General features: G+C 37.2%; 2 protein-coding genes across 6 annotated transcripts in view; both read left to right on the top strand.

Annotated features, from left to right (window-relative positions):
• The window catches only part of CACNB4 (calcium voltage-gated channel auxiliary subunit beta 4), a 256,942-nt gene extending 233,211 nt beyond the window's left edge, over positions 1 to 23,731 (top strand). For all 5 annotated transcript variants that reach the window (XM_078451292.2, XM_078451293.2, XM_078451295.2 and 2 more), the window contains 3 exons: positions 1,757 to 1,852; positions 15,455 to 15,640; positions 17,629 to 23,731. In XM_078451292.2, the coding sequence (XP_078307418.1) occupies positions 1,757 to 1,852; positions 15,455 to 15,640; positions 17,629 to 17,889 (543 nt within the window). In that variant the 3' untranslated portion in view covers positions 17,890 to 23,731. The remainder of the gene's footprint in view (positions 1 to 1,756; positions 1,853 to 15,454; positions 15,641 to 17,628) is intronic.
• A 4,767-nt stretch (positions 23,732 to 28,498) lies between these two features.
• ARL5A (ARF like GTPase 5A) lies at positions 28,499 to 57,244 on the top strand. The gene is made up of 6 exons (XM_060626551.3): positions 28,499 to 28,877; positions 39,654 to 39,714; positions 40,419 to 40,566; positions 42,421 to 42,504; positions 47,773 to 47,924; positions 50,845 to 57,244. Exons 1-6 carry the CDS (start codon positions 28,832 to 28,834, stop codon positions 50,891 to 50,893), a joined length of 540 nt encoding a protein of 179 aa, XP_060482534.1. The 5' UTR covers positions 28,499 to 28,831; the 3' UTR covers positions 50,894 to 57,244.
• The last annotated feature ends 14,845 nt before the right edge of the window (positions 57,245 to 72,089 follow it).

A 72,089-nucleotide genomic window follows, 5' to 3' on the forward strand; every position in this document is an offset into this window, starting at 1 on the left:
ACAATTTGGCTATTGTTGAGAGTGTTGCTATAAACATTGGGGTACAAGTTGCCCCTATGGATCAGTACTCCTGTATCCCTTGGGTAAATTCCTAGCAGTGCTACTGCTGGGTCATAGGGTAGGTCTATTTTTAATTTTTTGAGGAACCTCCACACTGTTTTCCAGAGTGGCTGTACCAGTTTGCATTCCCACAACAGTGCAAGAGGGTTCCCGTTTCTCCACATTTGAGGCCCTTTTTAATGGGCGGTTTTTAATTCCTGTAGTCTGTACAGCTTCTAGAAATCCTAAGATAGCAAATAAAGAATAGCCATTGTTTTAAAGAAGTTCCCTGTCTGTTGTGGTTCCCCAACTGGGCAGTTATGCAAGAGCAAAATAGAAACAAAAGATTAAGAAAGGTGAGGAAAAGTAAAGTATGGCTTTTCAGAGACTTATGTTCTGTCCTAGTAAATGTCTTGAGTAGTATTGATTCTTGTAACACCTATCTTCTCTCCCCAGTTGAGAGAGTATGTAATTCAAGAAAGGAATCTACATTTATCGTGTATAGAGTCAAACATTACTGTATAGAATCTATTATGGAAAAGTAATTGATGTGTGTATATATATGCTTAGGTTGGCTTCTTTAAGGAATAAGATACGCTGTGATTAAACACAGTGGGATATCTGCCATGTGTCTTTATGCTGCAAAGGTAGATGATATTGTAATAAGTAATGTGAAATAGATATTCTAGAGAGGTACAAGCTTAATAATTAGTTTATTTTCAATGCCTCCAAGAGTGCAGTTTAGTGCTAAAATGCCAATTCAGCTTCCAACCAGTCATCTCTCACAGGTGGAGAATGTCTAGAGAAGCTGTGCCCTTCCCCAACCCCTCAGCTTTCCATCTCTCTGGGCACTGGTTCTGCACAGGATGGATTTGGGAATCCTGACCAAACCTGGGCCTTTGGAAAACCATTAGAATGGATTGAAATTGCCTTGACCACCTGGAGGTCTATTTGGCCCAGAACTGAAGGAGATTCAAGCATCCTTCACTGCAGTAGAATAGATTTCAACCTCCATCACCCCTGCTCCAGTCACCATGGGGTCATTAAGTGTAGGAACAGGGGTACCTATGGATATATGCACTGAGTTATCATAGAGCCTCACTGACTAGTACTGTTTTGGGGGAAGGACCCTGTTTCAGCTTAAAAAAGTAAGGGAGAGGGGAGTATATGGCAAATGCGGTTATAGCATTTATAGAACAGATATTCACTGGTTTATATGTAGCAATATGCCAGTGCAAATGTTTTGCCTAGATTTCTATCATAAAATCATTCTTATTAATGTAAAGTTAAACTGGAACACCTTAATAATTATCAGTGACCAAAAGAACCAAATATATAAGTGACTGATATTTATCTGACATTGAGATAGTGAACTAAAATATTACTCAACTGAATATGGATATAAATGACCTGGTACAGATCAGTTCCTCCACTTTTGCAGGGCTCTCTTTGAACTCTCTGGGTAAAATCTAGGGCGGGAACTCAAGATCCTACCAAGGCCTCACACGGAGCGAGAATAGGATGAACCTATCAAATCCACTATAACTGAGAGCCAGTGTAAGTGGGTGATGTCATTACAGAGTTTATATATATATATAGTTTTTCATATTGTATTTCTTCTCTATTAATACTCAGGGCTTAAACAGACTATTTAAAAGATCTTGTCTTTTTTTTTTAGTTTTCTTTTAACTTGTTGATTTATGTCTTCTTCTATCAGGTTTTACAGCGGTTGATTAAATCTAGAGGAAAGTCCCAAAGTAAACACTTAAATGTTCAACTGGTGGCAGCTGATAAACTTGCACAATGCCCCCCAGTAAGTACCATTGTGTTTAGTCATAATCATTCTTGCCTAGACAGGAGAGAGTGGTGGTTTTGTTGTTGTTGTTGTTTGTTTTCGTGTTACCATTGCCATTTTTGTTCTAGAATGATGGCAATGACATGTTGTCGTAAACATTAAGGTATTTTTCAAACAAACTGCTGCTGTCATGTTGGCTACATTCAGGCATCCAGAAACGGGGGGTGTCTGCCATGTAGTAAGAACTAAACCTAGTGTTCAGCGTCTGATGTCCTTGCCTGCTACCTTGATTACCTCGCAAACACTCAGCAAACTACTTAATCCAGTCATGCCGGCACTTTTATGAACAGAGAAGAAAAATAAAACATACTGATTTGACTTTTCTTTAACTTTTCTGCCAGGAAGTTCCAGTAGGCAGAAAAGATAGGACCTTGAAGGTTGAGAATTTATGGGAACAAGAAGAGCCCTGTGGTTATAGCAGATAAAGAAGTCAGGGTTAAGAAAAATGAAAAACCGTATTATAGCAACTCTACTCCTAGTGCCATTGCCAGAAAACAGCTGCTGAGTTGGAAGCCAAGAAAATGGCAGAGATTTTGCTGGGTGTTGGGGGACATAACTGCTATCATATGGGTCACCAGTGGCTGATCAGTGTCTACTCCTGCTCAGCTGATTTACTACTTCTGTGCCTGTGTTTGTCTAAAGGAAATAACTGTCTTTCCTACTGATTTGATTCACTAGATTTTTTCATATACTTGTGTAAGGATCATTTATGCTCTGTGGAAGCATAAAATCTAATTCAGATGTTTAGAGAGACAATACAGCATAGCTGTAAAAAGTATGGACTGTGGAGCCAAATTGCCTGTGTTCAAGTCCACACTAGTTATGTAATCTTCAGCAAGTATCTGCCTCACTGGGTTGGTATAAAGATTCAACGAGAGACTCTTAGCTCTTAGAACAGGGACTGGCACATACTAAGCACCATCTAGGTGTTTCTGTTATAATTATTGGATGTACTTTGCATTGTGCCATGCCTAACCTGTCAGGCTCTGTAAGGATCTGTCCCTGTCCGTTTTACTGTTTTATCTCAGTCCTTTATTATGGTAGGCCCACGGTAAATATTTTTTTTGACGAGTGAGTGAATGAAAGGCAATAAGAGTATGATGCATCCTTTTATTGGATAGGCCAGATACTGTGCTAGATGCTTTACATAGATTATCTCTAATCTTCACTGTTATCTAGTAAAGTAGGCAATATTATCCCCATTTGTAGATGAAGCGACTGAAGAGAGAGAGAGGTTAAATGATTTTACTAAGGTCACACAGCAAATTAGGATTAGATTAGATCTATCTGGTGTCAAAGCCAGTTTCCTGCCCTCACAGTCCCACCCACCTATATACACGCCTGGTTACCTGTCCACAGATAATTTGGATAGCTGGAGTGCTATGTTAAGAAGCCTCACTACACATGGCCTATGAACGAAGTCCACTTGCAAAATGGGATGTATGATTAAAACACTGCATGTATATTGAAGAATGTATTACCCAGCCCTGACTCTATAATCTTTCCCAGCTAAAGGATGTTAACCTTTATCGAACAGTTACCAAAAGCTAGGAACTATGCTATTGTTTCCAATTTTTAGAATAGTTTTATGTAGAGTTGTATCAATTTGGGTCTTCTGGGAAGCAGACACCTAAATGGAATTAGAACTGAAAATTGATTGGAGAAAATGCCTGAGAAAGGGGGCAGAACAAGGCAGGAGAGCCTTCTTTTTTTTTTTTTTTTTTTTATTTATTTTTGGGACAGAGAGAGACAGAGCATGAACGGGGGAGGGGCAGAGAGAGAGGGAGACACAGAATCGGAAACAGGCTCCAGGCTCCGAGCCATCAGCCCAGAGCCTGACGCGGGGCTCGAACTCACGGACCGCGAGATCGTGACCTGGCTGAAGTCGGACGCTTAACCGACTGCGCCACCCAGGCGCCCCGAGAGCCTTCTGATCAGATGTTAAGTCTGATCTCATGAAAGGAAAGGAGGAAGGAAGGAGAAATGGATAGAAGGAGCCTCAGACTGAGATGCAGATTTCTTGCATGTTTGTCACATGTTGGCAGAAATGTCCAGGCTCTAGTCCCCACGCTGTGCTCAGGGACTGGCTAGGAGCAGCCTGTGGAGAGCGTGGCCTTGGCTTGAATGCTGTAGTGGTTCTGGAAGGTGCCAAGGTCCCCTAACCCCCATCCCGGGGTTTCTGCTGACTTCACTCATCACAGCAAATTTTCCAGGAAATCTGAGAGTACTCTAGTAGATAACACTATCCCTGCTTTCTAGAAGGGAAAGAAGCTAAGTCCCTGACTAAGAAATTTGTTGGAGGTGACAATTAGTAAATGAGCCCCAAGATTCATCCCTAGATCTGTCTGACTCCAACAAAGCTCTGTTTTCCATGCCTCTCTACCTCTGCACAGAGCTGTGTAGTGCAGGTGAATCTTTGGCCCCAACTTTGCTGTGCAAGAAATATCTTCAGGGCAGAACAAAGACCTCACCTGGGCAGGGATGGGGGCTGGGGGTGGGGTAGGGCGGGGGTTGGTGAGGAAGTTGAGGGAGTTGTGGGGGGGAGTTCCAGTTCAGACAACCATTGGCCATGCCCATGTGGTCCTTAAGGATGGATATTCTGCTGCATCAAACCTCATCTGGAACAGAGAATCTTTGGTAAGGCAGGGAATCTTTAGATAAGCGCCTCCTCTCTGGGACATTGGCAGGAGAGTTCCTTTCTCTTCTATGTCTGGGGGAGAGGAGGTGTCTCCCTCTTTTCCCCTACTGTTGCTATTAACAGAACTTTCTCTTTGCTTTTGTTGTATCTAAAAGCATCCCCACCTTCTATTGTTTCCTGAGTCAGTTAGCAGAATCTCTCCAACCAATTTAGGCTTTTGGGAAACAAAACCCAGGAAGGGAAATGGAGAGCTGGCAATTTCCCGCCATAGCACCCCCTCCCCTGCCCCCCAGACAAGGAAGCCCAGACCCTGCCACCTGCATGAGTGGTAGAAAAGAAAAGGGGGAAATACAAAAGGAGAAACACAGATTAATACCTCAAAATTCGTTGATCATATCTACCTTCAGAAAGGTAGAAGGGTCTACGCTGTGCGGGCAGCCTAGTTCTGTGAGGTCCCTGAGGTGGCCCCAAGATCTGCAGAAGTTTTGGGAGCAGATCTGTGTTGACTAGAGAGCAGGTAGGTGTGTCTAATTTCACTGGACAGAGTGAGCAGACTCATCCACAAGGAGCAAGGCATTTTACAAGTCTACTCAAATGCAAATGCCAGGAAGAATGGGATGCCTTTCTAAGTACTGAGCTCCTAGTCTCTCACTGCATTCATTTGAAGGCAGGGTGGAGGTGGAGTGGCCTCTAGAAACAGATGTCAAGATGTGGGAGGAATCTCTTCTGGTGAAGGCTGAAGGATATGGTGTCTAAGACCCTTTTCAACTGCAAGACTGATTCTATCTAGATTTTGGAAGTAATCAGTGTAGAGATGTTAGTGAAACCATGAAGGCTATGGAGCCCAAGGAAGAGAAGAGTATTTTAAAAAAGCAGAGGGGCACCTGGGTGGCTCAGTGGGTTAAGCATCTGACTTCGGGTCAGGTCATGATCTCACGGTTCGTGAGTTTGAGCCCCGGGTCGGGCTCTGTGCTGATGGCTCGGAGCCTGGAGCCTGCTTTGGATTCTCTCTCTCTCTCTCTCTCTCTCTCTCTCTCTGCCCCTCTCTGCCCCTCTCTGCCCCTCCCCTGCTTGTGCTCTGTTTCTCTCTCTCTCTAAAAAATAAACATTTAAAAAATGTTTAAAAAAATTTTAAAAGCAAAAAATATGTCAAGTAAAGTGATATCCTCATTGTTTCAAAATGGCATTAAGATCATTCTTTTTGACACTCAAAAAGAATGAAATCTTGCCATTTGCAACTATGTGGATGGAACTGGAGGGTATTATGCTAAGTGAAATTAGTCAGTCAGAGAAAGACAAAAATCATCTGACTTCACTCATATGAGGACTTTAAGAGACAAAACAGATGAACATAAGGGAAGGGAAACAAAAATAATATAAAAACAGGGAGGGGGACAAAACAGAAGAGACTCATAAATATGGAGAACAAACTGAGAGTTGCTGGAGAGGTTGTGGGAGGGGGGATGGGCTAAATGGGTAAGGGGCACTAAGGAATCTACTCCTGAAATCATTGTTGCACGATATGCTAACTAATTTGGATGTAAATTTAAAAAAAATTAAAAACTGAATTAAAAAAAAGAAGCTAAACAAACAAACAAACAAACAAACAAAATGGCATTAAGATCAGATACTTCTACCGATGGTCCGTGAGCATGTCTGAGGACATAGTATCCACGTCACCGTATGGTTAAGTCAGACAAACTCAAATATTTGGTCATCTCAATTCCGTGTGGCTCACTTACAAGAATGACATTTAGCAAATATTATTCAAGCATTAGGCCTGTTACCTTGCTAGGTGCTAGGAATTCAAAGGCACGTGCCTGCCTTCAAGGACTGTATAATCTAATAAGATGACAGTTGGCTACAAAGAGGAGAAAACAGACTCAAATACAGAGAACAAACTGATGATTGCCAGAGGGGACGCAGGGGAAATAGGTGAAGGGAATTACAGGGTACAAACTTCCAGTTATAAATGAATATAAGCCATGGGGATGAAAAGTACAGCATAGGGAATATAGTCAATAATTTGTAATAACTTTTTATGGTGACAGATGGCAGCTAACACTTGTGGTGAGCATTCTGTAATGTATACAATTGTGGAATCAGTGTGTCCTGATAGGATATGTCAACTACACTTCACTTTTTAAAAAATAGATTGCAGTTGACTAAGTCAGCTCTCAGCAAACAATTTGGTAGATCATAATGTCCTTACAGATATTACTTCAGAAATGTCTTATAGATTAAAAGTGTTTTTTTTTTTTAAGTTTTATTTATTTAAGTAATTTCTACACCCAGCGCAGGGTTTGAAGTCATGACGCTGAGATCAAGAGCCACATGTTCTTCCACCTGAGCCAGCCAGGCATCCCAAAAGAGTGGTTTAGATCAGGGTTTCTCCAATTCAGCACTATTGACCGTTTAGGTTGGATAATTCTTTGTTATGGGAACCTGTCCTATGCGTTGTGGGATGTTTAGCAGCATCCCTGGCCAGCAACAACTTCCAAATTGTGACCACCAAAAATGTCTCGAGACATTTCCAAATGTCCTTTAGGGAAAAAAAAAAATCACTCCTGGTTGAGAACCACTGGTTTAGGCTAATATATACGTAAGTCTCGGTGAGTAATGTTTTAGAAGTCTTATTAGTAAGTGATTTCTTGAGATACGTTCTAGGTGAATTAAACTTGTTTCTTTTTAGTTTGATCTTTTTACGAGAATGAGTTTATTAATATTTATTCCTCATGACTATTAGAGAAAATACTTGTGTCCTATTAAAACTGAGGCATTTTAGGGGCGCCTGGGTGGCGCAGTCGGTTAAGCGTCCGACTTCAGCCAGGTCACGATCTCGCGGTCCGTGAGTTCGAGCCCCGCGTCAGGCTCTGGGCTGATGGCTCGGAGCCTGGAGCCTGTTTCTGATTCTGTGTCTCCCTCTCTCTCTGCCCCTCCCCCGTTCATGCTCTGTCTCTCTCTGTCCCAAAAAAAAAAAAAAAAAAAAAAGTTGAAAAAAAAAAAAAAACTGAGGCATTTTAGCTTCTGAGAGGGCTGAAAATTGAATAGTTGTGTATATGATGCATCTGTTACCTCTGAAATAGCTGGAACCAAGAAAATATAGGCGCATACTTAAGTGCAAATAATACCGTGAGGTCCCTTAGGACTTGTCCACATGTCAGGAATCTCACACAGCCTCAGGCACTTGGGAGACAGTCTTGCTCTATTATGTCTCAGCAGCAAAAGTTTTTTTAAGTTTATTTACTTAGAGAGAGGGAGATAGCATGGGCAGATGTGCGTGCACATGAGGGAGAGGGTCAGTGTGAGAGAAAGAGAGAGAGAATCCCAAGCAGGCTCCACACTGTGAGTGCTCAAACCCACAAACCGTGAGATCATGAGCCGAAATCCAGGGTGGGGCGCTCAACCGACTGAACCACCCAGACTCCCCTCTGCAGCAAATTCTTGTTTTATGTAATTGATCGGATAACCTGAAATATTAAACAAGCAGTCTGGATAAGTAAGGTTACTTTGTATTTAATATTTTCTAAACACTGTTTACATTATTAAACATGTTCATTTGATATTGTTTGAATAGCATTTGTAATGCTAAGAAGGAATTTTACACTAATGTTGGCACATGTGAAGAAAAATCTTTGGATTATAAAAACTAGTAGTAATTTAAAAATGTGTCTGCATTTGTCCCTACTTTACTTTAAGACCATGATTATAATTGTCACTGAAAGACTGGTGATCACTGTGTCATTTTAGTTCCTCTAGGAGAGTTTACAACTTGTTTAATTGGCCACTACATCTCCAATCTGAAAAGTCAGCAAATTATACTGGCAGAGTCGCACATTGCTAAGAAATTAAAGGCAGCAGTCTTTAGAAAGGGAAGTCTAAAATAGTGCTGAAAAAACTTAGCTCTCTGTAGCCAGAAAAATGAATCCTAGGCTCAGGGATTGTTGAAGCAGAAAGGAACCTTGAAAAGCAGCCAGTGTAGTATTTCCTGGAGTGTTTTCTTCCCAATATAATCTCCATGTGATGTCAGCAGGTGCTATGGGGAGAGTTCTGATACCAAAAATGTTTGAAGAAACAACTTATGTAAACAAAGATAAACTGATTTCTCTACTACAGTTGCCTTAATATGCTAATGAGTGTTTTATATCTCCATCAGGATAGTATACAGTGTTTCCCTTAAATTTTGACTGTGGAACCATTTTTCCACAGAGCATCCTATGGATCGAGTGTTTCGTGGAACACTTCTAGGGAAAGATTGATCTAGTCCAACCTCCTCATTTTTCAAAGGAGGGAACTGAGACCAAGAGAGGTGAATTGGCTTTCCAAAGAACATAAGACTTGGCCAAAGTCAGCATCAGATAGTAAATGGCAGCAAACTGGTTATTATATATCCTCCTGGAAAGAGAAGCTTGGGTTTCACAGGTGAAGATTCTCTCTCTCTCTCTTTTTTTTAAGTTTATTTATTTATTTTGAGAGAGAGATAGCATGAGTGGGGGAGGAGCAGAGATAAAGGGAGAAAGATAGAATCTCAAGCAGGGTCTGCACTGTCAGCACAGAGCCCAACATGGGGCTTGAACTCACAAAACCATGAGATCATGACCTGAGCCAAAATCAAGAGTCCAACACTCAGCCACCGGGCACCCTGGGGAAGCTTCTTTTAAGAGAGGGGTGAGCAAACTTTTTCAGTAAAGGCCAGAAGGCAAATATTTTTGGTTTTGTGGGCCCTATGGTCTTCTTCACAAAACTACTCAACTCTGCTTTGGTAGCAGGGAAGCAACCATACCCAATGTGTAAGTGAGTGCATGTGTTCCAGTGAAATTTTGTTTATAGAAGCAGGAGGCAGGCCTGTAGCCACCCTACCAAAGTTGCACCAAAGTCGCCACCCTTGTTCTGGGACAATGTTTTGTTTATCCATAACTGTGCAATAAACTTCCCTCAAACTTAGTGACTTCAAACAATGAGTATTTGGTGGTATTCAGCCCGTGGCTGACATGGTTCCTTAGTGGGGATGGCTGGAAGGCTGGGCTTAGCCAGCTCCTTCCTCTTTGTCTCCACATGGTTGCTGGGCCTTTCCATGGGCTCTCTCCCACAGGGATATAGGCTTCTTACATGGCAGCTCCCAGGGCTCTGAAAGCCAAACATTCCAATCTCTTAAGCTTAGATATTGGACTTAGATAATGGTACAGCGTCACTTCTACAGCATTCTGCCAGGCAAAGGAGTCACAGAAGCTGCGCAGATTCAAGGAGAGAGGACATAAATTCTCCATCTCAGTGCAGGGAGTGTCAAAAGAATATGTGGCCATGTTTAATCTGCCACAGACAGCTTTACTCTGGAAGAGGGAAGAAGTGCCTCATTGACTGCCCTGGATTCACAGAAGAAAACGTGGGATGTAGACAGAAGAGGGGCCAATGAACCTAGGACTCATTTTTTTTTTTAATATGACTGGCCTGAATTTGTAGTTGGAATATTCATGTATACACTACGTGATTAGATTTCATTTTGGTTTCACTGGGTATCGGTACCCTTGTCCTTTTCAGAGAAATTGAAAATAGTACATTTTAAGAAGGCCAAAGTTCGAACTGGCCCAGTACTGTGGTAATAAGAGCTACATAATACATGGTGAGAAAAGTAGACAGGCAGACAATTGAATATATAAATGAAATGTAATCCTTTAATCCTACTTAGTTACAAGCTGGCTTGTGTTACCATAAGATGACCCTGTGGCTCTCTGAGCTGGGTGATTTTTTTGAGCGTGTAAAACGACATTGATCGCTCTCTCTGCAAGAGGGGAACTCATCTCCTCACGGAGTCTTGCAAACCTCTAACATTACAGTCACCATAGGAATTCTCTTCTGTCACCCTTTATTTTCCACTGCTGAATAGACTCAGATTTATTCTATTAAATACAAGCACTCTGAAGTGAATAATGGTGCCCCGTATCCTTCATCATATTGCTATCATGGTAGTAATTTTCCACTGCCCTCTTCCAGCCACTTTATGTAAATTATTTAGAATCGTGTGGATTCATCCATCTATTTAAAGTACTGTCACCAGCGGTGCTTTCACTATTACAGAGCCTCTGGACATCCACAGTTTAATTCATAATACTGCTTTTGAAAAAGACAGTAATCAATTTGAGATGTCTCCTTCATGAAACAAGGCCACATAGGATCTAGTTCTCTCAATCCAAAGGAGACTTCTCTTGTTGTAGGGATTGTAGCCACCCAACTTAGATATATGGACTTAGGGATAGTTCACTCCCACCAGTGCTATAATTTAAAGCATTGGATTAATTTGAACGTAACAAAAACACTGGGTGCTTCTACAGACAGTAACACGGGTAGATGTTGCTATATTCTTTGAAGAATAGGAATGGACAGGATGGAGGGGGGTAGTGAGGAAATGTGTGTGGGTTCATTAATGAACATCATTGATTGTTAAGACAGGAACTACAAGGGATCAAAGTCACTGATACTCTTTGCCTTCATGTCCCCCCCGCCCCCGAAATTAGTGGCAAATTCTGATTGTCTTTCCTGTGCAGCTTATTAAAGCTGGAAACTGTACCTGAGATGAACTGCTAGAGCCCCACAATATCGGTAGGCTTTCCTTTATCCCCATAATACCTCCTAGATTTGTTTAATTTAGTAACAGTTTCCCATCACTAGTTGGTCACTGAGTTAAGTACTCAGGACTTCAAAAGCTTTAATAATATCAAAAATGCACTTGTGATATGAAAGAAACATTGGTTACTTATTTTATAATTAGTATTACATAGTTGCCATTCAGCCATTTTATTTTACTGAATAGTATTTTCCAGTTTTTTTTTTTTTTTTTAATGGTGGCAGATTCAGGATCTCTTTATTCTAGTAGCAAAGAAATAAAAGCGTACCCACCCCTATTATTTTTTTCCTCCTAGAAATAGGAAAGATTCCCCACATGAGGTTTTATCTATGCACAATAAATAAATGTAAAACAATGCGTATACCGTGGGAGAGTTTGTACTTAATCTCCTCACTAGCTAGTATTCTGTCATGCACCAGCTTTAAAAAAAAAAAAAAAAAGGTAAAATTAACTTGCAAAATTAATTTCTAAGTTTAATATACTTTTTATTAGAAAATGTTTAGCAACTTGCTAAACTTGCTAGATAAAACTTATTACAAATTATATATTAGGTTTGATGAGACATTCCCTTCTGTGCTAGAAAGGATGAATTTCATAGTTATAAAGAAAGACTTGTACACTCTGTCTCTGTATCTCCCCTCCTCAAAGAATGTATCAGAAGTAAATGGGACCTGCTCCAGTTCTCACTGTAGGAACTGAGAAGTGCTCTATGTTCTGTAAAAACTAGGAGGACCGACTATTCCAGTTCCCCCTGGGTTTTCCAGATTTGGGCACTAATAGTCCCAAGTACCCAAAAACACTCAGCCCTGGGCACATAAGGATAGTTGGTTGCCGTAATTCAGGTGCCTTTCGTAGGAAACTTTGTGATGCTCTGTGGATGGAGAACCAGACAGATTGTTGTTAAGTACTTAAATTTTTTAAAAAGATATTGCCGATTTTCATGTCCATTCAGTTCAGCATCAGTCTTTTGCTTTCTCTCGTCCCTGTCATCTAGTTCTCTGAACTACTGGGTGAGCTGGAGGCCTGGGTTTCACTCTTCTTATTTATAAAGCTTTAGTATTTCATTTTCCTGAATGAGCTTATCCAGAAAAGGGACCTACTGTGCCTGGTTTTCCAATGGTTTTGACTCCTGTGTTCACTATGTAGTTACTTTAGCAGCCACATTATTTCTGCCCACTTCAGCTAAAGAAAATATCCCATCACAGTATAGCAGAGGCGTTTGCCGTGGTAGAGCTTTGAAAACAGCTTAGTGGTACCCTATCTCTGGCACTCACCAAGGGCATGGTGTCATTGAGTGGGTCCCTCTTCACTGCCTGTGACTGTCCCATTACCCACACCCTCTTCTGCTGATCAGATAACTCTCTGAGTCCGTATCCCACGCTGGAGGCCTCACGTATTGCACAGTAAGGAACTAATTAGACTTGAACCATTACACTTTTGAAAAATTGGCAAAGCCAGTTTGCATAATTCATGGGGCTGCTTCTCTGAATTTCATGTATAATATTTTTAAAAATTTATGCCCTTATACTCACTTTCTAACACTCTGGTCTAATCAGCTGTGTTATTTCCTCAACAGTTGAAAAGAAAAATTGTCACAGATATACAGGCTGTGAAATTCTTCTTAGTTGAAAATAAGCCGCATATGTCAGTATTCATTCAGAAGCTGAAATTTGCTTTCCTCTGTGCTTTTGAAAGCATGAAAGCAGTTTCAAATCATCTTCCATCATATAACTGTCTTTTTTAGCAGGTGCAAAAGCATCGTTTCCTAGAAATGATTGAGGCTTGAGCAAACAGCCGTGTGCTGATGGATACAAATTCTGTCCATTGGCAAAGAGGAGTACTTTGTTAAAATTACTTGTAATAAACTGTATGCTTAATTGTATCTGCAGCATGACGGTATAGCTGTAGCGTGTGGAACAGCCAAGTGGATATAAACCTTATTCAAATAATACTTTTTTGTGGGGGCTGCTTGCCTGGTCTTGCCCTCTCTGGGCTTTGTTGTCCTGTGACAGTCAGGACCCTCAGTCCAGGTGTCCTCGGAGGTTCTTTAACTTGGGACTCTATGAAAGGAAAAAAACTGAGTTTTTGAGACCACACCTTGTTGAGAACCTGCATTATAGAATGAGACCTATGAGGGTGAATTAGACAGTTCACATAAATGAAATTATGTAAACAGCAGCCTCCAAATCACACACAGTTTAGAAACTGTGAACCGTGTTAGCCTGGACTGGCTGACAGAGTGGGCCTTTGTTCCAGTGCTGCCCAGTTTCAACTTTCTTCTCCCTGTGTCATCTGTCTGAGTCTGTGCAACATTCTCTGGGGTAAGCCTGTTCTCGTCCCACTCAAGTCAGTGCTGCAAAGCTGTCAGAATGCAAGTTCATATCAGAGCAGTATGAATAATTCTCAGATTCGACATTTGATGGGTTACTTTAAGGTGGGGAAAGGGCTTTTGATTGCAAAAGGCAGAAATGTCTTTGAGTTACTTTAGTGGAACAGGGGATTTATTATAAGGGTGTATGTTGCCTGACTCTGTAGGAACGAGCTGTTTTTCCATTCTCTCATGGGCCACATGGTCTCTTTCTTCCGTTGCTTCTTCTGTTTTATTCTCTTCCCTCTACAGATAGAATTCTTTGATTTACTCATAATTTTCCCTCCCTTATTAAAGTCCAACCTTCACATGTGTCTCTGGGCCTCCTTCTAAATTCAGAATTGGAAGCTGCAGCTGAGAACATTAACTGTCTCTAGATTGCTCTGAATTAAAGTCCCAGTGTGACTTGGGGTATTAAGGAGTTTATTACATGTCTTTCCCACTAGAAGAGGGGAGCTTCTTAAGCAAAGGGATGATGTCTGTTTTCTTTTCTGTACACTTACAATACCTAGCACAAAATAGGTCCTGAGTACATATTTGATGAATAAATAAAACATACGAAACAACAACTGAAGTCTACTAATAAGGGGAAAGCCTCTGCATGAGTTGAACTGGCTGAGTCTTCTCAAACAGCAGTCGGTTTGGACTGAAGTCACCTTATTCTTTGCCTAGTTGCGAAACATTTCTCACTGCACCAGTGACTTGCAAACTGCTTTGCATATTAGGGTCCACATATGCAGTAGAGATCAATGTGATGAAAACGCTCCAGTATAAATGTTGGGGAAAAGATTGTTTCCATGGGGACTTCTGCTTAAGGGAAGCCTCACATTGATGCAGGTGAGTCGGCTGACCTACCACCAACTCATAGTCGTCCAGTTTCCGTGAACCTACAATCTAGCTGCAGTATCAGTGCTGGTGGCAGTAACCCTGTATTTGATTCGTTAGTGAAAGGTTCTTATCTTGGCAAAATGAGTTTGTGAAAGCAGGTAGGTAGTGGTGGAGATTTTGCGAGAGGGCAGGTGTGAATGCAGCGGTTGAAAGCTGGGGATGTGCTTTCACTAGCTATGGAATGGCTTTTCTCTCTGTGAGGTGCCACGGCTTTCTGACTGTCTCTCCAGGGAATCTGCATCCTGGGTAAATCCTGTCGGTGTTCCCAGCCACACTGCAGGGTCACTGAAGTGCCACTTTGCCCCTCTGGGGTAGAACACATCCTGTTTACAGGCCAGATGTTGAACAAAGTCCTTCCTGACAGAAACATGGATACCAGATACTTCCTGTGTGTCGCCCCATCCTTCCCACAATTAAATACTCCTGGTCCTTGTTCTTTTTTAACCATTTCACACAATGATCTTTTGGTAGCAGAAATCACTGTAATGTGCATTTCTATTATTAATCCTAAACCTTCTTTCCATGTTGCTTTATCATGAGACAGATAACATTTTCACAAACATCCTGAAAAGTGCCTTAGTAAATGTTATTCCCTTCAACATAGATATTTTGGGGGGGAGAAATGTTTATTCCCATGATATGGTCATTGCCCAGAATATTTTGAGAATGCCTCTTTCAATGCCATTAATATTCTGAAGTAAGTACAATTGAGTTCTATAGGAATGTATGGATAAATATAAATATGTTTTTGCTGTCTTCTACATATAACACTTTTACACTCACGTCATCTTTTTTCTTCTAAATAGTGAAAGATCTAAATATTTCATGAGCACTCTCATTTTCGTGACCATGTCCAAATTTGCACTTGGTTAACTGTATAGCTCCTCACTGGACTTTAACTTTAGAAACTGCCAGCATAGCCTCTCCAATGTGATATTTGCTAGTAGATGTTAGGGGTGCTATTATCTGCATTAAGTGGAATTTTAGGTTTCATTGCTTAAAACGTGAAGTATAAGTAAAACGGATTTGTCTTGTCACCCGCAGGAAATGTTTGATGTTATATTGGATGAAAATCAGCTGGAGGATGCTTGTGAACATCTGGGAGACTACCTTGAAGCATACTGGCGTGCTACCCACACAACCAGTAGCACCCCCATGACCCCTCTGCTCGGAAGGAATTTGGGCTCAACCGCACTGTCACCATACCCCACAGCAATTTCTGGGTTACAGGTATTGCCACTTTCCACTCATGCTTTTACAGTCTTACAACTGAAGATTCTACAGAGAACTTAATGGGGATGAAGACTGGGATTATCCTTAATCTGAAGAGGAAAACATATGTGGGTGTTATCTTTAAAAAAAAAAAAAATCCAAAATATTACAGGCCCATAGGGCCTGTCCCTTAGCTTCCTCAACACAGAATGTGCACACAAGTAGAGTCACTCTGTTTGGAAACAGTGACAGATCCCTGCGTTTTCTTGGGGTGGGGGGAGTGTGGGGGCCCATGTTGGTCAGCGGCTATGGTAGGTCTCCTTTAGGAAAGCTGGGGACAAGTTCAAGGACCGGAGGTTTTCTCTTCTGCTATTCTACTGTTGCACTCAAGGCTAGATGTCAGGAGCCAGAGGCATTATGATACAAAGTGAATTTTGCCTTTTGACATCAATAATTATTTACCATTTATCGAGAGTCTGCTGGAATGGAGCCCAACCCACAGGTGGCTGAGGTACATCTAGTCAATTGAGCCCTCTTGTATCATGACTAGTTTTATATTAAAGAGTTATAATGATAATCGTAATTATAGATCATGTAAAGTTAAGCCTGAGAGGAAGGGCACTCTCTGAAATACTGTGTTATAACTGTATTACTCTCCTACAAAATTTCATCTTTATAAGCAAAAAACTGCCCTATAAAGGAGCAGTTTTTGAGGCTGGAAATGAACATGGGAAATGTGCTAGGGTAATACACATATATATGTATGCACCAGGACTGTTGCTTGCCTGGTTTCGCTGCCTGTGTGCTAATCCAAGTGTGGCGTATCCACTGACTAGTTTGGGTTGGCTCCAAATTGTATACTATGGGAGAGAAATGGATGCATGAAGCAATATGCTTCTATAATGCAGGTAGAAGCGGAATGCACTTTATTTATGAATATAACACTCTGACTCACCTCTAAGGCATCCACCTAGAGTGGTTCTCCCAATTTCACTTGAGTTAATGTGGTGCCCTTTATCCTGGAGCCTATTTCTCTTAGTCACCATGAGTATTTAATTGTTAGCCTCCTGGCTGGGGTGAAAGACACAGGCTCTAATTATTGAATGATTTTCCCACTGGGTGAAGGTGAGTGTCCCTTTAGAGGAAATGTATCTCGGTCCTTGGTTTCATCAGGATCCTGTTTCTTAATGGAGGTGACCTACCTAAGTAGAGAGCCACAGCTATGATACGTGTTTTCCCATGATTTAAAGAAAAATGTTGAATAACATTTTCTGAGCCATCAAATAAGTATCTGAAGATATTAATTTCAATAAATGATATTAGAGGAATTTAGTTGATATCTGAAGATAATTTTTGCAGGACATTTCAGTTGAGGAAGCAAGAATTGCAAATATCAATTAGCCAGCTCCATAATTATTATACACTCCTTTGGAGAGAACACTGCTGAGAGCCTTAATGTTTATGTGTGATGAAGAAACAAACACATTATTTTATGGGCAGCACAAATCATAATTTCATGAAAATATTTTATAGGGCATAAGGGACATTCAGCTAGATAAAGGTGAAGTGTGTGACTTTAGGAGGAGAATGATTTTACCAGTTAAAGAGAGAAATAAAATAGCAGATGCTATTCTGAACTTTAACTTATTTCCCAAAAGTAAAATAATCCTCAGTTTTGCAGTAGAAGTGGAGTTATTAGGTATTCCTAGATATATTAAGTTCCATTCAGCAATTAACTTTCAATTCTCTATTTTTAATAGGCAGCCTAATCACCTAGCATTATGTAATTAAATTCATAAACTATCAGCATTTTAGTATCTTTGCAACGTTGTGTCCTGAATGGAATAGACCAGATCTTTTGAGCAGACCATTTGTGCATCAAAATGTTTTATTAAGTCTGATAGTTAGCGTTTTATTGTACATATCCTACTGTTGTACGTATATTTAAATGTTCTAGATGAATGAGGCTGACATGATTTAACCATTGAACTATCTGATATTTATAGAGTCAGCGTATGAGGCACAGCAACCACTCCACAGAGAACTCTCCAATTGAAAGACGAAGTCTAATGACCTCTGATGAAAATTATCACAATGAAAGGGCTCGGAAGAGTAGGAACCGCTTGTCTTCCAGTTCCCAGCATAGCCGAGATCATTACCCTCTTGTGGAAGAAGATTACCCTGACTCATACCAGGACACTTACAAACCCCATAGGAACCGAGGATCGCCTGGGGGATATAGCCATGACTCCCGACATAGGCTTTGAGTCTGCAGAAGCAAACAAAAAATTCATCTGTTGACAATTTGCCATAGCACTGCTAGGATAAACCAATCATCTTAACTTGGCAAGTACAGCACAGTGTTTCCTGTGCTTGTGGGCTGCTGTCATTTGATGCTAGGTAAGGGGCAAAAAAAAACCAACAAAAAAACATTATGCCCTTAAGTCGAGATGGTTATTAGATGCCCAGTCATATAGATATTTTTAAGCGCGGCATTTACATAACAGTACCTTTTGTTTTCTTCATTAGATTTAGACACATCGATTTGTAATTTAGGGTACTTATCAAGGCACATATAAAATAATTTCCCATGCTGGAAATTCCAAATGACCAGTTCCAGTTGGAACCAATTTATAAACCAATTCCTGTTGGAATTTGGGTGAATCGACTAGAAAGTCTACTTGAGCATGTTGTAGTCAATTTAAAAATCTGAAAAAAAAAAAAACCCAAAAAAACCAAAAACCTAATTAATGAGAAAATCAAAATACCAAAAGAAGCCAAAACCAGGTATGGTTTTATTTGCTGGAAGCTAAATTTACATTTAAAGTTGGAATGTATAAACATTTTAATATATGTTAACGTTGCCAGAATGGCTTTCAAACTCACCAAAAGTATTGATGATGCCAAAAAAAAAAAAAGTCTCCAATTAATGCAGAAATTATTCACTCTCCTCAGATTTTAATATTTTTGTTTCTTTCCTGGCACAGCTGTTGTATTCAAAGTGTTTTGCTTTGTGTTTAGTCACTACTGTTAGCTTGTCTGAAGTTGGCAAAAAACAAACAAACAAACAAACAAAAACCCTCAAAATTTCTTTAGCAGTGAGAGAGAATAATATAAAGAAGCCCAATCATAGCTGGTCACAGGAAATGGAAAAAGAGGAGTTGTTTCCCCTTTACTCAATCTGAGCATAACTACATACACAACAACATCCAGGAATCCGAAGTCAGACAGTAAGGATGGGCACAGAGCCTCCTGAGTGCGAAGCTAAACATCTCCAGATGGGAATTCATCTGTCCAACTTACCACAAACATGGGGCCCGTGTTTCCTGCCAGCACAGTTGCATATCTTTCCATTGCTTCATTCAGTCTCTGTCTTTGAATATGTGAATGTTCTAGCCCTTCCCCAAATTCTTTATAATCATGCTAAGGACTTGTTTTACACGGAAACATTCAATTTTGATATTGAGAGCTGTGTTTATACAAAATAATGGAATGAAAAATGTGAAAACAAAAATGATGAACTTAAAGGCTTGCAATATAAAGCAAACTCACAGATTCAGAGTATATCTGTTCACTAAAATTATAGCATTTTTACTGACGAGAATTATAAAGAATTTGGAGATTGAGCTGCCTTATTTCTAATGAACACTCCTCTTCACCTGTGAAATCTTCACAGTTTTTCCAGTGGCTGTAATTACGAAATTGGTGACCTTCTGTCTTATATTATCAAGGAAGCCTTAGATTCACTATGATCCAAGGAATTACTGAAAATTGACCCTTTTATATATTATACAAATATCTTTCAGAAAAGCCTCTTGTTTCTAAAAATCCACAATGCATGCATTTTTCTAAAGCCCCCAAAGGACCAGGCATAAAAATCCCTTTGTACTGGTACATGTCACGAAGACTGTATTTTGAAAACAATGATAATTGATTTCTATTACCTTATTTTCTTCCCAAGCCTTTCAACCTTTAGGCTTTCAAAGCATGCACCAGTTAAATAATCTTCCTCGCCATGAAAACAAGTTCCAATTTCTTGATCAGTTATACATCTCTTGACGCCCATGGTGACCTCCCACATTCCCTCTCCTCCTCCTGTTCACTGTGCATACTCCATTATGAACCTGTTTAGCTGATGATGGGGATGCCTATAATTATGTAAGTTATTTCACATATTTGATACAACTGAAAATATGGGCTCGGTAAATTCTAAAAGTTAACATGTGATATTGGCTTGTGAGTTCTTTTGTCATGTAATGAAGCTTACAGAACTTTCAGTTAAGACATTTCAAAGAGCTGTATTCATTAGGCACTTTAATAAACATATAACCTGCCATTACTGAATACTTTGTTAGAACAAAGAAGAGCATTTTCCAGCAAATGAAAATATATTTATTACATGTACAGCACATATTTGCATGAGAAAGAGAACATTAGCCAAAACATTTTTCTATATGCTTTACTGGTTTCTTGTTTGTGCGCATTCAAGTATTTAATTGCAAAGAGTGCATCAAGGTGATAAATTTAGACTAGACAGCTGTTCAGCTTTTTCTGTAGTAGCATTAGCAATCTGGTCATTTAACTACTTTAAGATATTTACATTTTATGGCAGGTAGCTGCAACAGCATTTACATATATTTCCTAGTCAGCAAGATTACCATATTCTTTCAACTTTTGAAAATCACTTGTTTTTAAAAACCTCTCAAAGCCTTGTTTCTAAGTCTCCCATGTCATATGCTAATAGAGGTCCGTTCAATATCTGTGCACAGAACCAATCTGTCGTTTACCATCAAGTGTCTGTACCTGTTTTGCTTTGCATTCTTATTCAAAAGCTAACAATCTTGGAAGGGGTATAAAGTATATTTTCTTGATGGATATATTTAAATTTTTACTTTGATTTGGCATATTCTTTTCATTCCTTTTGTAATTAACAAGTTTATCTTCTCCAAATGAAAAAGAAATATGCATTTCCTTTTTTTTAAGTGTTAGAGTTTACTGTGTAAATGATACTTAAATACACATATATACTAAATGAAAGTTTTATTTTTGCCAAGCATATCAAGCACCTTTGAAAAATACATATTCCTCAAATACTTTGTTTTTAACTGACTTCATTTCAAAATAGCAAATGATAAGCAGGAGAAACAAGTCTTACAATGTTTTAAGTCTGTTTTAACTTGTAGTATAAATCACATATTCTGTAACTTCAGTATATATATCAGAATATGTAAATTACATATTCTGTAATTTCAGTCTGCGAACATGTAACATTGTAGACATGTGTGACAATGTGGAAATGTAGTTCTGGAAAAAAGGGAATGCAATTTGTCAATCCTGATGTTAATTCTCAAGGCAATGTGACTCCAATATTATAATCAACAATGTTATCTTGTTTACACCAATATTTAAAGCAACACTTGGAAATGTTTATAAATGACTGATTATTCTCTCTTATCTTTATACAGTTCTATTGGAAAGAAAATTGAAATTAACAATTTAGACTGATAGTCTTTCCTAATAAGAGAGTCTTAATTATGTGACAATATGTCATTGCACTTAGTCCTTAATGAAAAGAACTTTTTAAATATAAAACAAATTCTAAGAAAATTATTTGTTCCCTTTGAGTAATTTGTTAATTACTTTAATTATTATTGTCGTTGTTTGCAAAACGTATTTTTGGAATGTTAACCTCTTTTCATACCTGCATACTTGAACTTGTCTTTTGTGTGGGGGCCTTAAAATTCATACTAGGAAGCTAGGTCAGTGAAAGGGAGGGAGAGAAAGAAATTATGCCAAAAGGTGGTTTGCAAATTTAAACTCTGAATGAACATATCACAAAATGTTGTTGAGACCCAGGATGTCAGTTAAGAATGTTTCTAGGCAACTTTAATTTGCATGCTAGTGTGTTTTTTCAGTTATACAATTTTATTTTGGTATTTGCTAAAAAATAAAAATGATGTAATGCCACTATAGAAATTGCCCTATATATTAATATTTATACTACCTCTTCTCTAGAGAAGACAATCTGTCTTTAAGGAGAAAAACACTTTTCAGTAAGTAGTGATCAAATTTATTACTATTACTGCTAACCCAGCTGCAAAACTAAATGCATAAATTCTTAAAATATACTTTCCCTTTAAATTTTAAACTGTATCCAAAATACTCTTGTCACCCTTCATTTCTTCCATGTTAGTGAAGTTTTCTTTGAATTGGTTCACATTTTACCAGCACACAAAGTTAATTTAAGAAATCAGTCATCAGAGGGAATAAAATAATCTGCAAGGGAATTGCCTTTTTGTGAAATTTGTTATAATATCTAGCTCTAAGCCTGCAAGGATAGATCCAGAGACTTGATATTTAAGTGCAGCTGGTTTGAAAATTCAAATTTTGATCCTTAATGTCTCCCATGGACAGCCATTTACTAGGTGAGGGTATGCATTATCTTGGACTCCCATGTCATTGGAGCAAATTCCATATAAATGTTTTAAATAAATGGGAATGTACCCCTTATTTCTTTTATATTTCTGCCTTTGTGTTTCATGACAATGTTGCCTGTTGTTTTCTTTTTAATTATATAAAACTCATCTTTGGATGACTACATGAATGAAAACAGAGCAAATTATGTAATAAAATTTGTTTTATTAGTTCCTCATACCTTTAAATACTGTTAATACTTTGTTACTGAGTTACTTACTCAAATTGTGTCTATAGGACAAAGAGCAGGCCTCCTCTTTTAAATGATAATTATGAGCAAACCAGTCAATAAGATAGTTGTCTGCAGACAATAAGGATAACTTTTTTGTTGTTGACTTAAGCAGTCAAGTTAGTCAAAATAGTAAAACTGGCTCAAACGGGCAGAGAGCTACAGCATTCAAAAATCACTTTTTAAAGATTTCTTCTTTTATTAAAATGAACTTTCTCCAATGAAATACATCTTCTTTTGGCAACTATCTTTATCTACTTGTGGATCGTTTAATCCCAAATGCTTCCTGTAATTGAGGGACAAAAAAGACGATTATAAAATATCTCATCAGATAATCTTGAACAAGGGCTGTAACTCCCATTTACCGTGAAAAGCATATAAATAAGGGTGAATAACAAGACTGTTGGAGAGTCACGGCTACATATAAAAATTTTCCTCCGTTTCTTGTGACGTATGTAAAGCGTTTGCTGAAACATGGTAGAAAATGTTACCAATGAATTTAGAGTGGTCTGGGGTGTATGCGAATGCATCCTCTTTGAAAATTAGGAGTTAAAATGAGAGCTATGTGAGAACCCAAAGTGGCTGGCCTCTAGCTTTTCAATTTTGTAAGTGTTCTTAGTTATGTTTTGAACACTCAAATTTCTCAACAAATGGCTATGTCTATATTTATGTAAGGGCCACTCTTGCCCTACCTGCATGCCATTTTCACACACTTTTAACTGAAGTCAGTGTGAATTCCGTATGCATAAGGGATGTATTAAAGATACAGGATCGTTAATGCTATATTGTTGCATACTATTTTTCATATGCCTTACGATATTTTCTGGGACGTTATTAAAATGAAAGCATTTTATTGCCAAAATAAATCTATGTTGTTACTTCTAATCTGCATTAGCAGTAGAAAAATAAATAATGTAGCAAAACATATATTGTACAGTACAAAATTATAAAAGATATATATTTTGCCAATAATATGAAAATAGATTGAGGAGAAAGAAGCACATTTGTTATAGCACAAACTTAACAAAATCCACTGTTAAATTTGGCAGTCGTATTTTTTAAAAATATATAGATTTAATTCTAAGTTTTATCAGATTTATTTCATCTACCAACTTTTTAACTTGCTGCTCGATACTTTTCCAGCAATTTATTTCATAGCCTTGCAACCTGTGGATGTAATTTCTTTTATTTTATTCCCTTGCATAAAACTTATTAAATGTTATTTTGTGATAAGATTCATATTATATTTACTGTTCTTATTTCTGCTCCTTCAGTAACAACTACAAAAAGTATGGCAAGTGAGCTCATAGGGCTCCTCTGAATTTTGGACATACTTGAAATGTTTTCTGTTTTTCACAGCCTAAAGTCAGAACAATAAATACAAATGTCCCAACAACAACAAAAAAGTATTTAGGGATTCTTCAATTTGTTTTGTACTGAATACTATTTTGAAACATAAGTTAAAGCCATCAGTTGTTTTTTTGACTGGGTGGCGGGAGGGAAAAACATACATTTATTAACACTAAAAATAAACATGGCAAATTGATGTAAAAAGATTTTCCCTACTATTCTGAGGGCTGTTGATATCCCAAGCTATTGCTATATCTCCAGCTACTAAGTGGAAAAAAAAATATTGCCTTTGTTAAATAATGTTTTTTCTTTCTTTAAATTTTAGTTATTTATTTTAAAAATTTACCCCCTTTTATTTTTCTTATATAGGTAAATGTGTAGCATTCTACAAGGCATGCTGGGTAAAATATACTATGCAAATGTGTACAGTGCTGCATGTTTTGTTCTCCCTCTGCTTTTGTGGCTTTAAAGAAAAAAATGTGTTGTTATTTTTGTGAAGAAAAACATTTAACAGAGAAAATGCAGAGTGCATGCATAGAGTATCCTAATTTCTATGGATTTGTTTTATGGAATTTAAATGTGTATAAATCAACTGCATTAATTTTTTCTTTTATATAATAAATGAGAAAACACTGAAATCAGTCTTATACCTCTCCTTTATATTATTCTAGAGATATTTATGTCATTCTGGAGGTATGTTCCTATACCTCTTGCAGGAAAAAAAGAAGCCTAAACATTTACTCTCACAACACAGATTCAGCTAAATGATGATTTCCTGAATACTCTGCTAGGATATATGAGTTATTACAAAAGAAGTATTATATTAGGAAACAGCATTTAAATTAAATCCATACACAGAGAATATATTACAATATGTGTGTGTAAAACAGGATCAAATACAGTATAGAAAATTAAACTAGGTAAACTTTATTGTTCCCGACAAATCTCTAAATGATTACTTTAATGTAGTAGTTACCAGAAGTTTCCAGAGGTTATCCTGTACCCATAAGCATTTCATGGATGGCATATAGCTTATGACTTGACATTTCATGTGCTCCATGTCAGTCGACCATGCTGTGAATTGATTGGCATTTGACTTTTTTCTCATTGTAGTGCGCAAGAAGTTCAAAAGAAATGTGCACTATGTTGGTTATAATTACTGCATTAGAATCACACAGTGATTTATTGCAGCCAAGTTGTTTCACAAGCATTATCTCATTTAATCCATCTGACCACCCTGGAAAATAGGAAGGGCATAGATTATTAGACCCAATTACAAATGAGAAAAACAAAGATCATGGTAACTTTTCTCTGCAAAATACTTTTGTCTAAAAATACATACATCAAATGTTTTTACGCTGGTAGTCATTTGAAGCACACAGTGCTGGAATACAGTAAATGTTGACTAAATGAACGATACTTCAGTTATTGGAGAAATATTAAATAGGGCTGTCCTATCTATTAAGGCATTTCAACCAACAATCCGAAATTCCCAAATAGAATAATTGCAGCTCACTGCGACGACTCCATCAAGGCCGTATGCCTGAAGCCACCTCTCTGGTCATTAACACATCTCTACTAATAGGATAGGTTGTGAAGAAAAATCTTGCTTGTCCTGTCATACAACATGCAGATTGGGATAGTGGTTAAACTGTAAGCCATAACTCCGGCCTATGTTCAAAGCCTGGATCTGGCAGTAACCAACTATGAGCTTGGGGCAATCACTTAACCTGCCTGTACTTTAATCTGTTTTTGTAGAGCAATTTTCCTTTTGGTTACAGGTCACATTGTCTTGTGTCTTTGTAGGTCCGGTAATTTTGTTACTGGGTTCAAGGTATTGTAAATATTCCATTGTGGATGGCTTGTTCTTATATTCCTCTAAAAGAATGCTGGACTTGTTTTGACAAGCAATCGTAGATTAGTTTGATCCTCTGAAGGTTTGTTTTTAAGCTCCTTTAGGACTACTCTAGAGTAGGATTTCTTCTTAGGCTAATTTAGCTCCTCTTCTAAGGTCTCTGGGGTGTCTACCGAATGTCCCATATATTTAGTGAGTTCTCTTCACTCTGATGGAAGGGAACTCAGATCATCCCTGGTCCTTAGTAAACTCTAAGAATTACATGTTTTACGGCTCCCTGGTACTTGTTTTTTTTTCTCAGAAATTGTTATTGGCTAGTCTCGGGTTTCTGCACGGATACAGGTTGATACATAGCCAAAGACTTAGTCGCTGACTTCAGCAGGCTTCTGGAGCTTTTCTCTGTACAGCTCCCTCCTTTCAGCCACTCTGCTTCACAAATTCTAGCTACCTTGATACCTTGGAACACTGATCTTTGTCTTCAACTCAAGGAGACTGCTAGACTCAATTTGAGTTCCCACCCCCTCTGTCACTGGCTAGGCATTGCCTCCAGGCAGAAAATCCAGGTAATGGTTAGACTCACCTCATTCGTGGCTCTTATCAGAGATCACAATCCTGTGCTGTATGTTGCCCAATATCTGAAAACAGTTGTTTTCTACATTTTGTCCAGTTTCCTATTTGTTAATGATGGGAGGACAATTCTGGACTATCCCACTTTCCCATACCTGGAAGCAGAAGTCTCTTTAATGACATTTTGCACATTACTATCATCATGGATAGTCTTTAAAAGATTTTATAAGGAGTTTGTTTTCACAAATAGCTTCATACTACTTGACAAACATTTCCAATTACTGTACTTACATAGTGGTCCAAATTTATATTTCACCTATGGATCCTATAGTTGGACAATATTATATTAGGCAAATTCCCTTTTTTTCTTTTCTTTCTTTCTTTCTTTCTTTCTTCCTTCCTTTCTTTTTCTTTTCTTTTTTTTTTTGAGAGCCACTTAGAGATAATCTGGCAGACTAAGCCCTAACTTTGCAAGTAAATATGGATATGATAACCATTTCATAGGTGGACAGAGATGTGTGGGGAGTTTGTAAAATGTCTTAAGAGCTGCCAAAAGTACCACCTACAGTGTGCAAGAATGGAAATATCAAAGAGTTAATGTAAATTGATTACACAAACAATATTGTTTTTCTAAATAGCCTAGAAAGAACTTTATTATGTAAATATAAACATAAAATGGATTAATGTAGTATTTTCTTTCCTTTCATATGTCTCCTCTAAATTTGGCTTTTGGGGCACCCGGGTGGCTCATTCAGTTGAGCATCCAACTCTTGAATTTGGTTCAGGTCATGATCCCAGGGTTGAGGGATTAAACCCCATAGCAGGCTCCATGCCAAGCATGGATTGGGATTCTCTCTCCCTCTCTCTCTCTCTCTCGCTCTCTCTTTCTCTCTCTCTCTACCCCTCTTCCCCACTCACACATACTCTTTCTCTCTAAAATAAAATAAGTAAAAATAAAATAAAATTTGGCTTTTTAACCATAAGCCCCAAAAGAAGTCAAAGGACTTTTTTCTTGCACAGATGTTTAAAAAGAGACACATTTTAGTCCTCTATGCTGCTCTTTGTATTACGGGTACAATTTTCTAGCTCAATTAAGAAGAAATGTAGACTGTTAAGGTCTTACTTGTTCTATATATTGACACAAGATATTGTACAGCTAGTAGATGTAAGGTGGAAAGATGTAATTTACTGTTGATTTTGTTTAATTTCATTCAGTTCTTGAGCATGGAGGGGCAGAACAGTTCAAAATGCCTTTTATAAGTTTCACATTTTCTTCTTTCTATTCTTTTTTTACCAAAGTTAAGGAGAATAGAAAGGGTCGGAGCTGTTTCTGATTCCTTTGTGAAAGAAAAGTAAACAACTTTAGTTTCTCTTTTCCCACCTCTCGCCTTTAACAAGAGTAGAGACTAATTATCAGATTATCAAATGACCTCTTCATCGGATGACCTAGAATCAAAGAAAGACCTTAGGGACAAACCCACTGTTTTTCCTTATGTGAAAACTGAGGCCTGGAGAGATTAAGCAATTTACCCAGATAAAATATAACACGTGGAAGCAGAACTCTGATATCAAGTAACCTAATGGTTCACTTTTATGCTAGTTTCGAAATATCCCATAGGAGAAGGTTGATTAAATACAATGCGACACATGCAGAGCATGGGACATAGCTATTCTAGGTGTCCAGGCAAGGAGACTGTAAGAGCAGGGGAAAACACTTGACCTGCTGCGTAACCAGTTTGGAATAACGGAAATCCCAGCTGGAAAGGCTATTTGGGGCCATAGTCTGGAGAAAAATTAGTATCTAAGGTATTTGGACTCTCCTGCTCAGTTTTAGCGGCTACTGCAGATTTTTTTAACCCTAGGAGGGACTTGATCAAAATCGTTGCTCGGGGCAAGATTGACTGGAAAGAGGAGGGAGATTGGATAGGGAAGAGCCCTGACGTACAATCCTTAAGTGCAATAAGTGATTGTGTAGGTAAGGCCACTGGCTTCAGCTGGATGGCAGGGGCAAGAGGTTTGAGAGAGAGAGAGCGAGCGAGAGAGAGGTTAAGCTTCCCTCACAGAACCCCAAAGTCTTTGCGGGGCAAGACGTGGAACTTTCGGTGTAGTGTGTATGAAAGATTGCGGATGGGTATTAGGCACTCAATTAACACATTTACATTATGGTTCCGTCGAGGAAATGCAGGGAAAAACATGAAAAGGGCAAGGACGTTAAAGCAAGTAGATAAAAGCTATCTGTCACAACCCGCAGTCTGCACTACCTCGATTTCCCCCCCGGGCTCAGTCCCGCACGCTACAGGTCGTTCCGAAAAGCAAACGGAAGAGGGCCAAGCAGGCGCCCTTTCTCAGGCTCCGCCCCTCCGTCCGCGCGCCTGCGCCCTCAGGTCCCGTTCGTCCCGCCCCTCTCCTCCCCCGCCCGCGTGGTCGCCGCCACCGCAGCCGCCCGAGAGGAGCTGGGGGAGGACGGTGGCCCGCGAGGCTCGTCGCAGACAACGCGGCGGCGATGTCCGCGAGCCAGGCGAGTGCCGCGGCGGCAGCGGCGGGGCCTCGCACGCGGCAGGGCGGCCTGGGCTTCGGCCTCCCTCCGGTTCCCAGGAAGCGAGCTGGCGGCCAGCGCGGGACCAGCAGCAGCAGCAGAGGCGGAGGCACCGGCGCGTCTCTCTCCTCCCCTTCAGCCTGAGCCGGGGGAGGCCAGGCGGCCCGGGTGGCTGGAGGGGGGGTCCGCTGCCCAAGAATGGGAATTCTCTTCACCAGGATATGGAGACTGTTCAATCACCAGGGTGAGGGGTGCGGGCCGAGGGCTTAGGATTGGGGGAGAGGGTCGGCCCTGGCCGGGAGGGTGGGGGGGGGGGGTGGTCTCCGAATACTTCCGGAATGTGGGCGGTACGACTGCGCGCCGTCTCAGCTCTGGGTGCGGGCTGCGTTGATGCGGGTTCGGGGGGCTTTCAGTCTCCACTCCCGAGTTCGGGAATGGTTTTTTTCTTAAGGGACCTACTTGCGAAATCCATTCTGCAAATGCACCCATTGCTCCGATTTCGATTTGGAAAGGAAAAGGTTTCTTGCCCCACGTCCGGCGTCCCTTTGTAGGGCCTGGCCTATCTTGTGGCCCTTTTTCCTCCAGCAGTTGGGTTTGGACACCACATAGAAATGCTGGGGTCCTCTGGGATGAAGGTTATAGGTTATGGCCCGAGCCGCACCACTGAGCGATGGAGGGTTGCAGAATGCGGGAAACTTGAGGAATCGCTCTTGAGTTATCCAGTACACCTCGGTTTATGAGCTCTCCCTGCACCTCCATGCCTCTCCTTGGGGAGACTAGTGCATCCCGAATGGCAATGGATCTCACTCCTTTTCCTATATTCATATTTGTGTTTAAGGTTAAGCTTAAGATCATTTTCCTGTTTGTGTTCCTTATTTAAGTGGAGGGTTTGGGGTTTTTTTGGCTGGATGAAAAGTGTTAAAGTGTTTCACTGAAAGCATGTGAAAACATGCCACACGAAACATTTGTTTATGTAGGTAACGAGCAAGTTACTACATACAGAATATATTATCACACAGGGATGCTTAAGTTCATCTGAACTCAAACATTGACTGGAAATGCATATCAGGTTTATTAAAATTTGTTACAAGATGAATCTCTAAAACTGAGGAAAGAGGATACAACTTTAACAAAACTCCATAGTCATTGAGATATACTATAGTTAGTGGTGCTCTTTTGTACCTTTTTAACGCATGCTGGGTGATTTATCATTTCTGCTGTCAGTAACTTAGTTTGCTATTTTGTCTTGGGTAAGCTGGTGGTGGTGTCACATCCCAAAGTTTTCCAATAAAGACCTGAATGAGTGGTGGCATCTATTATGTACAACGTATCCCCACTTTCTCCTTCGTGATCCAGCCTCCTATAAGAAGATGATAGGAAGGGAGCAGAACTGGAACTTGCAATTGCTGTGTATCTTTAAAAAAAATAAAATAAAAAAATGGTAGTGTAGATCACATGACACTCAGAAGAGCAATATTTAAAATGATTTTTCTGATATGGGAATTTTTCTTAAAATGGAGAAAACCAGTTCTAATCTGCCTGGTCTCTAGCTAGCTGTTTCTGTTGGGAGAGGGGAAGTGAGACATAGTCATTTAACCTCTTTGGGTCTAGATGTTCTCAATGTAGAACACCAGGGATCTTGGGTGAGTGACTGTGGAGCCTACAGATACTGGAAAGGTAATCTCTAGGTCTCAAGAATAGGAACTAACATTGCTGTAAAATCGGTAGTGTTTCTAGTAGATAGGATCTATTCTAGTTTTTACCTCCATAATTTTTGTATTATTTTTAGCAAAGCTAGTATTTCAGCTCTGCTATGAAATTTATATTGCTTGTTGATTGAGCTCTAGTCCTGCAAGAAAAATGAGATATCTCCACTTCCTATTTTAAGTCAGTGATAAAATTATTTGTGTCTGTAACTTAAGAATGAATTACAGCTTTGCCAACAGCTACTTGCAAGTAGTAAACAATAAGGATGTTACTGCATCGTTGCTACTAAAAATTGCTAATAGTGGTGTTCTTGTTGCTTGTATTTTGTGGTAATTTTTGACTGGACACTTCTTTCAGTGTTGGGAAATTAATAGTAAGAGGAACTAATGAAGTTAAGTTTTAGAAATTTAGATGTCAAAATATTGTGAAAATGTGAATAAACTATTCTGCTAAATGATGTGGTTGTTAATCAGTAGGATCATATTTCAGAATATTCATTAAATCTAATGTCAGATTTTGATGCTTTTAAATTGGAGATATGATATATATGTCAGATAGATCTTGGATGCTTTATTTTACCTTCAGAAGGTACAGAACACAATCCTATGTTCTTTTCACATAAACTCTTGGAAGGAAAATTTTAGGGGATTACAGAATTGGCTGTGCTGAGGGAACTTCATGCCATATCTCTTTTTTTCTGAAACACCTTTAGAATTTTTTTTTTTTTTTTTTTTTTTTTTTTTTTCAGTTTAAGTTTAGCTTGGTTGAGTGTACAGTGAAAGCTAATTGCATACTTCTCAAACTTGAAAAACCAGAGGTTGCCTTTAGGTGATATTTAAATTCAATAGAATATAAATTTTGTCCTAAATGGTGTTATATACATTATTTAAAGAAAAAAAATGTTTCAACAGTTCTTTGTAGTTATTCTTTGTAGTTATTCCCCTCAAAAGAGGAAACTGATGTTCTGGTGGAGTGATTTTCCTGGGCCACACAACTGGTAAATGCCACGTTAAAACACTGAAGACATATGTTGTAGACACATGTCTTATTAAAGGAGAGATTGGCATAATTTTTTTCTTTGATTCCCCTCCCCCCATTTATTGTTTCTCAGTTACTAAGTTATAAGTCTTTGTAACAGTAGGACTTTGAAGAATTGTCATGAGTGTTTTTTAGTATAGAAGGGCTTGTGATCAGTGGTTTATTAAATATTTTTGAGCACCTGTTTATGTCAGTTATTGTTGTAGGTGGTGGGAACAAAGCAGGGAACAAAACAGACAAATCTCCCTGCCTTTGTGGAGGGTTCATTCTAGTGTGGGGAGACAGGATATAAGCTAACTCCATCTCTAGAGATGAGATAATAATAGTTAACATTTGCTGACTTTTGCAAGGTTAGGTTCAACGCAGATTAGTTGATTTAGTCTTCACTTCAGTTGATTTACTCTTGACAACAACCCTAGGAGGAAGATTTCTCCCGAATTTATAGGGACAAAGAAACATTAAGTAACTTGCTTAAGGCACTACAGTTAAGAGACCTGGGATTTTAACCAGGGTCACCTATTGCCATAGTTAGTGCTCTTTAAAAAACAAATAAAAAAATTTTCTTTGTGTAAGAAGGATTCACGTTAGCTAAACGGAAGAACTTTGTCATTTATGTGAACTATGAATAAGTTGTGAAATTTCCTTATTGATAGCCTGTATTATTCTTCTGATTGGCTCTTAGGAAAGGAGTAAGTTATGAATGAATGCTGATGAAGCTGCCTGTGCTGCTGGAGCCTGGTGCTGGGAAGGCTACCCCTGCTGCTGTTGGGTTTTTTTGTATGGGAGTTCAGCTATGTAGAAGAGTAGAGTACATATGGAAGCTCAGTCAAAGAGATGGACTATGGCAATAAAATTTAGCTCCATAATCCTCGTTCTTGCATGCTCTGTGGATATGGAGCTGGATCCTTATATATTTTTCTTTTGCCAGCTGGCACAATATTAAGCTTTCTCAGTAGACAAGGCATTGGAGGGACGTTGAATGAGGAAACAGTTTTTCTTCCTGGGTACAGTGTGCTTTTAGCAGGTTCTGTCCTGCTTTAGGAGGGTGAACCCCTTTTCTAGTGGCTGGCTCCTGCACTGCATAGTGGTTAGCAATCACCAGCTGTTTCTAGCACCCACTTCAGTTGATTTCATCGTGGAGGACCTCCAGCAAAATCTCTCTCAATGAAGTTTTCCCCAACACCCTAAAGGGAAGATTTCCAGCAAGATTCACTGGCAGATCCCCACAGCTACTTCTGTGCCGTTCAGTGAGCCACAACCAAGGCTTCCAATGAGGTCTGCATCTCAGTCCAGGGGGCTCTGGGGAAGCTCTAAGCCCCTAAGTGTAGTGGATTCTCCTTATATTTGTCAGTCCAATAGTCTAGCGTTATTTTTTATTAGCCAAGCCCTCATTACTTTGATCCCATTTAATAGTTTTTTCTTTCTTTTTTTTTTTAAATGTTTATTTGTTTTTGGGAGAGAGAGCGCGTGCGTGCGAGAGAGCACATGAGTGGGGGAAGGGCAGAGAGAGGGTGACACAGAATCCAAAGCAGGCTCCAGGCTCTGGGCTATCAGCACAGAGTCCGCAGCCTGGCCGAACTCATAAACCGTGAGATCATGACCTGAGCTGAAGTCAAGACGCTCAACCCACTGAGCCACCCAGGTGCTCCCTGCCCCAGTTGTTTTCTTTACACTAAACTTAGCAAGTTCAAATTATTGTGTGGTTTCTCTTTCCTGATTGCATCTCTGATTTTGCCATGTATAATCATCGCTTTTCATTCAGCAACCTTAGTGTGAAAGAGGTGTTTTTTCCCTGAGACTTTACTACCATTGTTATAAATAGTAAGTTTATTTTCAAACTATTTTTTGTTAATGATGCTTGTAGATTTTGAAAATTGAACTTTTAATACAAAGTGACTTGATCAGATATTTCACGTCCAACCTTTATATCTTCCAGATCTGATTTATTTCTTCATTCATACTTTATTAAGCACCTGCTTTATTCCAGGTTCGGTGCTAGGGACTGGGAGAATGAATGATGGACAACATGACAGGTGGATTTTTTGCTCTATGTAAGATAGAGTTAGGGTTTTGTGTAGTGTAGAAATGAGATGATAATGAAGGGTTAGAATGACTCTCAATTTATCTGCCTTAGCATTTGTGTTTTTTGACTTTGGTATGATTCACAGAACTAGAAGTCCTCCAGGATGGCAGTGACATCTTTTCGTTTAATTTGCTGACTGGTGGTTGGAGGAATATATATATAAATTGAGTTTTAGAACCTGGCAGTGAATGGAGCTGATAGGCTGTCTGGGTGTGACAAAAGGAAATGAAGAGGGGAAACTAGGAGCATTTTCATGACAAAACAGTAAAGTATTGATTGGGAAACTGAAGCCTAAATGATAATTCCAAATTCTATCCAAGCATTGTAACCCTGTGTAGTTGTTTTGGCTTATCTGAATAAGAATGCTGTGGCATAGATACTCTAAAAGAAAAATCATGCTAAACACTAAACTCGTAATGAATCACATGAATCAAAGAATTGGAATAGCCAAAATTCTTACTGCATTTGCCCATAATAACCTTATCTTTTAGTATGCATGTTATGTTTTAGGTATTGTAGAATATTTGTTTTGGAGTGCCTTAGAACACTTTTGGGCTACAACTTTAGGTTTTGCATAGAATTCTGCTCCCATCTTGGTAATGGGAGGAACAGGCTGGGGTGGTGAAGGAGCCTAAGAATTTCCAAAGGAAGTTGATACAGTATTAGAAAGTCTGAATAATTTAACCCTATCATTGGTAGTAAACTGGCTTTTCACCATGAAGTTGCCACCTTTATCTTTGAGCCTATTATGCAGTTATATCTTAATTTTGTAGTTCTCACTGTGGTCTATGTGCTATACCTTAGACTTAGGAAGCAGTTAAACAGCCATTGGTGCTTTATTGTAAAACACTTAAAAATTCCCCAGACAAATCTTGGGGAGAAGGGTGGATAGAAATTGGTGATGAATGTGGCTTGTAGGTGTTCGTGTGGGGTGAAAAGGTGAAGGTCTTCTGCATCATGGATTCCTCGTTGGAATGCCCTCCAAAGAGATCTTAGACTGCCCCATAGAACATGCAGCTCCTTGGAGATTTTCCAGGTACCACACACATTTGATTGGAGTTTCTTTTTTTTTTTTTCTTCAAAATTTTTTTTTTACCAATTTAAAAACTTTATATTTTTAATTCCATTAGCTTGTATTCCCTTGATGGACTTTAGAAATTCTCTTATGTCTTAAGAATTTGGAGGCATGTTTGCATATTTATGCACTTGCAGGTGACAAAGGAATGTATTGAGGTTGTAAAATTAAATAGAAGAAGGAGGTTTCCAGTACGGAAACCAGTGCTACATTACTTTCCCTCTCACCATCTTTGATGCTTTTGTCTCTTATTTTCCACCATGCCAGACAAGAATCCTCATCTTGTTACTATCCTCCATGCCTTCTCTTCCCAGTATCCTTTTTTTTCCTAGGCACTACTGAAGACAGACTTATGGCAGTTTAAATATTTATCCACAACAGGATATGTTGTTATCTGATTCCATCTTATTGATTCTCTAGTTCATTCTATGCAGTGGTTGTAAAAATCACATCCTGTCCTCAGCAGGCAACTAACTTGTGTTATGAGAAGATGGAATCCTCTGGTATGAGCCTCTTCTGCCATGTGCTTTATCTCAGTTTATGTCTGTGTGTTATTGCACAGTGGGTTTTGTTCACAGCAATTTTACCTTGCTTATGTTCAGCTTGTGGTCAGGTATGATAAAGAATCTTCCTGTAGTATTTTTTTTGTCTAGTAGTCCTTCCTTATAGAAGTGGTAGAAAAGTACTATGGTTGGAATCAGGAAATAAGTCCTATGGGGCATGGCTAAAATAAGGAGACCGTTTTAAAAAACAAAGCTAGGTTAAGTTTTCACCTTAAAAGCTATCATTTTATTTTATTTTACTTTATTAAAAAATGTTTTTTTAGAAGTTTATTTTAGAGAGGGAGAGAGAGAATCTTAATCAGGCTCCATATTCAGTGTGGACCCTGATGCAGGGCTCAATCCCACGACCCTGGGATCGTGATGTGAGCTGAAATTAAGAGTTAGATGCCTAATTGACTGAGTCACCCAGGTGCCCCAAAAGCTTTTTAGAAGTCTGGAGAGCTTTTCTACACATACGCCTGCTATTACTCAAAATATGTATTGAAACGCCTTTTATTTATTTATTATTACTATTTTTTAATGTTTATATTTGAGAAAGAGAGAGACAGAGTGGGAACAGGGGAGGTCCAGAGAGAGAAGGAGAGACAGAATCCGGAGCAGGCTCTAGGCTCTGAGCTGTCAGCACAGAGCCAAACACAGGGCCTAAACTCTGAACTGTGGGATCATGACCTGAGCCCAAGTTGGACACTTAACCAACTGAGTGACCTGGGCACCCTATTTATTTTTTTTAAGTTTATTTGTTTAGAGAACAAGGGAGAGAGAGAATCCCAAGCAGAGCCCAAAGTGAGGCTTGATCATGAGAGCATGACCTGAGCCGAAATCAAGAGTCAGACACTTAACTGACGCTTAACCAGGTGCCCCTAGAAACTCCTTTTAGAATTTTTTAGACAAATCTTTAAATCATTCTTATCATTTAGGGGTCACACTTCATTTAATGGAAAAAAGATAGCACTCATTTGAACCATCTTTTACTTTATGGCTGAGATAATACCAAGTGGCTCCCATCCCCCTTTAAATTCAAATTCATCTTCAGCTGTTAAGGGGTCTTCAGCTGTTAAGGGGCTCTGTGTGAATGCTCAAAACAGTGTACCACAGGCTCTGATAGCAGTTACAAATGAAATGTAGCAAAATACTTTGAAAAATGGAAGCATGGTTAGAATAAAACTCCAACCTCTTTAAGTGATGAAGGACTTTGTAACAGACAATGCTTTTTGTGTTTGGGGTGTCTGTATGTGTTATTTGTACACACACACTTTTTTAAGTCAGTATATAGTTATTTGTCATAGATTCTTGCCTATATTTGTACTGTTTCTTTTTGCCCCTATTAATTTGATACTTTTTAGAATGATATTTCTCACATGGGTCAGATTAATTGTATTTTCTTCCTGAGTATTGGCCTAAAGTCTAGTCTGTCTTAGTCTAGTCTGTCTAAATTTAGTCCAGTGATACAGTGGAGGTTAGAAAATGATATTCCTGAAACTAAAAATAGTTGGCATTTTGAGAATGGTATTATTAAAAATTAGTATTCAAGTGGGAAGCTAAAAATTTTCATCCAAGCCAGAGATCACGGTATAGCCTGATGTGAATTCTGCTTAATTAAAATGTTTATAGGTGGTTGTAGTAATAGAAGTGAAGAAGAGATACACCATTAAAAGAAGAATGCTTATTCTGGGGGGCATAGAAAAATACAGAATTAGGCAGAATTGCCATGCATTTTAAAAACTTTCCAGGTAAAATGTACCTTCCTTCAAGAACTCTATAATCTGGCCCTGATGCAGGTATGGCCCTAATGTGAAGATGGATATATCCAGTCATTAAGCTTATAAAACACACCCTTTGGCAGGAGCCCATGTTCCCCAAATAATCTGACCACCCTATTACTTTTCCTTAGGGAGAGACTGCACTTGCCAGGTTAGTTTTGAACATTTGATCTCATTGTATGCTACTCATTTTGGCATTCTTGTGTATATGTCATTTCTGTGAGTTGCTTTCTCTGAGCCCTGTCTACTCTGAGATACTAGCAGGATTGAGTTTGTGGACCTGGGAGATGAAGGGCCATGCACTAGGTAAATTCACCAGAGAGAAACATCACTTGATGAGGCCTTTTGGTGGTCATTCAACTGAACTTGCCTTAGCAAGCCCTCTACATGTTATTAACCTTTTATTTAAAATAAGTATCATCTTTGTATTTGATCATTTTCTCAGTTCCTTTACCCTAGTCACCTTGAAAGATTAAATGTACTGGGCCCTGCATCTTTAAAATTGTTTTTAAGAACCTATAAGGGGGAAACATGATCATCTCCCTTTAGAACCCTAGTGGACCTAAGCTGCCTGCCCTCTCTTCAGAGAAATGAGTGATTGGAGAAAATAGACTGTATTAAAATTTTCTATTTACTTGATCTTCCTATTTTTGTATAATAGGAATTCCCCTCTACGGTAAATGGCAACTATTGGAAAACTTATGCCATCTCATTGAAAAGGCTTTTTCTCAAAGATACCCTTACTGTGAGGTGTTACAATCCTCAACATCTATTATTTATAGAATGAATAGTAATTAATTCAACATTTGTTGAGTACCTTGTGCCAGGAAAAGTTGTAGTGACTGGGATTATAAAGATGATTGGCCTGGGATCTATATGCATAAAGCATGCCTCATTGGGCTGAGAAGATTAGTTAGTGTATGTGTAAATAGTTAATGGTAAGTGCTAGTTAGAGATATTGTGGAAAAGCATGAGAAAGTGATTTGGGGGGGGGAAACTAAACTTAAAAGATTAGTAGGAATTCCCTAAATGGAGAATCGGAGAAGATAATTCTGGCTCAGGGTAAAACCGAGTAGAGGTAGAGAAATGTTTGCTGTAAAGACATGTGGCAGCTTATGTGGGGAGACTCACACATAAGAGAAGAGAAATGTGACTCATTTCTGTCAAAATGGAGAGCCATCATTTCAATAAGAGTGGTGGTATCAGCTTTATAGTGTAGAACAATTACTGTAAAAACAGTGGGAAGGTGGATTGGAGACAGTCTACTTAGGGAAGGTTTTACAATAAGAAATGAGAAGGACTACAACTAGGACCGGTGAAAGGAGGCAGGTTCAGGATATATTTTTGAGGTGGAATCCATAGAACTTGGTGACAAATTAGTTGTTGGGATTGAGGGAAACATTGAATAAGCTCCAGGGGCAACTGAATTTGTGGTAATGCCATTAAGCAAATTAGGTAGAATAGAATTAGAAAAAGGTTTGAATGTTGGGTTTGGGATATGTTGAGTGGCACTGTGTCTACTAGATAGGTTGGAGTTTAGGAGAGATTTGGGATTAGGAACAATCTTTCTTAGTGGTTGGCACTGCTCATGTGCTATCTTAATCATTATGCAACTCTGAAAGATAGGTATTGTTGTCCCTGTTTTATAGCGAGAAAACTTAGGGATTAGAGAAATAAGTCATTTGCCCAAGATCACATAATTGCATGTCTTTTTCCATAGTGCTTGTGTTATCTACCGCTGTGTAACAAACCGCTCCTAAATTTTGTGACTTAAAGCAATAATTTATCATTTATCTGTCATGGTTCTGTGATTTGACTGAGCTCAGCTAGGAAGTTCTAGCTTGGGATTCTCATTTGGTTGTAGTTAACAGCTAGAACTAGAGTCATCTATAGCTTGACCTGGCTACATATCCAAGATGGCTTCTTTATTTGTGTGTCTGGCATCTCATCTGGAATGGCTAGAACAGCTGGGGCAACCATGTGGTGATCTCTCTCCACAGGGTCAAGCCACATGATCAGCTTAGGCTTTCTGACTTACATATATAGTGGTTTGGGGGATAGTAGGACTTGTTACATGGTGTCCAGTTTACTCCAAGGGTGGTTGTCCAAGAGAGCCAGGCAGCTGCAAGGTTTGTAATGGTCTAGGCTTGAAGTCACACAGCATCACTTCTGCTATATTCTTTTGGTTAAAAGTAAGTCACAGGACCAGCTCAGATTCACATGGAATCAGGGAAGGGAGGAGACTATACAGACACCATCTTTGGAAATGAGCTTCTTCCACATACTATCTTTGGAATAGTTTTTAGATAGCATAGAACTAGATAGGCCCTAAGAGTGCCTGCTAAATAAAATGTGAAGAGAATGGAAGAAGACAGCCTTGGGTAACATGAATGTTTTTGAAGGAAGACCCAAGGAAGAGGAATCTGTGGTAAAAAATCTATATATATCAAGAGAGAGTGGAAGAGAACTTGGAGAAAGTGGTGTCATAGAAGCCAAGGGATAGGGAGTCACTGCCACCATAGCCATACATCCTTAGATTTGGCTAGAACAAATTCTAACCTTAGAATTTGGTTAGATTTGGTGTTAGAACAATTCTGTGGTCTAAATGTACTCAGTTTACGGTTATCTATGATGGGACCTGGCCTTCCGCTACCAGATTTAAAGGCTGACCTTTTTTTCTAATTTACCCCACCCCACTATGTACCCAGTTGATGCCTAAAATTCACGGTTAGAACTTAAATGGCCTATTTTTGTTTTTAATTAATAAATGATTAATGTTTTTTTTTTATTTCAGAGCACAAAGTTATCATTGTTGGGCTGGATAATGCAGGGAAAACTACGATCCTTTACCAGTTGTAAGTATTAACTAGTTTAAAATTTTTATTTTATCATTCATAATTATTTTTTCTGCCTGGGTAATATATGATTAGCAAAAGCAATAAAAAGTTATATGCACCTAAAATATTCTGTAAGAAGTCAGGTTGACTATAAACCAGGAGCCAGATTTAAGCAACTGTTGTAGGACAGCTAGAAATTTATATGATGTAGAGCATGTTGTTCAGTTTTTTTACTTATAGAAAGTAGAGAAATATTGTTTATATAGTTTCTGGGACTCAATCTAGAGTATTCCAGATCGTCCACTACCTAGTTCCATCCTGTTTAAACCCTTACCTCACTCCTTTTTTTTTTTTTTTTTTTTTTTTAGAAAAAGAGGGCGCAAGTGAATGAAGGACAGAGACAGAGAAGTGGGGTTCACCTGAGGCGGGGCTTGTGTTCACCTGAAGTGGAGCTCATGCTCCCCCCAAAGCAGGGCATGTGCTCACCCAGTGTGAGACCCAAGCTCATGATCTATGAGGTCATGACCTGAGCCAAAGTCAGATGCGTAAGGACTGAGCCACCCAGATGCCCCAACCCTTACCTTACTCTTCTGAGATAGTGGGAAAGGGCCATTTGGATATAAAATATGAAAACTCATGCTGATTTATCCTTTGATTGCAAAATGCTCAAACAATCTAGCTTCCCTGCTAATTGTAATATATTTGAACTTTTTTTTTTCTAGTTCTATGAATGAAGTTGTACATACATCACCTACAATTGGAAGTAATGTAGAAGAAATAGTGATTAATAATACACGTTTCTTAATGTGGGATATTGGTGGTCAAGAATCTCTTCGTTCTTCCTGGAACACTTACTATACTAACACAGAGGTAATGTTTCTTAATATACTAAAACTTCTAAGAACAGAATGCTTGGGAAATATCTTCTAGATGTGAACTCTTATAATTAATCTTTTTGAAATATCCCAATATGTTAATAAAAGTAGAATTTAAACATGATAGAATCTTTGATTCCCTGTTTCAGGGTCATTGTTCTGTATATCCACTCTCATTGAACCTGTCTATAGGGATAATTGGAATGAAGGGGTGATTGATTAGTCTGATTATGTATGGATCCCAGAACTCATCTTAAATAGTTGTTTTTACAGTAAGTTCAATCTCACACTTTGTCATTTTATTTCTCTCTTAGTATTTATTTTTGTCTGCATACAGAAAATCCTAGTTAAATGAGAGGGTTCTGGAGGCTTGAATCCTGGCCAGACCTTTACTATGTATGTTCTTTTATGCAGCACAATTGCACATGAAATAATTCTTCTTTTGGTTATAAAGCAATTTGGACATAAATCATATGTTTTTATTTATATGTTATTTCCCAAGAGGCAATTCAGACCTATGACATTTGAGACCTTTATTGTATAGACCTTGTAAATTGAAAGTTCAATTTGCTGTGACAGTTGTTTTTGTAGTACTGATTATAAAACTCCAAATGTATATAAAGATGCATATTGTATCATTAAGACACTATTAATTGTCTCTAATGACCTGATCCCCTAACACTTTGCTAAGCATTTGATCATGTATTTTGGAGAAGGAAAGGTATATATGGTTAGTATTTCTGTGTATAATGCTGCAAGTATCAAATTTATGACAACATCTTAAAAATTAATGGTTTTATTAAAATGCCTTAGAATAGGATGGGTCTTAGGTGAGTGTCAAGTGAGAGAAGAGGTAAAGTAGCAGTTCTCTTAGCCATCTGCCGTATGGTTAATGACATCTGATAAATAGAAAAGACTCTGAAAATTAACAGTGGTTTATCTGGAAATGGAAAGCTGGTTTTAAAAAATCCATAGTGCTTGTTCTTTATAAGCAGAGTTAACCTGGGCATCACCAGTGCGGTCATAAAGTGACTGTTTCGGGTTCTGCTTCCATGGTGGTTCTTGGTACTCGTGCAGGTGAAGAAGAGGTACAGTGTAGCTCAGTCCTCCTTGGCTCCTTCACAGGTCTCACTACATCTTCTGACCCTAGTCTCATCATTAGTTCAAGAAAGAGTTGTGCTTGCAGGCAGCAGGTACCATTTACATAAACAAGAGAAGCATGGATTTAAATAGATGTATTCTTTCATTTGTTGATTTTTAAAAGTTGATTTAACTGTCACATTACTCCTGTATCATGCCCTTTTAGAGTTTCAGATCGATATTAATAAATAATATCTGTAGAAATATATAAAATCTAGGATTATAATGTATTCTTTTTCATATTTTTTTCTCAGTAAGATTTTTTTATTAAAGTCTAATTAGCGTACAACATTATATTAGCTTCACTGTATTTTTTTCATATTGACTGTGGTGCACATAGTTGGATACAAGCTCATTACCATTCAAGACATTAATTTAGAAACAAACATGTATATTGGTTAGAATACTAACGGAGTAGTATTAATGGAGTAGAATATTAACAGAGTAGTAGAACTAACATTCTAATAGTGTTAGCATTGTATTCTTTTTTCTCCTATTTTCTCTTAAAAATTAGCAAATGATATTTGAATAGAAATGGATCAAACCTTCAGGCTTCACAATGTATATAGAAGGTATCTCTGGTTTTCCAGTAATACCATACCATGAGGCTCTAATTTCTTGGTATTTGTGGTCTGTAAATCAATTAAGTACTTTATAAATTTTATGAATATTGAATTGTGTAATCACTATTTTTTTGTAATTATTTTAGTTTGTAATTGTTGTTGTGGACAGTACAGACAGAGAAAGAATTTCTGTAACTAGAGAAGAACTCTATAAAATGTTAGCCCATGAGGTAAGTAGAATTCTGGCATTATGTGTGTGTGTGTGTGTGTGATATTGCTATCACATTTGTTCTTTCTACTTTCTTGTTACGATATTACTTCAAATATTTATTTATTTGTTACTTATTATTTTTAAAATAATATTACTTATTAATATTACTTATTAATTTTTTTAAAAAAAGTTTTTTAAGTAAGCTCTACGCCCAGTGTGGGGCTTGAATTCATGATCCTGAGATCAAGAATTATATGCTTGTATTGACTAAACCAGCCAAGCGCCCGTACTTCAGATTTAAATACGGGCTTAAATCGGTTGGCCATTCTGCTTTACCAGTTTGACACTTCCCAAATTGGAAGTGTATCTGGAAACAACAGAAAGATTGTGGAGTCAGTTATAGATTTCTATTTCTTTTATCCTAGATTAATTTGGTCTAGAAGTTTTCCTGGGTGAAAAGACCTAAATTGGCTTTCATTTTGCCTTTTATAACAATAATTATATAGACGGTTATCACTAGAAATGAGATTTTAAGGTCTCATGGACATTTAGTAAGGCTTGATTGTAACTCAGTTATCAGACTAATACTTAAATGTTGTCGCTCTTATGTTTCTCTGATATTGTCCCTTTGAGTAAACAAACAAAACTACGTGACTAGCCACATTTTCTTAGTCTTTGAGAATTATTATAGGTAGCATGATTTAAAAATGAAATAAACTAAACAATATAGTTAATAATAATAAGTTGTAAAATCATATAATATTTACTGTAGTAGCAGTTGATTTTTTTGTGTGCCTTTTATTGCAGATATTACACTCTTTTTTTCATGTTTATTTATATTTGAGAGAGAGACAGAGTGCAAGTGGGGGAGATGGCAAGAGAGAGAGGGAGTCACAGAATCTGAAGCGGGCTCCAGGCTCTGAGCTGTTAGTACAGATCCTGATGCAGGGCTTGAATTCACAGACTGAGATCATGACCTGAGCTGAAGTTGGCCGCTTAACCGACTGAGCCACCCAGGAACCCAACAGATATTACATTCTTAACTCATATTTATAGACAGAAATAGAAAAATTAATGTTTAGATTTGTATGTGTAACTGTTAATTTTAGTGGAATTTTAACAAAGCTTAAAAATGGTGTATCTGTAAGGAAGTTTTATGTTAATTTTAATATTGATTTGATGATTTGCTTTTGAGATTTGCATTAGGAATTTTGGAATGTTTCTGGCATCCGGTCAAGATGTAAGGACACCTAATAAAGTGGTTGTATAAATTGAAGTTCTGTTTTCCATGTGGTGATCACGCCCACCAAGATGCACCTTCTCCTGTCTTGGATTCATTCTGGCAGCTTTGTGAAACCCCTTGGGTTTTTAAAAAAGATAATACCTGTTGCTATTCATGCATTTAACGAGTTTTGATTCTAGTTTGGGAAACAAAAAATAAACTATAAAAAAGGTAGAAAACTAAGGATTTTCTTTTTTTTTTAATTTTCCTTTTGTATTTTACACCAAGAAGTTACTGTTGTTTGAAGAGTTAGGAAAAAGAAAAAGAAGACACAAATGTATTTGTATCTTGAGTATGTTTTTTTACACTCTTAACAGATAGTCTTCTTCTTTGATCCTTGTTCTAATTGGCCAATATATAGCAGGATCAAAGAGCTCAGTAGTAGGACTCAAAGTCATTGAATTTTACTAGCTGGGGACATTAAATTGAGCTGGTCACTTCCTCTCTTGTGGATGTTACTCATCTGTAATGGATCAGTACACTGAGGTCCTGAAAATTTATTTGACTTGACCAGATTTTTAAGAGCCAGGATTTGAACTTAAATATTCTCATTATTCAGACTCTTTGCTAAGAAGAAAAAAAGACAGAAATAAGGCCTAGTTGGAAAGTGAAAGAGACTGAATGGGGAGAGTGCCAGAGAAGAAAGGAATTACAGATGAAGTTGGGAGCTGGATTAAACCAATTAATAGGGTCAGGAAGAGCCAAATAGGCAGAAATCTGAAAAGGGGCGAATGGATCAAAGAATGAGAATGTGTGAGTGAAAGACAAATTTTGACATGGGGTTAGTCAGATGTTTCATATATATCATAGCAACCAACAAAATCTTTTTACCATCACCAATGATGCTTTACCTGTATTACTGAATACAAAACTATAAAACTATAAAACGATTTTAAATATTTCCGAAAGCTTCGTCTTAAATGAAGTGCAAAACTTTGAAGCTCATGAATTTTAAAATCATTCCAAACACAAAAGGGTAGATGACGTTTTATTTGGAGTAACTCAACTTCTAGGAATTATCTTTGCAAATGAAGCTTGGAGAAACATATTGACAACTGCATAAGGCATATGGAAGATGCTAAATAAATATGTCTTGCGTGTGCAGCAATTATTCATCTTCTTCACTAAATGAAAAAATATTTTTAGACTCTTAACAACAATCTGTAACAGGTAGCAGAAAGTTTTTCAAAGTTTAAAATGGCTAATAGATAAAAATCACCACTGTTCACCTTGTACTTTGACCTCTTGCTAAGTCCAGTTGATGAACAGCCTTAATCCAATATATCTCTTTTCTGTTAGCAAAATGTATAATTGATCCTGAAGTTACTTAATAAAAACAGTAAAGGAAGATTTTCTTCTCTTCCTAAATACTGCTTAAAAAATAGGGAAAATAGCTGTTTGTTTGTTTTTTTAAAACAAGAAACCTGGGACACCTGGGTGGTTCAGTCATTTAAGATTCCTGGTTTCAGCTCAGGTCATAACCTCACAGTTCATGGGTTCAAGCCCTGCTTCGGGCTCTGCACTGTCAGCGCAGGGCCTGCTTGGGAATCTCTCTCCCTCTCTCTCTACCTGTCCCCACTTGCTTGTGCACACATGCACATGCGCTCTCTCTCTCAAAATAAATTAATAAACTTAAAAGAAAATGAAAAAAAAACAAGAACCCCAAATAAAAAAATTTGAACCTATGAAATCTAGAAAAATTATATTCAATATGGGTTTTACTTTGAAATCTTTCAATAGAATGGCTTTATTTTTTGTTTTCCAATTTTTAGTCCAGGGGCTTCTTTGAATAATTTCATCACTAAGAGTGATGAGTATAGATTATATACAAATAAAATAGCATAAACTATGTGTTTTAACTTGTGCCAGGCATTTCTAATGTCAGAAATGTGCTCTTTGAACATGCCAGCATTAGCAATCCTGACCTATATAAGATTTCAGCATATACTAGCAAGAGGTATTGAAACCTGGGAGATAGGAAGATAGGAATTACATTCCATGGAAAGTCCATCTACTCAGTGATCCACCCACATATCAACTATTGATAAGTATGCTATTTTCCATTTAGGGTAGGAGAAAAAGTACTTGATCCTTGATAATGAATATAATAGATATCCTGGTTATAGCCCATCCCTTCAACTTTTTGCCTTGTTTATAAGACAGGTGAACTGAACATAGGTGAAATAAATTGAACATAAAATCTTAAAACTTAACATTCTAGAGTATCCTTTTCTGACCCTGTTCTTCAGGTAACTGTCATTAACCATGGTAGTAGCATAGCTGCCATCCTGGAGAGGGCGCTGTAGCTAAAAGTCTGTCTTGATTGTTGTATAAAACGTTTTGCATGACTCCTTTTAACAAATAAGAAATTTACTATTTATATTTTTTATTGACATCATAAATAAAATCATATATAAATTGTTGAAACTATGTTCTCATAAGAGTAAAATAATGTGGAGCAATGTCAATTTGTATCTACTAAAGACTTTCTTATTTCAGACACAGATACACACGATTGAAATAAAAATATCCTATAAAGATGTCATTCTGCACAGTTGAGAAAACTTGCAAGCACAGCACCAAAACCTTAGTTTTCTCAGTATCTCTCCATATGTGTGTGTGTGTGTGTGTGTGTGTGTGTGTGCACGTGTATCTATACACACACATATATATGAGTGCATCTATCATGGGTTCTTAATCTAGGATCCATGAATGGACTTTAGAGTATCTATTAACACCCTAAAATTACATATAAACTTTTTTTTGCGTATATACATATATACATTTTTATGAGGAAAAGGTCCATGACTTTCAGCAGATTATCAAAGAAGTTTCCATCTTTAAAAATGGGAGAGGGGAGGGTAGGATAGAGCAAAAGGCGATGACTAACCATTGGCCTGCTTTGTGAATAAAACATTAGACCAGTCAGTTTGGGGTATGCACAAAGATAAAGGTGATCCACATTTTCAGGACAGTAAGCGAACTAACATTTACTGAACTGTTACCTGAAGCCAGGTACTGAACTGAGTGTTTTTCATGTAGTAGTTCATTCATTCAAACTATATCCGCAGGAGGTAGGTGATAGTCTCAGAATTTTATAGATGAGGTGCAGCAGGTATAGTGGGAAGATCTCAGCTCAAACTGGTTCTGTCATTGAGTAGCTGTATAACCTTGTATGAGTTACTTACTGCTGAGTTTTAGTTGCCTTATCTATAAAATGGGAATAGTAAGGCCTACCTTACAGGAATCCTGTGAGTATTAAAAGAGATTTTATTTGGAAAATGGTTAACATAATGGGTGTCTTGCTCAGATTAGATACTCAATGAATGTTATTAAGAACAAATTCAGAAAGATTAAAGAATTTGCTTCAGAGGCAGAACATAGAAGTGGTAGAACTTACTGTCTAATTGGGAAATTTGATAAGTTTAATGCCAGTCCAAAATGGCCGTATTGAATATTCAAATCTAAGGAATCTACATGGACAAAGAGGAGCTAGGTCTCAGAAGAATAGGATTGGTTTAGGATAGCACTTCTCAACTGAGAATTAAGCTCTAAGGCCCTAAGGCGTACATGGTGTGTTTCCTAGGCACCTAGAAGGTACTAGCTTTAGGTATGGGTACCTAAAGAATAGATAGGGGTAAAATTTTGAAAAGTTCTTGAGTGCCAGGCTAAAGAGTAGCTCTTGGCCATGGAAACCTAGTTTTGGATTAGGGGAAGGGGTAAATATGTATTTGAAGTCATGACTATTGTTAAATATAGCAGTTGGGTCCATAAAAAATGTAATTTAGGGCTATAAGAAATATGTAAATCCATACAAATGCAGATGTGTTTATTTAAAATGTGCTTAGTTTTAAGTTTGCCATCTATCAGCATCAGAGCCGTGAGATGCTTTTATGTCAGGTAGTCGAATTCTAGGTTAAAAGATTGTCAAAAGTATTTGTTTAAGTTGGAAAATCTGTGAATAAAAATGCACTGGCCTTTTTACAGTTTTATTTGCTTTTATAGGACCTAAGAAAAGCTGGATTGCTGATTTTTGCTAATAAGCAAGATGTTAAAGAATGCATGACTGTAGCAGAAATCTCCCAGTTTTTGAAATTAACTTCTATTAAAGATCACCAGTGGCATATCCAAGCATGCTGTGCTCTTACTGGCGAGGGGTAAGAGGTCTTTTAGAAAACATGTATTTAGTTTACAAACATGTATTTTTTCTTAAAGTCAATAAATATTTAAGGCTACCATGTATAAAACAATGTAAGGGATAATCTGTATCTATAATTAGAGTTTTACCTTGGTTCTATAAATAAAACCTGTAACATACACGTAATACATATGAACATACTGAACAAATCCATGTGAACATGTAGTTGATAGAGTTGCTGTAGGGGTTCAGGGAAATGGAAGTGTGAAGGAGAGCTGGACAAGTCAGGAAACTGTTCGTGCACTGATGGTGGGATTTAACACTAGCAAGTCTGTGTCTCCAGTGCTTTTCATAGGGTGTATCATGTATCAGGTGTATCATTTATTCCTCGTAACAATCTGGTGGACCAAGTGTCTTTAGTTTGCGTTTTATCCATAAAGAAGCTGAACTAGAAAAGGGTTCAAATGTAAGACTAATTTGGGAGTACTCATTTTGCCACCAGTGTTGTCAAGAGGAGGTCGCTGCACTTAAAAAAAAAAAAAAAGTTAGAATTGGAGAGAGTGTGACATGAAGGTTCCTGGTTTGGGAAGGAAAGGTAGGTGCCTACAGTAGAATTTTGCTCTAGTCTAATGCCCAGACCTGAAAGGATTTCAAGAAAGGTGTGGTTGTCAGCATTGTCAAATGTAAGGTCAAGGATCAGGAGGATGGAGAGAATGCTATTAGGAGAGATGGAATAAAGGAGGTTAGAAATAGGATAAAGAGCTAGAAAGATGAGCAAATTTAGATTTTTGGTGTAGTTGTTTTTCCAAAATGTGGTGGATCTGTATATATTTAAAAGCAGTGAAAAATAAATTGGAGATGAAGATTCTAATTAGAGGTCTTACATTTGAAGTTGAGGTTCTTCAGGTACTTGGAAAGGGCAGAAGCTCGGGGCAGAGATAAGATAGCTTCAGTAATCCATTATATTGGTTCACCCTTCACCTTGGTCTTGTGAGGAAGAGAATTTCTCTCACTTCAGCTAACTCATCTGTGTCTGCCTCAAGCTTCTGCTCTTAACCTAACATCAGAAGAACCTCAACCCCAAATTTAAGACCTCTATTTAGAATCTCTCATGTATGTATTTAAAAGCAGAGAAAAAAAGAATTGAATGGAGCTGAAGCTGAATCCTAGTGAACTAGAAGGCAGTATTACCTGATGACAGACATTTGATAGAGCATAATTAGAACCTTAAGAAAGCAAATATATGCACTTTAAAAAGTCACAAATAATACCAATTGTCCACATCCTCATTTAGGTAAAAAAAAAAAATACCTTATCCATTGCATATTTCTTTGTCAAATAATTTAATACATGTTAAGATACATTTATAGTTATAGATATATCTTTATACATTGTCTTTGTCTACCAAAGGTCTTTAAGCAAAAGCACTGATTTTAATAAATTTGACAGCAAAGAAGATCATCTAGAATTGGTAGATGATTGACTTACATACTTTGAGTAATTGTGTGGAAAATACATCATTAGTTAGGATGGATATGAACCCTGGCAATTTCATTCTTAAAAGAGGAAATCAATGAATGGTCGTATATCTTTTCAATTTTTGGGTTTATGGGGGTTTCCCTTTGCAGTAGTTATCAAGTGGAAATGTTTGGTTTGGGTGAAAATGTTTCCCTTCTGCAGTCTAGCCACCTTGATCTAAATTCTTGGTTTTAGTGTTGGTTGGCATTTTGACCCCCACCTCTGCCATTTGCTAGCATCTTTTAAGCCTGGATTCCCTCTTGTAGTATGGGAAGGGTTCTAGTCTCAACATTGTGAAGATTAAGATAATGGATATTAAATGCTTAGCATGGTTTCTAGTTTGCTATTAGGTAACCTCTGTTCATTTAACAGTTTGGAGTTAATCTGTTTGCTTATTTTTTGTACCATTTCCTGTTAGTAGTTTAAAAGTAAGGAATCTGGTAATAGCAGGGAAAGTATGGGCCAACACCGAAATAACCATTTTTTTTTAACCTCATTGTGATTTCTTCTTTTTTTTCTTCTTTTATAATATTAGATTCATACTTCCACAAAAATCTGGGTTGTGGTGTTTTTCAATTAAGTGCGGTAGCATGGTTTCTCATACCTATCAAACGTCCTCATAGATAATTATATAACAGTCTTTAACAGTCTTTCTTCTTGTTATAATATAATTTTACTCTTGGTAAACATTTAGTTTGTTTTATCATAGTGAACATTTCTTTCTGTATTTTGCATTGCGTTCAATTACACCTTATTCAACGGTAACTAGTATTAGTGATGAGAGACTTTATTTCCTTCAAATTTTTTAAGTATACAGATGTAATATACATATTGCAAATATACTTTGTTTTAGCAGCTCAGCTACATGTTTAGTTTAGTATTCTGCCACTTTTACCTCATTTATATCGGTGAGCATTTTATCACACTGTAATAAAGTCTTCGAAAGGAAGTTTTTAATATTTCATCATATGAATGTTCTATAATTTAATTTTCTCTATTTCTAAGTAGTTAAATTTTACCTTTACCCATTAAAAATGCTTTGAACAGTCTTATACATCAACCTGTCCTTGTGTCTGATGTTTATTTTAGAATATATTTCTAGAAGTAGAAAAAAGGTAGAGTATTGATATTTTAAATATTTCTGATACACATTGCTAAATTATTTTCTGTGGATATTCATTGTATAATTACTCAGCTCCTTTTATGTGTCAGACAGTGTCCTAGGCACTAGAGACAAAAAAGAACCAGAAAAAGCATGGATGTGTGTATGAGAGTATGGCTTCACCACAGTAACACCAACATTGGGTATTAATGATTTTTTTAATCATTGTTGTTTAGGTAAATGAAAAATGGTATCTTCTTTTAGTTTGTTCATAGTTTTTTAGTTGAATTTAATCAAGTGATTTTTATATTCTTTATAGATTATGCCAAGGACTTGAATGGATGATGTCACGACTTAAGATTAGATGATCTCTACTGACCTCTTCTCATAGACTTTGTATAAACGAAGTGCTGGACTTTATCTGAAAGCTGCAAAAATTCATGGTTTAGATATATTTATAATAAACTGATTTAAACTTTTTCTATAAGAAGAATAATTAAGACCACTTATTTGAGAACAAAGATGAAGTCTCATTTTCCAATCTGCTTTCTCATTAGTCCCTTCCAAAGCAAGGTCTTTAAAGCTGTGATTGCCATTTTTCTCATAATGAATCCTCTCAGGACATTGTGTAGCCTGTGGTAAGTACAAAGGGAGAAGGAGACATTTTTAACTTTAAGAGCTTTTTGTCAGTATAAGCCTCCCTAGTTGAATGTTGTTCTCTTCTTGTTCCATTAAGTCAGAATACAAATCAGCACAGATATTCAGTTTCCAATATTTTAAAATGTAAGGTTACTTATGAAAAGTATTTTGCATAAGGTTGTGTATCTATTGTGTATATACCTCAAGTTCAAGTTTATGGCTTTGATTTATGTTCTAAAGAAAAGCAAATAACACAAAAGGTAATACTATCCTTAGTTATAACCGTAATGAGATGAGTACTGGCAGTGGTGTTAAGTGCCATTTTGTGCTTTCCCTTGTGTTCTCTGTATTGTACTAACCAACCCCCAAAATCATTGAACTGCTCTGAAAAAAAAAGAACGAACGAACGAAAAAGAAAGAAAAGGAGAAAGCTCGACACTTTGTACCTATTTTTTTGTTGTTCAAATTACATACATGAAAATATGTAATCTGAATGGAGTACCTGCAAATTTTTGGCTTAGTGTTACGAATGGACAGAATTTCACATTGAGCAATCCTTGTTCCCTTTGTTGGATCTATGCCATCTGAATTACTGAGAAAAATGTTAATCCATTAATCAGTCAATCATTAATTATTAAAATTATCAAGTGATTTTTTCCCGCATTAATTGGAAGCTATTGTGTAAAATATGCCTACCCAGAGAAGTATCATCCTATAAATATTATAAAATAATTTACCTAGAGTCTTCTTAGGTATTGAATTATACAAGCATTTAGAGTGAGTTTGAGATGAAAAGTACTTATTTTCTAAGCAACAAAGGTTATTTCTTAATTTGAAAATTTCTTATTTCTGGAGTTGGGATAGTTTGAGATTTTTTTGTTTCTACACTTTTTTCTTTTTCACTTCTTACTAACGTGAATGCATCGACAGCTATAAAACAATTTTTTTAATGCTTTTAAGAGTTTGGTTTAAAAAGTCGATCAACACATGATAAATTATTTTTACAAAGAAGTAACTTGGCCCCAAATATCTTATGTTTGGTTAGGGTATTTTGTTTTTCACTGAAAATGGAAAGATATGAAGGTTGAAGGTATTTTTATTGTAATTGTAAACAGACTTATCCTAAATGTGTTCACACATATTTTTGGGTACTCTCTTTGTATTCATGCCCTGAAAATCTGAAGGCTGATCCAAAGTGGCATGTTTTAGAATATTCAAGAAGAGAAGTAACTACCTTTAATATGAGCCTTTTGGATTTCACGCAGATTTTGATGAGGAGTAATAGTATATACTACAAGCATTGACAAAACTTTGAGTTTCTTTCTGTAAAATATAATATACTCAGTAGCTAAATCCAAGTCAGGCATGGGAGATCAGTGTTTAACAGTGGATGTTTTGTGTTTTATATTTATATTATAATGTTCATAATGCAAGTATAACATTTTAATATTTGTCAACTTGCTTTTACAAAAGTAAATTCTAAATTACTAAGCTTTATTTGTTCATATGTTCTCATACTTTTCAAATCACTATTAGGAATCACTTGTTTTATATTAAAAACTCCCTTAAAAACCCAAGTCCATTTTGCAGATGTTGCATTTTCATCTGAGATATTCTGTAAAGTAGTCCAGCAAATCTACATCTTTTACCCTATTTATCTTTTAATTTGAATTTTCATGGGTTAGTCTTGTGGGTTGCTGCCATGTGAATTCAGCAGTATACCAGCACATTCCCTTGTTGACAAGCTGTTGGCTAAAATTTATTCTTAATTGGATGTTTAAAGCATGCACTGCATTGTTACAGTTGGTTTAGTGTAGTAGGTTATTGACATGGCATCATGGGAATGCATGAAGTCTTATACCACATTTATGAAACATTATTTTTTGTGACATTCTACCTTTCTAGGCCAAGCATTAGAAATAAGGTTGTACCTGTATGTTTGTACATAAAACCAAAATTACAATGAGGAAAAAATTTTAATTCATGTATAAATATACATCAAGATAATTTTAACAGTATTCTTTCCAAATATGATGACGAGCCTTATGAATAGTTATATTGGCAATTTATATGTAGTTTAAGTAGAATTAAGTGAAGGGCAATGCTTTTGGTTTTTAATATGCTACTTTTGGGGGTAAACAATCATCTTATTTAGAGTCATTGTGCTTACCTCTGAAAAGAACAAAGCCTCATACCCCTGTACATGTGGCTGGATTAAATATCCCGTGTTTGATATTAATTTTGAAAGTCATACAGTTATTCTTGATATCTTGGTAAAAGTAACCATATGCTATAAGCATTTAAATGTGTTTAATTTTGTGATAATAGCATTTATAAAGTATATCTTACACATTATATTGAGGAGTCTTGTTTGAAAATTTTCAGTTCTTTCTAACTTCTTTGGCTCTCATGATGGGCAAAGAATATAGTGAAGGCAGGTGGTTTGGGGGACAGGGGGAAGTGGGTATGGAATATGACATTTTGCCTTAAGAATAAAGTGCTTTAGCACTGCTGGCTGGCATTTTTAATGCAGATAGATAAAGTGATTTTAGAAGTGTGGCATGAGATGGAAGAGTGTTGTTTCTGGCCTTTACGAAGTGCCTAGTAGGTAGTTAACAGAAAATACAGGGAGCTTGAGGAAAGGCAGGAAGTCCCTGAGATGTTCTTTTCTTTATTGTCTGAGTGTATAGAATTAAGATGCCTGGAAATGGGATTTTATTGTCCTCTCTCATAGGCACTTTACATTTCTTGCTGTGACTACAGCAACCACATACAGTACAGACAACCTCAAAATCTGTTTATATTAATGTAAATAGAAAACCTATAGACAGCTTTCTAGTTTTCTCTGCAGGCATTTTTGGGAATATATCTGTAATGTGTTCTGTTTGTATATAGAGGATAGCAGCACATCCCAGATTATCCTGTGGACTTTGGGGTCATCTTCTCTCAATTGCCCAGTTATATCTTGGCATCAGTCCCTCTTTCAAGGCTGGGTAGAGGCAAGGTTTCTTTGCATGACTTAGTAACCCCTCCCAGATGTCCAAATGTACTCTAAAACTTCCTGCTTCAGGATCAGCTTTCTCATAGCTCAGCCATCCCTTGCTCTCCTGTATCTTCATTCACAATCAGTGAAGGTATGTTACTCAGTCTTGGAGGTATTCTAAACTTTGCCTTACAGCCATTGTTCCCCAAACCACCAGTTTCTAAGTAGGTTCTCTAGTTCTTGGCTGTGTCCCCACTACTGGGTTTATGTATTGATTTGTACTTTGCTCATTAAGAGTGTATTGTCAGGGTTGTGGGGTATATCAGAAGATTGGCTTGCTGTATATACAGCAAATAAAAGCCAGTAGTAAAATCCTTCATACTGTATTTAACATTTTAATGTTCCTTAATTTTAGCTTCATATGCTGAAAAGCAGATTCAGAAAGATAACAGAACTACCTAGACTTTGCCAGCTCCTTAAGCTGCTAGTTACGCATGGAAGGGATTACATTATGTGCATGTTATCTTCCCATTACCAAAAATCGATTACATTTTGGAGGATACCCATAAAACTATTTGAGTTAGAAAAAGATGCCAAACCGTATATATATGTAGTATTTAACGTGAAGGTCTCCTTAAAACCATAGCTCACATTCTGTTTTTTTCCTCATGTTTACTTAAAGAACACAGATAAACATTAGATGTCTAAAAGAATTAGTAATGAGAAGCCTATCTTTACAAAATAAACCTGTTGAAATGGACTTTAGAAGACATCAAAATCATCAACCATAATATGTTGATTCTGTATAGATATAGACACAGTATAGAAAATACTAATTTAAAGTTCTACCTATATAAAAGTAGAACTTGTATTATCATGCTTCCTCAAAGAATATATGAGTTTTAAGACCATATCGGTGAAGTAAAGGAAGGAGAGTTTTAAAACTTTCGATGCTAAAAAATGGCTGTTTCTATTAAATCCTAAAATGGTGTGTGGAATTGTGAAGAAATTATAACAGGATACAGTTGGGTTGCTTATGCAATTTTTTAAATCAATTGTCTAATTGTTGTTGTATTGTTCTAAAAATTAAAGTTTATGGTCTTGCCTATTAGATATCCTGTTTTTTGAAAGAAGATGCCCATAGTCTGTACCCAAGAAGTGCCTAAAATTGATTTGTGTGGGTTTTTAAGTCTGTCTAATAAATTATATGTGTTTTCTATGATATTATATGTTTGGAGTACTGATGGATGGCACAGCCCTGAGGATTTCTAAGTCACAATTTGTGCTTTATTTGAGGGGAAAAAAACAAAACAAAAAACTAGATAACAAACCATAGTTTAGGAAACATGAGCAAAACCATTTTTTCTCATTCCTAATAAAAACACGCCATTGCCTTTTAGTTACTGCAGAGGCTAGAAAACTGAACTGTTTCTTTCTTTTTTTTTTTTTAAACAGTTTTCACACAGAAGATTGTATTGTGTATTTTAAAACCTGAGTAAAAGTTTATTGCTAGTATAAGAGTATCCTCTTAATTCTCCTCATACTTAGTGGTTAGTAATTTTGATTTTATCATTTAGATCTTGATCCATTTTGTTGCTCAAGACAAATCCTTCCTCTTTGTTTAGATTCTACTTACAAACTAAAATATTTGATAGACTATTATGTTTTCATATTTCCTTCCTACCTCCCTCCTTTCCCTCCCTTTCTCTCTCCTTTCCTTCCTTTCTTTTTTTTTGACCATAGAGTGGGACTATAAATTCTGGGGGCAGAGACTTGATGGTATTTTCAGTGATTTACAACCACATTGTGTTTATATTTTAAATCATCTTGCATGGAAAAGTGAAATGTGTACATGACTTTAAATAATTGTATGCTACTCTCTTCTCCAAAACTTCTTACATTGGTGATATACAGAATTCCTCTAATTATTTTTGCTTAAACTAGCCATTTAGATTGGAGTAGACTTTTCTTATATTGTCCCTCTGTGGTTTTTTGAGAGGAGGTAATACCTGCAGAGCACTTTTAAAGATATTTTCTGGGTTAATGTTCAAGGTAACACATTGAGGAGGAAGCTATAATTACATCTAAGAAGGGCTCTTTTGGTTGCTAGAGATGAGAAAAACATATACTAATTTTAATTGGTGCTTAAAATACATTTTACTAACAGTATTGATTTTAAAGATGACACATTTCTTATAGATAGTCTTCTTTGTTTATTGTATTTTCCTAGAGAAGCCTAGATGAAGATATGTTGTAAGTAGTCTATCTACCCCTCCCAAATTGAGCTCTATGTTTATTGACATACTTGAAGCCACATTTAATACAACAAAGAAATTAGGAAACCTTTTGAAAGTTTTTAGGTTTGTTGTATTGGAATTTCTAATATGATAAAAGGTTTTAACTCAAGCTTTGCATGCATGAAGAGGCAAAAAAATCTCTTATCTCTTTATCTTTTTTTGAACTTGCATTTCTCTGAATCCTAAGAAAATTTTGCACTCAAGGAATATTCCAAAAAGTAAGGATCTTTGAGCATGTGGGTGCTTTGTAGTTCATCATTGCTGATGTGTGTTAGAAAACTAGGGAAATCATGCTTCAGGGCCTTCTTGACAAGAAAACTTCATGGTGGCTGGAGGATATTTATGTTTTTGCAGAGGTTGGGAGGGAGTGGTAGATTGGAGTAGAGACCCCTCAATTGGTAAATCAGTCTGATCAGCTGCTTCGCAGATGTGTTAACTTCAGTATACTTACAACAGTGTTCTTATGTCCATAACTCACTAAACTGTCAAGCTCCAGAAATGTAAGGCATTGGTCAGGTGACCAGCGGTAGGGCCTTGTTTATTAAGAAATAAAGGAATCGTGTTAAGGTATGTTTGAGGGGAAATGACAAATAAGGTTTTACTTGTGAATTTCCATGTTTAATATGTATATTAACTTTTTTTTTAAGTTGCATGTTAACCTGGGATGAAGTGTTGCCTCTGCTTTATGCTTTGAGTAAAAAGGAAAAAAAAAAAAAAAGATGGGTTAAATTGTTACTCTATTATGTACTATTACATATACCTTTTCTTTTAGAAGGGGTTAATTATAATTATTATTCACAGATCTGTGTTGTCAGTGTTTTTATTCTGACTTATTCTCTGAATATGTTTAGATTTAGTGATGATAGCTTTACGTACTGGCCAGGGCTGGGTTCTGCAAATGCAATTGAAAAGATATGATAGCTGCATTATGCAAATGACGAAAAGATTGTCCTAATCTTCTCTAGGGACTTATGAAACTTAGATAATAAATACAGAGCTTTCTATCTTTTTCATCTGGATATTTGAATTGGCCATGAATCAGGTAAATAGCGACCAGTTTATGTGATTAATTTGTCTTAAAATATGAGAAAAGTCCAGTCATTTAAAATGAGTATCATTAAAGTGAACATTCATGAGAATGTCTGATAGTAAACAAGAAAAATGAAGAAAAGAATTTGGGGGTGAGGAGTTACTCCCATGCATATGCTTATTTGAAAATTGTGTGTCTCCCTCCACTGGAGTGTAAGCTCCAGGACAGCCAGTGACTATGAGTCTTATGTTTACCAGTTGGTATCTCTCCGAACTGAGCACAGTGCTGAGCATGTAAAAGGTGTTTGATTTATATATGTTGACGAATTAATGAGTGAACTATTAATATCTTTGTGGGTTTTCCCTCCACAGATAGGTTTTTCTTACCTATGTAATTATAACATACTGCTTGATTTAATTCTTAGTTCTTATTTAATTCTGCCTTATTTCAGACGGGATTGAAAGTGACTGTATGTTTTTCTCATTAGCTCTTGTGATAGAAATCAGATTTATTTCCTTAAAAATGATGTTCCTAAAAACATCATGCAGTGTAATAAGTATATACAAATTTTATTTATTTGAAACGTGTATGGATTGACAGCTAGGCATGTCAGGAATATACCAGAGTTTATTGTAAGCATCTGCAGACATTGAAATGGTAAATGATGCAACAGCTCTTTTGGAAAAAAATCTCTATCATCTTCCTGATCTTTATGCCTTTTTTTTTCATTTTTACATCTAGAGTATCCCCCTTTTGCTACTAAATAACCTTTGTCCCATGAAAGAATGAAATTTTCACAGCATAAAATAGCCTCTGACATTCCTGTGAACTGGTTTCTTATGACTGGTACCAACGTTTTGTGATTCTGGGACTTTGACTTGCCTAAATGACTAGTTATTCACATCACTACATGCCTTACATTTTAGCAAATCATTCTATATCAGCATGGATGAAATCCTTCTGAAACAGTTCCAATGTTTGGATGCTTCTAGGTTTAGGATTCCCAAATAACATTCTGCTGTATTTTCATTGTTTTCTTGTACCAGGAACATTGTGATGGACATATTCTACTGAAAGCTTTGTTCACAGTTAGGAGTATTTTTTTTGTAGTTAGCAATATTCTTTTGGCTAGAATTTCAGAAGTGCAACTACTCAGATTAAATGATACGGGATTTCAGAGTGTCTATTCATATTTAATTAATATTGTGGGTTTTTAAAAACCCTTTCCACTTAAATAAAAGGATAAGCGTGTTGTCTTATTTTGAACTTAATTATTTATTGATACTATTTTTCTGTGTATTTCAGTGTCTTATTCTTTCACTTTTTTCATTATTAGAATCTTAGTGTTTTTCTTCTAAATCAGTCGAATCCTTTAATCATTATTTTTGCAGACTTCCCAGTTTGCCCCTTTAATTTTTATAATTATCTTTATAGCATATAAACATGTTTATTAATATAAAAAATTCACATAAGAAAACCAGGAAAGAGATATATAATAAGCAAAAAGAACATTAAAATCATCCATTGTCCCACCATTCTAAGAAAGTCAGTGTCAACACTTTGGGATGGACATGTATATATTTGAGTGTGTGTGTTGAACATAGAATTCTAAAATGCCCTGTAATTTTCTACAATATGCTATAGACATTTTTCACATATAAAAACTTATTTTAATGATGTATTTGCTGTTTGGGTCGTCCCAATTTATTTAACCAGTCTTCTGTTGATGTACATTAACTTGTTACTTATTTCTCACCATTAAAAACAATACTGCAATTAATACTTGAATTTAGTTTTCATTTAGTCTACAAGTCAAGTATCTGTGTCAAAGCGTATGGACTTTTAAAAGACATGACCTATTTCCCAGTTGTCTTCCCCAACGTATACATACATATATACAACCATATGTATGTATGTATACATAGGTAACATACATATATGTGTAACATGCATAAATGTGTAACATACATATATGTGTAACACACACACATATATATATATAATATTCTTCCAGCTGACCCTTTTATTTAACATTGGGTAAGAATACTCTCCAGTTTTATCATGTAGCATTAGATGACCTGTCTTCCTTCTTAGTGATGCTTTCCTGCCAGCATGTCAGTGTACAACTCTCAGCATTCAATGCTATTTCTTTTACTTTTTTGTTAAAGTTTCTTTGTCTTACAGGAAGTTCATATTCGATTTAATAATTTGGACTATACTCTTTCCCAAGTGTGACTGAATTCCCATTTCATCATTCTTTCGTAGGAAAATTGCTTTTGATGAACAAGTTATTAAGTTGCAGGAACACATCTTTGTTTATTTCGAGTGATACTTGTTTCATTTTTTTAAGTCTCAGCTGATCTCTGGGTAAAAAGTGATACCTCACCTGTATAGTTACATTTCTTTGGTTTATAACTGAGTTTGAATATCTTCATAGATTTTTGGTCATTTTATATAAAAGTTTGTATCCTTTGTACATTTTGCTACTGGCTTTGCGGAAGTTCTTTTAAAGAATATTAATCTTTTGCCATGTGTCATTAATCTTTTTACCTTTTTTATGGTATCTTAAGTTGTTCTCATAACAGTTTAAAATTTTAGTTGAATATGTTAGACTTTATTGTTTGTGCCTCTTGTTCAAAATTTTTGTGTGGGTAAGATGGAAAATAACATAGCTAATGGTTGTGGGATATTTTTATCTGTACTTTGAGTGGATAATAGTGACTATTCCTTGCTCTCCCTTAATAAATGGTTTATAGTTAATGTTAATAATGGTTTATAGGATCAGTAAAGAGGATTGACTTAAGTGTTCATAAGGTTTTGCCTTTTTATCAGATCCTACCTAAGCCCTACATTGAATACAGTTCAGATATAAAAATAAGTGTCGGAAGTCCTGTGCTAATTCATTCAAAAAATACATTGAATGTCTATCTGTTAATGTCTGACATACTAAGGGATATATTAAATTACATGATGAAACATGTACGATTAAAATGTTTTTTACAAAGGTTTTAATAACATGGGGAAATGATGATTGTGACATGTTAAGTGGGAAAAATGGATACAAACTTTTAGATGTAGTATGACCTCAAAATAAGTATAGAAAAAAGAGGAAGAAAATATAATATTATTACAAGTTGTTGTAAGGCAATAGCATTATGGTTGGTATTTTTCTAATTCTTTATGCTTTTGTGTATCCTAAATATTCTATATCAGGCATATTACATTGATAATTAGAAAGCAGTATTGGATCATTTTTGTTTGTTTTTAGAATCATCTTGATGGCAAGGAATACAAAAATAGTTTTTAATTTATAAGTAAATGAGATGCTTGGGTTTTGTTTCTTTTTGTTTAATATTACATTTGGGGACATGAAGAGAGATCAAGATAATTAATAAAAATTGATTAACTAATACAATACCAATTGCAGTCTCCATTGCAAAGTTGAATGATTTTGATAGAATTCTCATCAATTGTTGTGGATATAAAAAGATTAACTACTGGGGCACCTAGGTGGCTCAGTTGGTTAAGTGTCTGACTTCGGCTCAGGTCATGATCTTGCAGTTCATGGGTTCGAGTCCCGCTTCGGGCTCTGTGCTGACAGCTCAAAGCCTGGAGCCTGCTTCAGATTCGTGTCTCCCTGTCGCTCTCTGCCCCTTCCCTGCTCGTGGTCTGTCTCTCTCAGTCTCTCAAAAATAAATGAACATTTATTTTTTTTAAAGATTTAAAAAATTTTTTCTTTTAAAGATTTACTGTTTTAATTTATTATCTTGATATTTCACTGCTTTTGAAGGTTTCTTGAGCATAGATCATCTTTATTCAGATGGTGATTTTTAAAAGATACAAGCAAAATGCAATGAGAATTAGAAAAAAGTATTATTTCTAGTGGGGGATTCAAGAAGTTTTCGTGTAAGTGCGGTGGTATTGTAAACTAGACACTGGACTGGATCACAGCCTGGGTTGTAAGCATAGGCCTGCTATTCCGGTATGCATGACTTTATGCATATTTCCAGTGCTTTAAAACCTCAACTTCACCAGTTTTCAAGACCTTTTTAAACAATGGAACCCTTTTTCACAAGTGGTATTCTGTGGAACGCTTGTATAAAAAACAGGTAAAGTTGTTTTATTTCTATGCATTTTCTGTTAGTTACCATAATATTTACTGGGTAAAAACAAGAGCAGTTTAATTAAAATTAAGTTTAATTAAAACTTTACATTTATTTTTAAATTTATTAATGTTTCACAGTCAATCTTTGAAAGTCAGAAAATAATTGACCAAAAATGGAAAGGATTGATTTACTAAAGATAGAAAGAAATGATAAGATTGGAGTTAATGGTCATACTGTACATATAAATGATGCTAACATTTTAGCTTTATGTTAATAAAACTTAAATTATGTTTTTTAGGGAGAGCAATAATTATTTTAAGAAAATGTAAAATCTTTTTCAGATTATAAAGTCACTTGCTTATTTTTGTATTTAAAATTATAGTTTAATGGACTGCTTTTACTAGTATTTGTCAGATAAGAACTTTTAATAAAAGATGGGACTTAAATTTATACAACATTTTATCATGGTGAATATGGCTTTCAAATATTTTGTTTTTTCTATTATTATTTGATTGAATAAACTAAGTTATTTGATTCAGAGAAAATAATTTGCTACCCCTTAAAATGAATATAAGAACCCTTCAATGAAAAAGCAAAATTGATATATGAATGAAGGTCGGAAGGGAATGACCCCAAATGGTTAACAGTAGCTTTCTCTAAGGAATGGGATTGTGGGAACAAGTCTAAGTTTTATATCAGGTCTAAAAATGACTTAGTTATAACTATTAAATTATTTTTTAATTTAATAATTATTAGGTTGAATTGTTAATTAGTATCAAATATTTAACAGTATGTTAATTATTGGTAAGTTGGAAAACAGAAGTATAAGAAATATAAATATATTCAATAAATAATGAATATAAGCAAACTATATTATTTCTTAAAATTTTCTACTCTTAATATCAAAATTAATTGTAATACACTGAAAATTAGAAAACAAGAGAACGCTTTAAACAGTAATTGTTTCAAATGTATTAAATGTATTATAATTAAAACTACTTTGACTTTAGAAGGGAATTCAGGTAATTCATGCTAAACTTTCTTTTGATTTTAAGCTGCCAACTGATAGAGTGCAGAAATGATAACTTTCTGAATACTGTTGCTATAAACAAACACCTCTTCGGTTCCTGCTATGTGAAAAGGAGCCAAATGTAATGATTGTGGTCTTATTCAAGGACAGAGTGCTGATGATATCATTTCCATAGACAGCACAATGCTGCAGCTGGCTCTGTCAGTCTAGGAAGAGAGCTCACTTAAAAAAAGACCATGAAGTAATTTGCAATTCAGGGGCAATATTTTAAAGGAAGTGAACTCGAAGTCTACTCATTAAAATCAAAGAAAACCTTGTGCTTTTTTTTTTTTTTTTTAATATTTTGTCTCTTCAAGGTGTAACCGTACCAACTTGCATGGCCTACATTAGGAATTCAGGAAAAGGGGACAGTGTTAAGAATTTTGCTTGTTGGAAAAGTTCTTTAGAGTAAGACCTTGGAGGGAAAAATTATATAGGTGTCTGGAATTTAAACCTACGTTGCTAATTTCATGTAAGACATTTAAGAAATGTGTTTCAGAGGTATTTATTAGTTATCTGTTCCCTCACAGTGTCAGGCTGACCAGCATACAAGTGCATGAGTCCCAGTGGCATGAAAGCAGAGTCAGAATTCCCACCTTCCTTGGCTCAAAGGAAACAAATGAAGGGAGTAGCTTTCAATGGACCTGGCCAAAAATCCATTAAGTATGTATCTAATTTTCTTAGGGCAGTATTTTAGCTGCAAATGATTTTTTGATACTGTGTGTATCTCCTCACTCCGCTTTTTTTATGCCCAAAAATATACCCTTTGGCTTACTATATACAGTAGCAAAATAAAATTCAGTAGAAAGCTGAGTACCTACTATGTCTTAGAAACTGAGGGGTCATGGATGTAGAGCATGAAACCACCTATGCTCCAGGGTTGCCTAGTCTGCTGGGGGAGGGGGGGGGTGGTACGGGGGGAGGGAGATATATGAACAAATAGCTTGTGCCGTGTAAAAAACATAACAGATACAAGTATTTCTGCTTCTAGTCATAAAATTTCTGACCTGTGTACTCTTGGAATGGCCCAAAGATTTATAAGAAGTAAATCTGTGCCAGAGCATCTCCCTTGTATTAGCTACTAAGCTAACAAGCTTGGTTCTTCTTATTGGGATATTTTTTATATGTCATCTACTGACGTTTTCACTCCTGCATTGTGGGCATTTCTCAAGACATGCCATGCTCTGCTACTTGAAGTCATCCAGGGTTTTACCAAACCTCCCTCTCCATCCTTGACCTTTGTTCTTTATTTAGACCCGCGTCACCTACTGACTCATGTTCCCTATGTGATTGTTCAGATGATGTCTGAAATGTGATGTGTATGTCAAAACCACCCACCTCCTGCTTCCTTCTTCCCAATTTTCCCAAGTTTCAGTACCATTGATCTTCTCGTGATCCTGCAAAGTAACAACTTCCTTCAATAGAATGGCCTCTCCTTGTTTTCTTTCTCCCCCTCTCTCTTCTTTCTGTCTTTGTTACTGCTATTTTTTTTTCCTTTCAAACTCCCAACCTACAAATTTTGGAAGGTTCTGATTCTCATGAAACTCTACTCTGAAGTTTCCTTTTTAAAATACTACTGAAGTTATTTAATCAGTTACAGTGTTACAAAATTGCTGGTATATCAACATACTTTTAAATGACAGACTTAGTAGAACAATAGCATCATTATTTCAAATGGATGATTTCTGGTAATTACACATTTAAGTTAATGTTCTGAATGTACAAGTGTCTTGAATTCTGTGGCCACTCAACAATAATGGGATTAAAAACAATTCTAAAGTATTGTTTGAAAGCAAATGGATAGAGAATAGCTCTGAGTTAAACTTCTAACATATATTTAGAGATTTTGTAGTTGTCGAAACCATTATTCTTTCCTTCAAATATTGGAACAACCTAAATAAGCTTATTGAATCTTTTAGTATATAAGAACCGAAAATCCAAAAAAAAGAATCAGATGCTTCTGAATTCAGCTGGCTAATTTTCCACAGATTTACCTATAAACCAATTCTTTTATTTTTGGTGTAATATTCTTCTTAACAACTGTTCTTTAGAACAAAATAAGTCAGAGATTCCTCGAAGCTGTTTATTTCTCCCATAATTGTCCAGGGCAGGTGTTCCAGTTTGAAGGCCAGGTCCTTCCATCTTGCGACCCCACCATCCAGAGGGACTTGCTGTCATCTGCATCAAGCCTGAAGGTGAACAGAGAATGTGGAGGAGGTATGTCTGCTTCTTAAAGGCCTCAGCCCTAGAAGTGGAATGCCTCACTTCCTTTCACGTTCCATTGGCAAGAGCTAACTGTAGCCACCCTGAGACGCACTGTTGGCTCAGAAGTGTAATCCCTGCTAGGAATCCACTTCTCACTTAACCACCATACCCCAGTCATTGGGAAGCGTGTGGCTTGGTTTGCACGCTGTCACTGAGGGCATTTGGACAAATTAACATGATTACAGTACCACAGTAGAGAATACGTTTAACTCGGTTAACTCAGACCGGGGGACAGATCAAGAGAAGCTTTTGGGAAGAGATGGTATTTGAGCTGTGTTGTGAAAGAAGCAGGTAAGCTAACTAGGTGAAAAAGAGGTAAAAGATTTTAGGCAGAGAAAATACATGCAAAAGATATGCATACATGCAAAAAGTATGAAGGAATATGGCCTATCAGGGACAAAAGTAGTACAGTATAGGTGGGTTGGATCGTGGAACCATGATGATGTGGCAAAGAGTCTTTGGGTTCAAGGGCAAAATTACGTGTTCAAGAGATTTTTAGGATGTAGAACCCACGAAGTTGGGAATGACATAGGACCTCAATGAGGAGGAGTAGTCTGGTCCCTGAGGGTCTACACCGCATGCCAGGCAGAGGGAACGGCAAGTGCAGAGGCCTCAGGTGGGAATGGAGTTGGTGTGTCTGACGAGAATGAAGACTATGGCTGGAGCATATGTGGGAGGAGATGAGGTCTGAAAGGTACAGAGGCCATATCACTGAGGGCCTTTTAAACCATGAGGAAATTTTGGAGTTTATTCTAAATCCAATGGACGTGTTGGGCTCTGTGCTGACTGCAGAGCCTGGAGCATGATTCAGGCCCTGTGTCTTCTTCTTTCTCTGCTCCTCCCCTGCTCATACTCTTTCTCTCTCTCTCTCCAAAATAAATAAACATTAAAAAAAAATTTTTTTTTAAATCCAGTGGAGAGTTATTTGAAGATTTTAAGCAGGGAAGTGATATCTTTGTGCAGTAAGACTACACTAAAGACATATGTATTTATTCAGTCATAACAAACATATTCTCCCCAAAATACAGTGTTTTCTAAATGGTGCATGTCAATGCAGTGTACTAGTGTGGAATTCATCATTTTAGATTGACATTGACATGTTTATTTGAATTAATACTCTCAGCTGTCTCATGGTGAGAAAAACAAGTTCATATACAACAGAAATAGAGAAAGACAACAGGTATAGGGAGGGAACGGAATGAGAAAATAATGCCAAATGTTGCTCATCTTAATTTTTTTTTTTTTTTAATGGAACATTTTGGGTATGGTTTTGCAAAAGCCAAGCCAAGATCGTGTGTTGAAGGAGGTACCCAACAGGAAAGTTTCTTTCATGTAAGATAATGGCGTCATTTTTCCCACAGGCTGTGCCCTGATTCTCTTGGAGTCTGTGGAAGGCACTGGCCCCACAACTTCATGTAGAGGATTCTGGGAAGAGTTCAAAAGAAATTAAAGAGAATTAGAAATTGGAAAATTCCTGCTTCTAAATAGGAATTTGGGACATGATAATCTGAAAATGCACTTTTAAAAGTGACTTCTTTAGACCCAAGGAATAGTTTTAGAAGAGGGGAAAGAGAGTTCTAGAGCAAACTGACACAGTTACCTATAGAATGTGATATGAGGGGCATTTCTGCAAGGATTTCTCATTCAAAGTGCCTCCCTGCAACCCCTCACTGACCCCAGGAACTTTCCCAAGTCCTTGTCATTAAAATGTCATTCTATTGGTTGGGGTAAGATTTTTATCTCTCTGAGAACAGGGGAAATATCCTTACCTGATACGGTGGATGCATCAACAGCTGGATTGTCTCCCAAGGCACCTAATTCAGCACATAGTCGATGCTCCTCCTCACTCGTGAGGGTATTGCAATACTTCAGTGGACAAGTCATGTCGTCTCCACTTTGCTCCATCCCTAGCAGATAAAAGCTTTGTTTCATAATTTAAAAAATCAAGGCTATGGGGTATGAACTTCTTGATTTTCCTGCCCTCCTCAGCCTATTTTTGGGAATTTGTTCCCTCACTAAGACTGACTCAAGTCTCCTTCCATAACTACTCTTGGTTACATAGTCCGTCACATTAATTCCTTAAATGTTTGCTTCCTTCATTCTAAAACATTTTATTGAGCACCTGCTATGTGCATGCCTCTGCTTGAGGCTGGGAATATATATGTGATAATCAAGATGGTCATGGTCAGTTTTGACAAGAAGAATGTTTATTAGATTTTAAATCTCTTTCTCTTGAATGACTCCATCCTCACAGTCTAAAACCATATCTAATTCTCTCCCTATTATAAACAAATAGAAAAAATTTTAATGTCTCTTGACTTTATGCCCTCTTCTTGTTAACTACTTCTATCCCTCCCTTGTCAGCCAAGCCTCTGGAGTAAATAATTAGTGTTTCTAAAACTTAAGTTCACATGAACATTAAAAAAAATTTTTTTAATGTCTATTTTTGAGAGAGAGTCAGAGCCTGAGTGGGGGAGAGGCAGAGAGAGGGAAACACAGAATCCAAAGCAGGCCCCAGGCTCTGAGCCATCAGCACAGAGCCTGACGCAGGGTTCAAACTTGCAGACCACAAGATCATGACCTGAGCTGACGTCGGACACTTAATCGACTGAGCCTTCCAGGCACCCCTCACATGAGCCATTTTAAAATAAATTTGATCCATATTTGTGCCCTATAAAAAAAATGAACTCAAAATGGAAGATAAACCTAACTATAAAACTTAAAACTATAAAACCTCATTAAAAAAACCTAGAAGAACATTTTTGTGACCTTGGGATAGGCAAAGATTTGTTAGATTATATTAACAAAATATGAGCCATAAAAGAAAAAAAATGACAGGTTGGGCTTCATCAAAGTTAAGAACTGTTCTTTGAAAGACACCGATAAAAGAAAAAATAAACCACACACTGGGACACGATGTATGCAATCACATCTAATTAAAAACTTGTATCCCAAACACAGAAAGAACTCAAAACTCAACAAGAAAATAAACCAACTTAATTAACAGGTAGGCAAAAGATCTGAACATGCATTTCACTAAAGTAGACCTACAGATGACAAGCACATGAAAAGATGTTCAACAGCATCAGTCATTAGAAAAATGCACATTAAAACCACAAGGAGTTACCATTGCCCTCTGGAATTGCTAAAGTTAAAGGACTGATTAAACCAAGTGTTGGTAAAGATGAAAAGGAACTTGAGCTCATACACTGCTGGTGGGGATGTACAATAGTACAGTCCTTCTGGAGAATAGTTTATCTGTTCCTCAAAAAAGTTAACTCTACATTTATTGTATGACTCAGCCATTTCACTAGTAGGTATTTAACCCAAGTGAGAAAAAACATATGCCCCATACAAGGGCTTGTCCACAAATGTTCAGAGTAGCTTTATTTGCAGTAGTCCCAAACTGGAAACAAGTGAAAGGTCCCTGAGCAGATGCGTGGATAGACACATTGAGCCCTAGCCTTATAATGGAATACTACGCAGCTATAAAAAGGAATAAACTATTGATACATAAAACAACGAGCATGGATCTCAAAGTTACTGTGCTTGGCATATGCAAGACAAAAAAAGATTACATACCCCAAAATTCCATTTATATAAACTTCTAGAAAATGCAAAGTGATCTATAGTAACAGCAGTTCAGTAGTTGCCTGGAGCTGGGGGACTTGTGGGAGGTAGGATTATTACGTGGCATAAGGAAACATCATGGGATGATAGATATACTATTTTCACAGAGATGATAGCTTTATATATGTACTGTATATATGTCAACTCATCACATCGTGCCCTTAAATATGTGCGATGAATTATATGTCAATTGTACTTCAACAAAGATAATTTTTAAAGGCTACATAATGTTCCATTTCCATTAATATGACATTTGTGGAAAAGCACAATTATAGGGACAAAAAAGTGGCTTGGGGGACATTTTTGGAATGATGAAATTGTTCTCTATTTTGATTGTAGTGATGGCCACATGACTATACATTTGTCAAAATTCACAGGGCTCTACACTAAAGAGGGAGATATTATTGTATATAAATCATGGCTTAAATTTAAAAATAAATAAGTTAATGAACCATCGTGTTTTAATTAAAATTCCACATAATGGTAGACATTTAAATCAAGTGTATTTTTATAAACGATGTTTATTATTTATACATTTAAACCAAAATAAATTTACAAATCCAATTTTAAAACTATAAATTCAGTACCATCCAAATAAGCAACATTAATTCAACAAGACAATGTTATTTTGCTGAAAATGAAACACTTGTGGGTGCAGAATCTTTCTCCGAGACCACTTAGCCGCACCCAACCCTCAGCGCAGAGCATACGCTCTCTCAATTCCTCTCTTCCCTCCCTCCCCCTAGACCTTTACAGCCTCTCCACCCCTCGGGGTGTTGTAACCTCACATATCAGTTGCCATTTTCTGCTCCCCACAGGTCTCCTTTTAGCTCTGAGAGTTTCTGATCCTAAAACAAAAAGAAGAGCAAGGAAGCCACCGCAGGGGCTGACCTGAGAAAAGAAAATCTGAAAAACAAACTGGGATGGTTGCACACCTACTGACATGAATCCTCTTTCTTCCACTAAAAGTGGACGTCCGTCTGTGTCACAGTACAGAAGGACCCCTTCTCTTACCTTAGCCTTTGAAGCACCAGGCTTGAGAGGGCAGAGAGGGGAGAATGCCCAGCTTGTCCCTTAAAGACAGTGGACTTGAAGTACAGTCTTTCATTAATCTTTGTATTCTCAGTGCCTTGCACTACCTGGCATATGTCAGTTAATTAGTGAATGACTAAATGAGTAAATGAATAAATCATATTCAATTGCAATAAATAAAACATCAATGATTAAATGGGGCAACCTAAATACAAATTAATTTGCCTTGGTTTATCAATATGGGATAGGCATCTGGTTCATGCACCAGCCCTTAATAACACCCAGTTGATGTTTGTCTTTTTGAGATGCTCTATTATCTGACAGAGGCTTTGGGGACTGAACTTCACACAGGCTCCTGTGGAACTTGTCTTACTAAACAGCCTCAGAATTTCACATGTTTTGGTTTTTTTTGTTGTTTTTTGTTGTTTAAAGCAATCTACACCAAATGTGGGGCTTGAACTCATGACCTCCAGATCAAGAGTCACATACTCTACCTGCTGAACCAGCCAGGCGTCCCAGTCCACATATTTTTGAAACCAAAAGTACAGACTGTACACTTCGGCAAGTTATTTATGACATTTAATTTCTTCTCAAATTGAGTAAAATGGGGTTACTAATAGCAACAACTTATTAGAGTTGATATGAAGAATGAGTCAATACACATAATGTGACCATACCCTTCCTTAAGCTCGCTTAGAATTCAAGGAATAGCCATCTGGCACAATTTCACTTGGGATCTCCAAAGGAAATGATTGCTTTTTATTTAAATTTGGGTAGAATAAATTCTGGGCACACAGAGTTTGTCCTTGAGAGAAAAAACAAGGAAGAAGAATGGCACTAAGTTGGAATGTGTTTTTTGCTCATACAGATTCCATAGAATTTGTTCTCTATTGAGTCTCTAGTCATCTAGGTGGAAAGTAGGTTTCCAAAAGGAAGGGGAGTATATGGTGGAGCTGTGTGGAGAAAAATGACCTTGCCCCGTGACCTTGTCTCTGCAGGGGAGTTGTAGGCTGGTGGTCGCCAGCATTCCAGCTGGATTGTTTTGAATCTTCTCTTCATCCCTTACTGGTTGTATGGTTTGGAGCAAATTACTCTCTTAGCCACCTCTTTCAGCTTTTGCTTTTGTTCACAAATGGGAATAGCATCTACTTACGTGAGGATTCAGTAAGGTCATACAAGTGTGGAGGAAAGAACATATGATTTAAAAACCTAATTTCACATGCTCCTGCATGAAAGGGCTTCAACAGGAAAATGTACCCTTTTGCTTAGGAACAGGCATCAATGGACCGTTTCGTTCTTCGTGGCAAACCTGAGCACCCATCTGGATGTGAGAGGTTGAGATAAAGTGAGTAGTAAAGGTAATTTGTAAGTAATGAAGTTATGGGAGTTTAATTTTTTTCCCCTGAAACCCACAAAAAGGCATTTGGACCCTGGAACTAGAGGAAAAAGAGATGGAGAGCTTGTCCAGAGCACTCTTTTGCAACAGGCAGAGTGGATGATAAAGTGAAGTTTGCTTTTCCTTTGGTGCTTTCTGTGTCTTCTACAAAGCTTTCAGCTTCCTTAGACTTGCATTAGCACTGCTTTGGGGAATCAAGGGAAGGTCATGCTCAGAGCAAGCTGGAGTAGCCCATAGGATGGCAATAGGGGATCAAGTTCTAGAACAGAGCAGCAGCGTGTGGCAAGAGGAAACACCAGGAAAATAGCTAGACTCTCCCTAGCTGTTAATATATTTAATATTATCTACTTATTAATATATTTGTATTTTATTGTCTTTATAGTCCTTTGAACTCAGAAAGCTGGAGGACCAAGGGACAAGTGAAATGCACTTGCCCCTGCCACCCCCTTAGTATAAGCTGCTGCCTTCTCTGGTCTGGACTGTTCCATTGCCTCGAAATTAGTTTCTCTGCATCCTTTGTTGTTCCTTCCAATCCATCCTTTTTTTGTTTTGGTTTGGTTTTTTTTTTAAGTTTACTTATTTATTTTGAGAGAAAGAGAGAGGGTGGGAGACGGGCAGAGAGAAAGGGAGAGGGAGAGAATCCCAAGCAGGACTCAATCCCCTGAACCGCGAGATCATGACCTGAGCAGAAACCAAGAGCTGGACACTTCCCCAGCTGAGCCACCCAGGTGCCCTCTAATCCATTCTTTACACAATTGCCAGAACATATTTAAAGCATAAAATGGGTCAAGTTACCAACCTTCTTAAATCTTTTCATTGGCTTCCCAATTCTACCTTGGATAAAGTCACAACTCCTTACCTTGACCTAGAAGGTCCACATCCTCTGCCCCTGCTTCCATGAGCAGCCTCACATGGTATCCAGTGGCCCCTTCACCGACTGCGCTCCAGGACCTCCAGGGCACGAACTTTCCTCTCTTCCTGATCTCCTCCTCCTCCTATTCTGCACGCGTCTGGCTCATCACACTTTCAGGTCCCGGCACCAATGTCATCTCTTTGGTGAGACCTTTCCTGCTCACTCTAGGTAAATAGGTCTCACTCTCTGACCCTTGTCGTTTTG

The sequence above is a fragment of the Panthera onca genome, chromosome C1 (assembly GCF_046562875.1).
Source record: "Panthera onca isolate mPanOnc1 chromosome C1, mPanOnc1 haplotype 2, whole genome shotgun sequence".
Lineage (NCBI taxonomy): Eukaryota > Metazoa > Chordata > Mammalia > Carnivora > Felidae > Panthera > Panthera onca.

Bases quoted from the DNA above. Each gene is read 5' to 3' on its own strand.
- ARL5A (XM_060626551.3), top strand. From the start codon at position 28,832: ATGGGAATTCTCTTCACCAGGATATGGAGACTGTTCAATCACCAGG. The intron at 28,878-39,653 runs GTGAGGGGTGCG...TTTTTATTTCAG, and splicing joins GAGACTGTTCAATCACCAGG to AGCACAAAGTTATCATTGTT. The intron at 42,505-47,772 runs GTAAGTAGAATT...TTGCTTTTATAG, and splicing joins ATAAAATGTTAGCCCATGAG to GACCTAAGAAAAGCTGGATT.